This window comes from Malus sylvestris, chromosome 4 (genome assembly GCF_916048215.2).
Source record: "Malus sylvestris chromosome 4, drMalSylv7.2, whole genome shotgun sequence".
Lineage (NCBI taxonomy): Eukaryota > Viridiplantae > Streptophyta > Magnoliopsida > Rosales > Rosaceae > Malus > Malus sylvestris.
The window spans coordinates 15,748,692-15,820,780 of NC_062263.1; the positions used below are offsets into that span (position 1 = coordinate 15,748,692).

The 72,089-nt window shown below is 38.0% G+C and overlaps 1 protein-coding gene, 1 long non-coding RNA gene and 1 other non-coding gene across 7 annotated transcripts; 2 read left to right on the plus strand and 1 right to left on the minus strand.

The window, feature by feature from the left end:
- The first annotated feature begins 3,822 nt into the window (after positions 1 to 3,822).
- On the plus strand, positions 3,823 to 8,397 carry LOC126618478 (uncharacterized). 4 transcript variants are annotated; one of them, XR_007621733.1, is made up of 4 exons: positions 3,823 to 4,442; positions 5,050 to 5,114; positions 5,870 to 5,918; positions 7,552 to 8,397. It is a non-coding gene; the product is annotated as an uncharacterized LOC126618478 (long non-coding RNA). The 4 variants fall into 4 exon arrangements; XR_007621732.1 differs by lacking the exon at positions 5,870 to 5,918 and having other exon boundaries at positions 5,050 to 5,145; XR_007621731.1 differs by lacking the exon at positions 5,870 to 5,918.
- Positions 8,398 to 14,680: 6,283 nt separating this feature from the next.
- Positions 14,681 to 15,518, minus strand: LOC126618477 (uncharacterized). 2 transcript variants are annotated; one of them, XM_050286556.1, is made up of 3 exons: positions 15,376 to 15,518; positions 15,160 to 15,268; positions 14,681 to 14,982 (listed from the first exon to the last, which is right to left on the minus strand). In XM_050286556.1, the coding sequence occupies exons 1-3, from the start codon at positions 15,458 to 15,460 to the stop codon at positions 14,817 to 14,819; spliced, it is 360 nt and encodes a 119-aa protein (XP_050142513.1). In that variant the 5' UTR covers positions 15,461 to 15,518; the 3' UTR covers positions 14,681 to 14,816. The 2 variants fall into 2 exon arrangements, with proteins under 2 accessions (XP_050142513.1, XP_050142514.1); XM_050286557.1 differs by having other exon boundaries at positions 15,160 to 15,263; positions 15,371 to 15,460.
- A 32,541-nt stretch (positions 15,519 to 48,059) lies between these two features.
- Positions 48,060 to 48,164, plus strand: LOC126620545 (small nucleolar RNA R71). Its single transcript, XR_007622563.1, has one exon. It is a non-coding gene; the product is annotated as a small nucleolar RNA R71 (small nucleolar RNA).
- Positions 48,165 to 72,089: the final 23,925 nt, after the last annotated feature.

The following is a 72,089-nucleotide window of genomic DNA, read 5'->3' on the forward strand; positions in this document are numbered from 1 at the left end:
TACTCCAAATTAAAATTCTCCTAGAAAAAGGTTTTCTAAAAACTAGGAAATAAAATAATAAAAGGGTAACTAGGAATTACATTCCCATTATGACTAGGAAATCTGCCCAACACAAAAATAGCCACATTTCTAGACCTTCAGGGCTCCAAAACAGGTCCAAAATGACTCAAACTAAAGATTAGGACCTCCTCTTCAAGTTCCAAGAAGATCCCAAATCCATAATCCATCATCTTCTAACCCAAAAATCACAAATAAGCTTTACGGCCCAATCTGCCAGCACTGCATGCTGGGCATAAATTAATTCGTCATGATCTGATGTTTTGGGATAAAATTATGAACTTTTGACACAACCTTCTTGAAAAGATTCACAAACCCTCTCCAATTGAAATCACTAAAAAATTCCACCGTTTGATTACTTTATGCTCCAAACAAGTTCGCATGTCCTACATTAAGCACATAGCACAACATCAAAATCTCACCAAAATAATAACCAAAATATACCAAGAATAGGGTATAATATATAGTATAAAATCGACTCATCAATGAGTGACATAGGAGGAAGAAGATTGCTAGCTAAATCCCTCATATGTGGTTAGACTCCTAGAGAGAGATCAAATGTTCTCTCATCTTTCCTGATGGAAAACCCTAATGTGGTTAGGGCTATAAAGTTGCCCTTCTACCGTATTCCAAGTGAGTGGCAAACTTGTAATTAGTCCACCAACACACCCCCTCTAAGGTAGGTGGGTTTTGAGGTTAATTTTGGGTTAATTCCGATTTATTTATAGTTGTCATACAACTTAAAATCAATGGGCCTTGTGGACCAAAACCCGAAACAAACGTAAAACCCCAATACGAACTTTTCGTATGATTAATTAACATATTAATTAATCGTTGCCATATACAATTAAAATATTTTAGTTGTCTTTACTCATCTTTGTAGTTATTACCTTATACAGTGTGCGATCCATTAGGTTCCTTTTATCAAGGTAGTTGGCGATTAGAACTCTTATTAATCGATTATGAATTGAAACTCACTTTCAATTCTCCCTTTAGTGTTTAGAGATTCCATAAACCATGAGTGACAGTGAGACACATAGAAGTATGTCATGGATGCCCAAGCTAATCAGAAGAGATTTGGAGAACCTATTCAGCTTAGGATTACAAATGCAATACGGTCTTTCTCTAATTCAATACTCTTGATCACATTGTTTGGTTTGATATTTTATTCATGTCTATTATCCAATGTGATCCTCTTGTCTATATGATTACCTTGATGTAATTTGGAACGACTTTTAAATCTCATTCATAGTCTGGCCAGAGATTCTTAATCATATCATAAAGTATTCTCCCTCAATGGTTTGATGGTTAGAGATCCCTTGTTGAGCATTCACATGCTTCCATGTTGGTTTGATGGTTAGAGATCCCTTGTTGAGCATTCACATGCTTCCATGTTTAAGTAGCTTAACCGCAATTATTATGTGGACACTCTCTGATAGAGTGCCTTTGACACAGTCAAAGATATGGACCTAACCACAAGACAACTATGATGTCTCAGGTCAAATGACTACTTTGCATTATCATAACCATAAGTTCTCATGTGACATGAGTAGAAGAGCTCCTTGTTGATTGTGTTCAGTTTACCTATATACTTGTCTTGTTGTCATTCACACCAATGACTCAAGACCAGCCACTCTTCTGGGAGAAAAGACATAGCCTGTATTGATCTATTCGGATCGTCAATGCCCAATTGGCAATCCTATGATCAGGAACGTTTAGGATATGTGTATGAAAGAGAATGGCCTCATGAATCTAACTTCTTTAGATCACATTTTCCTAATTACATATTCCTTAGATTTATCATTTAAGCGTATAACATTTAATGAACCATCACAAGGAACATAGGTATGAAGACATAGTGCAAGACTATTTCTACATTAATTGTTCTTTAAGTGCTAGTGATTTTATGATGCGTTATTGGATGAGGAGAGAACTTTTCCTCTCTATCTTGGATGAAGGTGTCACTAACGACTACTACTTTGCAAGGAATAAGGATGTTGTTTAATGGATGCTTAACAGACACAACTGACGGCCGACTGGGTCAATCCATAACACTTGAGAACGTCAGACGATTTTGTGCGGTTATTGAAGTCACATACTAGCATGTATACCTAAAAAAACCAAATCGTGAAGTCCTGAATATGCTTGTTCATAAGGATGAGAATTAAGGCTTCCATGACATGATAGGAAGTCTTATTTGTATGCATTGTGAATGGAATTCTAGGTCGTATGACTAAGCGATATAACAATTCTTCCATTCTAATGTGTACAATCTAGACTTCCCATCATGCCAAATAAGTCTCGCTTCTTACCGGTATGCAAAAGCCTTTTCAGATCCTCATAATTTGGCCTTTAAGGTTCATACGTCCATATATGGATTGAATAGCTACACAAAATCATCTAACGTTCTCAAGTTCTATGGATTGAGCTAGTCGACAATATTCATCATTTACGTTTACTGAGCATTCATTGGTCAACATCCAGAATGCAGATGGTAGGTTCTGCTCTGGTAACAAACCAAGTCGGCTTATAAAATCTTCTTCCTTGCAAAGTAGTCATCGTGTGTGACAACTTCGTCCAAGATGGAGAGAAAAACTTTTGCCTCATCTGATAACGCCTTAAAAAATTAGTAGCACCAAAGGAACAATTAATGTAGAAATAGTCTTGCATGATTTATTCATGCTAATCTCATCTAAGACGGTTCTTTAATACATGATCAGGGACCAAACCTCTGTGACTGGATTCAAAGTTTTCAAGATGTTTCATCATTTCACAGGTTTGAACAACGAAAACATTGATTATTTATTCGTCCCTATTAGCATTTGATTAGAGACGTAGCATATGTTGCCAAGCTTCGTCTTCTTGAACCCATTAAGAGAATAAAGTATATTAACATAAAACTATATAAAAGTTGAATGATATTGAAAATGATGGTGTGTGTTGAAAGATGAATGATTTTGAAGAATATGGTGTGTGTTGGTTTGAGTTCCAAGTTCTTTTTATATAGAGAAAATGAATGGGTTGGGGGGAGGTTGTTTGGTGGAAGTGTTGTTTTATAGGAGTGTGGTTGGTGTAAGTGTGTTTAGTGGGTGTAGGAAAGAGGTAAGAGTGTGTTTGGTCTTAGTGTGTGCACACTACAAGACAGCAGTTCATCTATCACCACAATTCTGTCACGGGCACAATCGATGGTTATATTACGTTTGACAATCGGCATAATCCATGGTAAAAAATGAGACTTTTATCACATCCAAATTACTAACGGGCATAGTGTCCGTGGTGGATTGCAATCTGCCATGGGCATTGACTGTGGCAAATGAGCTTTTTTCTTCTAGTGGTGGTTAATGTGTATATAAATACAGTGGTGTGTGAGAATGGATTGGAAGTGTGGTTGGTACATGTAGGAATGGGGTGGAACATTCTTGGTGTCTGTGTAGGAAGGGGTTGAATTATTGTGACAACTCGTCCCTAATTTTATGATTTTATTAATTTTAAAAGTGTGAATTGACGAAAATGCCCTAGAGGCGAGATTGTTGACTTTTGTTGACCACCTTTTCGTGATGCATACGAGTTATTATTTTACCATATTCTTGAAGTACTCGATGGTTCAAACGCATAGGCGTAAGCGGAATTGAATTTGGAGTTACAACGAAGATTTTACAAACTAGGAGCGTGATGGGCGCTTTGGTAAATTCACATTACGGGAGATATTTTCTGTAAATTCAATGATGATTTTGAGTTGTGTGCCAATTGGGGTCCATACCACATTCCTCCCTCTCTTCCGTGTCTCTCACTTTTTTGGCCCATCTTTGATTGGTCATCTATCTCTTTCTCTTAGCTCTATCTATCTCTCTCTACAAATGCAGAGGCCACATTACACCCATCTCGCCGGAATGGTGAACACCACCATATGGACTAATTTGGACCACCATCGACTACCATGATTCTTTCTCTCTCAACCCTTACCTCTCTCTCTCTCTCTCGGTCCTCTCTTCCTTCAAACCTCTTCTTTTTCCCTTTCTCCGTGAAACCCATCGGAGGACCACCACCATTCTATACGACAAGGATTATCACCACGAACCCAAGACCTTACCTCATATCTTAACCGTGAAACTGCATACCCAGACCTAGAACTGCAACCACGAACCTGGATTGCAACCTCTGTGTTCGTGGTGAGAAATCTCGAGATTTTCCATATAGGTAAGTTCGAAAACTCTCAAGGTCTTCGTAGATTGTGCTTAAGAGTACGATTATGTTTCTTTTGAAGCGATTGGGTGTTTTTGAACGTAAAAACCACATTGGGAAGTTTTTCCAGAATATTTCCAGTGAACCCGAGAAATTGCAGGTTATTTTCCAGTCAATCCCGACCACGACTCAACATGATTTTGGTATATAATCCTTCTTTTCTCTCTGAGCTTCAAATCCATATATTTTGTGTTGAAAATGTTTGTGAAATCGAGCTAATAGAAGCCGGGGAATTTTCTCGGCCAAAATCTAGTGTTTTTCCCCCTAGGTCCAGCGGGTACAACCCAAGAGCCCAACCCGATATATATAAAAAATAAAAATAAATGAAAAACAAAAGAATAAGACCTAAGCCCAAACTTGGCTCAAACCCAACCCAAACAATTGGGCCACTATTTCCAACTCGGCCCAGTCTAAAATGGGCTTAGAATATTCTAAGAATATTGTTTGCAATATTCCCTAGAATATTCTTTATGTTCACTTTCTCAAAATTTTCTCGGAAGCTGTCGTAGGCTAATTTCGACACCCTGAGTCCGTTTTTGACATCTATTTAGTGGAATTATATAGTTTTAATGTAGTTGACTGCCAGAGAGTCTCAGTTGACTTTTTAAGGTTGATCGTTGACTTTTTACAAAATTTGTCGAGGACACTCCTTAGCGTATTTCGACACCCTAATTCCAAATTCGCACTACGTTTTCCTAAATTTAGTTGTTTTAGTGGAGTTTTACTAATGGGTCCTAATATTATGCTTAGGTGTGATTATTATTGGTGACACCAACTTTCTTAGTTCGAACGGCTTTGACCCGACGACATGACCTGTGAGTGGGTCTTTTCTTTATATATATATTGGTTAGTTTCCATATATACATTTATTAATAAATTCTCTACATGATTGCCATGATTAAATTAACGTTTATAAGAAATGCTTTATTGTTGGGAAATGATGAAATAATCCTACGGGATGCACATGTAAGCTTACTATAAGGGGATGTCTTAATCATAATTATGGTCATGAATAGTAAGTTACTAATTGTGGTGGTATGATTATATTTAAGTTATTTGCTCATCATTGTTACACAAGTGTTAGTACTCACCTGGGTCAGGGCCAAGCTTCATGTGTATGTTCACATCGAAGTGCACGTTCACCTTGGATCCATTGTAGGTGTCAGTCTTGTCGTACATGTTGCAATAGGCAACTCCGATTCGTATATGATGCGCCTAACGACAGTCTTCACGTGATTGTAGTACTAGAGCGTATATCATTATTACACCTGTCTTGTTCATGTCAGAATATCTCTACATGAACTCGTGTATTAGCATATGTTGATGAACATTCGATGTGATATGTTTATTTATGCGAAAATATGTGATTATGGACGTCATGTACTCATTTACGAAAGTTGTGACGTATCCTTGAAATATTGCTGGTTTTGGTAAGCATTTTTATACTATACATAGTATGTATATTTTGGAAACTATATTTATTTTACGGCAAGGGGTTATAACGTTTTCAATATGGTTTTTATAAAGCTTTATTTTTAGGCCCACTCACCCTTATTTTTCGCCCCTCCAGGTTTTAGTAGCTGAGCTTTCGTATTGACGAGGATTCTTGATAAATCTTGGTATTGGAGATTACCTTCAATTGTATAATTCTTACCCTAAATTACTGTATTTATGCTCTGACATCACGTGTGAAATGGGTTCATTCCCACTCACCAGCGCACTCTTAAAATTAGGCACCTTCAGGTTTAAATTTATTCACATATTTTACCACACTACACTTTATGGCTTCGTCACCTTTCAGGTGTCGGCCTGTAAAACTCAATTCGGAGTCCAAGTGGACATCCCAGATTGGGGTGTATCAATTGTGGTTGGTGTGTGATTTTTTTAATACTTTCTTGGGATTTTAAAAAACAATTTTAGTTAAAATGTTTATAAAAGTAAGTTAACGGAAAAAATAAATAAAATAATATTTGACAATTTTTGTGACCTAAAATTTAGGCCATACCATTGGAGGAAAAAACTGTTTTGGGCCTAAGACCTAAAATTTTGTAACCTAAATTTTAGTCCTTAGGCCAAACAATTAGAGATGGTCTAAGTGTGTGTCTTGCAGATATAATTAGCTAGTGTTACTTGATTTATCTTTTGAGTTTTTTTTTCTTTTAAAATATTATATTTTAAACACTATTTGACTTATTACATGGAGAAAGTCATTCTTAGTGGTTCAAGGTTGCAAATGGTACAAGTGGTTTATGGTTTTGGGAACAAATTTCATACAAGAATAGACTTACTAGAATATCCTTACAACCAAGAAAAGAATAGGCAAGCTAAACCTAAAGAATGTTGTGAAATTATAAGATTTATTGAATAACTCATCCCTAAAATCAAATTACATGTGAAAGCTAGACATGCATATTTTCAAAATCAAAATCCTTTTACAGAAGTCTTTAAGGCCTAAGGGTTTATGAACCATATTTTGTTCCCTTATCACACCTGGAGAAAGAATGTTGTGAAATTATAAGATTTATTGAATAACTCATGCTTAAAATCAAATTAAATGTGAATGCTAGATATGCATATATTCAAAATAAAAAAAATCCTTTTACAAAAATCTTTAAAGCCCAAGGGTTTATGAACCATATTTTGTTCCAAACAAAAGTTTAAGGATGATATGATTCCCCTTGAAGTCTCTTTGGTTCCAAAACCAAAGTTATCACCTTTAAGGAAAGACCTTCCAACTTCTTGCTTTTGCTTTGCACTCCAATACCTTCATCTTCAACATTGTCTCCTTGAATTGATTCTCCAAAGCCACCAAAGGAGATGGCCTTTAAGTCTCTTCACCAAGTTGTTTGGGGCACACATCTCTTGGTTATTTGAATCATATGTTACCTAGTTTGTTCAGTCGTATTAAAAAGTCCGAATTGAAGTGTGAAGTATGTATTTTAGCCAAAAGTTATTGTGCTTCAATCTCTTCAAGTATGAATAAAATGTATTTTTCATTTGCGCTAGTACACTCTGATGTGTGAAGGTCTTCCCCTGTTAGTACTCATTTGGTAATCAAGTGGTTTTTTACTTTCGTGGATAATTGCACCCGTATGATGTAGTTGTATGTATTGAAAAATAAAAGTGAGGTTTGTGATTTGTTTAATATGTTTCATCAAATGGTTAAAACTCAGTATTCCTCTAATATTAAAGTTTTGCGTTCTAACAATGGTGTAGAGTATATAAATTCTGAGTTATCCTGGTTTTTACAAGGTCATGGAATTATTCATGAAACTACCTGTCTTCATACCCCACAAACCAATGGGATAGCGAAAAGGAAGAATCGTCATATCCTGGAGATAGCTCATGCTTTGCTTATAGGTGCATCTGCTCCCAAATGCTTATCGCTTGAAGCAGTTGTATATGTAGTTTATGTTATGAACTGTAGGCCTTCTCGAGTCTTGAATTATTGAACATCACTTCAGAAGCTTACTTAACATGTTCCAATGGTTTTTGCAAATACCTTGTCACCTTGGATCTTTGGTTGTGTGGTTTATGTTCACATTCAGAAAGTTCATCGTAGCAAACTTGATCCGTCTTTAGCGTGTTTTTTTTTGCGTTTTGCAACTCAGCAGAAGGGATTCAAGTGTTATCACCCGCCACTCTACATATGTATATGTTACAATGGATGTTGCATGTTCTGTGTTTGAATGGTTTTATTCTTTTTATCTATCCAACTTTGATCACTAGGGGACAATGATGACTTGGATGATCTACGTTGGTTATATTGTACTTCAAAGGGAGAAAGAAATGATGTAATAGTCCAGCTAAACAAAGAACTTGACCCAGTTCGGCAGAAACCTGCCGAAAATGCCAGTCTTTTTTGGCAGGAACCTATTGAGAAATATAGCCCAAATCGGCAAATCCCTATTAAAAATACCAACATAGTTCAGCAGGCCCCTGTCGAGGTATCTAGCCCCGTTTGGTAGGATTTTATTGAAGAATTCAATTTTGTTCAGCAGGCCTCTATCGAACAAAATAGTATTTTTCAGCATTAATGTGTTGAACTGCCCAATATGTCTGTAGCAACCTCTTCCTCTCGCTCTCTCTCTCTCTCTCTTTCTCTCTCTCTCTCTCTTTCTCTCTCTCTCTCTCTTTCTCTCCAATCCTGTAGTGTCTATTCCATCTCCTCTGAATATCTAAGAGGTAAGTATTCTAAATGATAATACAACTAATCCTAATATTATGAGCACGTATAAATAACCAGCGAGACAAAATCGTGATGTGTCACCTAATAAGCCCTCTCTAGAAGGAAATGTGAAGTATCCAATTTCTAATTGCGTATCATGTAAGCACTGTTTACAGAATGTAGGACAATGGTAAATCATATGGAATCAATTAAAATTCCAACTCAAGTCGAAGAAGCTCTACGAGATCCTAAGTGGATAAAGCTATGGATGCAGGGATGTCAACTTTGTAGAAAAATAAAACCTGGGAGATAGTGCAGTTGCTAAAAGAAAAGAAACATGTTGGTTGTCGTTGGGTGTTTACAATCAAGTGCAAGGCTGATGGATCCGTAGATAGATACAAAGCAAGGTTAGTTGCTAAGGGGTACACTCAAATGTATGTTGTAGATTACCAAGAAACTTTTTCTCCGGTCGCAAAGATGAATACAGTATGTGTTTTGATTTCCTTAGCTGCAAATATGGATTGGTATCATAAACAATTTGATGTGAAGAATGCGCTCTTTCATAGGGACGTGGAAGAGCAAGTTTATATGGTCTTTCCACCAGGATATGGTGCAAGGGGTAATATTGGGGTGTGCATATTGCGTAAGTCTCTTTATGGACTCAAGCAATTGCCCTGTGCTTGGTTTGACAGGTTTACTTTAAGCAATGAAGGAGTATGGGTATCACCAAAGTCATTCAGATCACACTTTTTTCTAAAGCGTAGGCTTGGAAAATTGATTGCTTTAATTGTTTATGTGGATGATATGATTAGTACAAGAGATGATTTAGAAGAAATTAAGAAGTTATAGGTAATCTTGCATTTGAATTTGAGATGAAAGATTTGGGAGAGTTGAAGTACTTTCATGGGGTTGAGGTTGCCTGTTCAACTAAAGGTATTTTCTTGTCTCAACGAAAATATGTTTTGGATTTGTTGAGAGAAACTAGTATGTTAGGGTGCAAACATGTTAACACTCCTATAGTAGAAAAGCATTACTTATGTATTTACCCTAATCAGGTTCCTGTTAATAAGGGTAGATATCAAAGACTTGTGGGGATATTAGTTTATCTAGCTCGCGCTCGTCCTGATTTTGCATATGTTGTGAGTCAGCTTATGCACTCACTAGTGAGGATCACATGGCTGCTATAATGTGGATTTTGGCATACCTGAAATTTGCACTTGCCACCTAGTAAGGGAATATTGTATGGAAGACATGGGCACCTAAAAGTTGAGGGATACTTTACGTTTGTTGGAGGGAACTTGGTTACATGGCATAGTAAGAAACAAAATGTGTGTTGGTTTTTAAGGCTCAAAATTAGGATGATGCAAAGAATTACGTTTGTGTTACCTATTTGATTTTGGTGTCCTATTTAGGTTTGGATTTTGACTTCTTAGTTGGTTTCCTTGGTGGAAAGAATTTGTTAATTACCTATTTGATTAGGATTTGAATTTACTTCTTATTAGGATTCTTATTGTAACCTAAGTCCTATGCACTATAAATAGGACCTTAGGGTTAGTGTATTTTGTGTGGCTCATTCATGTGGCAATTTGGTGAGAGTCAATTTGTGAGTTTGTGAGTTAGAGAGCAATTTGGGAAAATCTTCTCCGTTTGTTTGAGTTCTCTACTCATTTGGTTTAGAGTTTGTAATTTGTGGGATTTAGGTTGTGAGAGTTTAAACACTATTTTGTAATCTCTGTTTGTTTAGTGAAATTCCTTGTCGTGCTTCGCCCGTGGAGTAGGCTTTACCCTAAATCACGTAAGTCTCATGTTAGTTTGAGATTGTTTGTTTTAGCTATCACCTGACGTTGATATTTGGTATTTTGTTATAATTCGCTTCCGTTTGCGCTTAAAATTACAACAAGTGGTAGCAGAGCCAGATTTCGGCTTAGGCTTTGCTTGGCAGTCACTATGAAGCCTTCTGTGTCGTCGGTGAAAGTTGATATTGAAAAGTTCAACGGCAATGACTTTGGTATTTGGCAATTGAAGATGCGTGCTTTGTTAGTTCAACAAAGGCTTTTGAAAACGCTAAAGGGTAGGAAGACTTTGCCGAATTCATGGACTGATAAAGAAAAAGAAGACGTTATGGAGCGGCCACTTGGAGCAATCCTGCTGACTTTATCGAATGAAGTCTTGCATGAAGTTGGTAGCATCAACTCTGCACTGGAGTTGTGGATAAAATTGGAGAGCTTGTATATGACCAAATCCCTTGCTAAACGGTTGTATTTCAAGAAAAGTTTGCATACTCTTCATATGGATGAAGGTACGTCAATTCATAAGCATGTTGATGAATTCAATAAACTTATGATGGATTTGAAAAGTGTGGATGACCAAATTAGTGATGAGGATTATGCGATAACTTTGTTGTGTTCTTTATCTCATTCGTATGAACACTTTGTCGATACCATGCTATTTGGTAGAGAAAGTCTTACTTTGGAAGATGTTAAAGTTACTTTGAATTCTAAAGAGCTAAAGAATAAAGTGTCTGACACACAAGATGGAGCTTTGGTAGTTCAAGGAAGGAACAAGGAAAGGAGCAAACTTGGAAAGAACATTTGTAGCTATTGTTTTAAGGAAGGCCATTGAAAAGTAGATTGCCCTAAACTCAAGGGCAAAAAGAAGCCGTTTGATAAGTCTTTTGCTAGTGTTGATGCAAACATTGCAGAAGATCATTGTTATGAACTCCTCTAAAGGTTATGTGAGGAGGTGGAGCTTGGTACTCAAGCTCTTTGGGTGGAGTGCAATTCGCACTTTTTTGTTCTTATGTTCAAGCTTTTGCTTGGATTTTGTTTCGCATTTGTTAGTTTCCGTAATGGAATTTGTTGGAGAAGGCGTTGGAGGAAATTTCAAGTTTGAAGACTTTTAGATTTTTTATTCTAGGTGGAGATTAGTTTCGAAAGAATTTGGTGCACATTTGCGTTTGTATTTTGGTATCCCAAATTTGAAGTTTGTATTTGATTTGGAAGTTTGCTAATTTCTCGCCGAGGTGGAGATTGTTGGGTTTTTACGGCTCAAAATTAGGATGATGCAAAGAATTAGGTTTGTGTTACCTATTTGGTTTTGGTGTCCTATTTGGGTTTGAATTTTGACTTCTTAGTTGGTTTCCTTGGTGGAGAGATTTTGTTAATTACCTATTTGATTAGGATTTGGATTTACTTCCTATTAGGATTCTTATTGTAACCTAAGTCCTATGCATTATGTTTGTACCATACTTAACCAATCCTGAAACTACTGAGCACCGGTCAATATTATACCGTCAAGGACCCAGAAAAGTTTCCCTTCAACCAGGAGGCCAATCACAGCACGACACATGTCGACGTCAGTAGCCAATCACAACACAACATGTGTCAATATCAGAATGAAAATAGAAACTCTCTTCTATAAATAGAGATCATTCTTTCACAATATTTCCGAATGTCATTTGTACTAGATCATTCACTAGTACTCACAAAAGGAGAGCTTGAACCTATGTACTTGTGTAAACTCTTCATAATTAATGAGAACTCCTATACTCTGTGGACGTAGCCAATCTGGGTGAACCACGTACATCTTGTGTTTGATTCCCTGTCTCTATCCATTTACATACTTATCCACACTAGTGACTAGAGCAATCTAGCGAAGGTCACAAACTTAACACTTTCTGTTGTACCAAAGTCCTCACTGATTTTGTGCATCAACACACTATAAATAAGACCTTAGGGTTTGTGTATTTTGTGTGGCTCATTCGTGTGGCAATTTGGTAAGAGTCAATTTGTGAGTTTATGAGTTAGATAGCAATTTGGGAGAATCTTCTCTCTTTGTTTGAGTTCTCTACTTGTTTGGTTTAGGGTTTGTAATTTGTGATATTTGGGTTGTGAGAGTTTAAACACTATTTTGTAATTTCCGTTTGTTTAGTGAAATTCCTTGCCGTGCTTCACCCATGGAGTAGGCTTTATGCCGAACCACTTAAATCTCTTATGTTAGTTTGAGATTGTTTGTTTTAGCTATCACCTACGATGTTGATATTTGGTACTTTGTTATAATTCGTTTCTGTTTGCGCATAAAATTACAACAAGTGGTGGCAAGACAATCTGCCGAAGCTAAGTATAGGGTATGGCACAAGAAATATGTGAACTCCCTTGGTTACGTAAGTTTTTGAGATGTCTTAGTTTCAAACCAAAGGAAGCTATGAAATTATGTTGTGACAATAAGTTTACAAGAGAAATAGCATATAATCAGAACAACATGATAGAACAAAGCATGTGGAGGTTCATAACACTTTGTTAAGGAGAATCACGAAAGGAAGATTGCATCTATACCATTTGTAAATTCAGGGAAACAGTTGGCTGTTGTTCTTACTCATGGAGTATCTAGTAAAGTTTTTTTCTAGACTTACTTAGCAAGTTGGGCATGTACCATATCTATGCACCAACTTGAATGAGAGTGTTGATTTTATTATAAATATTCTAGGAGCCCAATATTTGGTAGGAATAGGATTTGTAATTGGTTGTAATTTTTAGGATTTAGTTTCCTTATCATTGCAATTAGTTTCCTGGAGAGTAAAGCATGTGTATATATTACAAACCCTAGAGGATGAATAAAGTAACAAAGTTTTTTAATGTATTTCTTCTCATGCTTCACGTTCAGGGGTATGAACAAAATTGGAGACAAAATTGGAGACAATAAAACACTATTTTATGAACAAAATTGGATACAATAAAGTTGTTTGGGATTGCGTTGTTCCAATTCATGATTCAAGTGAGATTGAGTACCTAAAATGACCATCAAGTAAAAAACCACACGTACCAACTTTAACTCTTGGCCTTCTTACAGAAATGACGTATTCATGCATACTCGTAGAACTATGATTTGTAAGGAGAAATGACTAATTACAGTTGAATGGTGGACTGCATGTCAATGGCCGATTCGGCTCAACTGCCGATCAATTCGTTATCAGTTTTTAAATGTTGGGTGGCCAATCCATCCAACACCCCAAACAACTAAAATAGATATTATACTTATAACAAAAGTTCTTATGAGCAAAAGCACTTATGAACTTTCACTCTTTGAAGAAAAAGAAGACCACAATCAAGAAGACTTCAAAAATAACAAAAATGTAGTAAGAGTTGAAGTGAAGGACTTACTAAGGCAGAACGCCAGTGTCTGAAAATCTATGACTTGAGAAAATATGATTTAAAATGACACAACTAAGAAGATGGTACGAGGGGTGAAAGCCCTGAATGGGCAGGGGTTGAAAATAGGTCTCTGGAGTCAACGAATGGATTGGATTGGATAACTCACTAGATTTAATATATGTTGAAAGACAAAATGGATGTCAAGACTTATCCCTTCCGATCTCACAAAAATTAGTAGGACTGAGACAGATTTGTTTCCTTCATGACTAATCCATTCTTCGAATTTCAACAGACAAATTTTGAAGTTGGTATCCATTTCTTCTTTAACAGACATTGATTCTAGTCAGTCATCCACTCAGACACAATTTTCAACACCAAACGAGGCAACAGAGTAGAACGCAGCAGAGACCTGGTTATTGTCTAATAACAAAGGCAACAGAAACCCGTGAGTCCACACCAGGATAGTACATTAATAGAATGCCAACGGACTACCTGAAAATGGAAAGGGTCTATATTGTATTTAGCTGCTCTTATGTGGTAAGCTGTGGCAGTATGATTGGATGCATATGATGTTGCAACTCCAGTTGATAAAGAGTATATTGATCTAATCTTCAATGTCTAAACACCACCGATCAAACAATTATCAATACAGGGAAGTGGGAACTAACTCTTACTCTAGCAAGTATGCACGCAAGTCACCCCTCTTTCTGTTGGTAGAACAATTTCTATTAAAAAGTCTAGCTTAATGCTCAATAGGACGTTCATCAACATAGGAATTGGCATAGTGCTCAAAACTGCAGTCCCAACAATCAGGAAACCTAAAATCCTAATTCTTTCAAAATCTCTCTTTATAGCTTCTAGTTTTCTTTGGTGGTCTCTGTAATCTAGTAGTACTTCTCCTACTAAAGTGGAGTTACAGGATTTCGTCTGCACCAACCTACTTTTATCATTTCCGAAAAAATGTGAATTCCTTCCATTGTAATCCAGAAAGAATATTACTTGTAATCCACAAAGAATATTACTATATGGGATTTTACAACCTACGCAAGTACTTCAGCAGCCATTTTCACGTAAAACATTCCTATTCCCCTGTCAGGCATTCGATGAACAATGCACAAAATTCAGAGACAAGACCTCACAAAGCATGTATCATGTATCTTCCGCTACGAGGTACATAAAATAAAACAAAAACGGAAAGCTCAAAAAGACATAAGCTTGGGACCATCATCTGGCATACCCATCCCAGCAGCTAAATCAGCGTCCAGCTGAGTGTGAGGTGCATCCCCCATCATTATCTTCACACGCTTCTTGTGACGCTTTGTCTTGAAATGATCGTCCCTCACCAGCGCATTGTTAAAATATCGGCTGCAATTCCAAAACCGAGTTGCTCACTTGAGCAAATTATACAAACCCAACTAAAACAAACTAGTAAAACAAATGAGTCTCGAAGATGGGTAACTTTCCATTTTTTTCTCAGCAACCAAACAGACCCAGATAAAAATTTCCACCAAAATTCAAAACTAAAAGTACACAAAATCTTACTCGCAGTGTAGGCAGTAGTATTGGCCCATCCCAGGAAGGTCCTGATCCTGAGGCAGTGGCTTCGCCCCCTTCTCTGCCTTCTTCAGACCATCATACACCATGTCGTCACGTGATCAAATTCTCCGTCAAGGAACCAAATCAAAATTCTACAAAATTGAACAAAAAAAACAAAAAAAACAAGGAAATAACAATTACGGTGAAGAAAAAAAAGGATATCTTTGATTTCAAATTTGGCGCGGCGGTGAGTCTTGTGAGAGTATCTTCGTTTCTTGACGCTTCTATGCGGGCACTTGCCTCCCATGTTTTCTTGGATTCGAAGTTTCGGTTTCTGTGACTGCGAGTTAGGGTTTCGTAAACCCTGGAAACGAAAAGAGGGATGGATAGAGGGAAGGGAACGGGATTTATCTTGCTTCCCGAATGCGGTGTCGTTTCAAAATCTTCTGGGACGATATTGTTGTCGGGCAGATTGGGGATGGGCAATGGTTATAGCGGGCGGATAACCGCGGTTATTTACCCATAATCGTTTATATTCATACCCGCATAACCGTTTACATGTTGGGTAATTGCATAAACGGTTATACCCATACCCATAACCGTTTATAAATGGTTAACCATACTCATAACCATATACCCATTTACCCGTAACCGTTTATCCATTTAACCATAATCATTTACCCGTTTATCATTTTTTTATCCCTTTTTTCACCTATCTACATTTTTTTTTAACAACTTAAAATTACAAAAAAAATAATTTTCATTTTCTAACAATTAAACACCGTTATAGGTACATTTTAGCATGCATTTCTTTATTTTAATCATTTAGATCATCATAGAATTCTAATAATTGAAATAATAGTTTACGAAATATTTTTTTACTACCCCTAAACAAGTCTTTAATTATAATCCATATGATTACAAAGTAAAGCTTCTAAAAACAAACATTTTTCTACACTAATACCAGTACTTTCCATTAACCGCAAGATAGATCATAAGTTTCAAGTCAGCTCTTTGATCTTTCTCCTTGTTGGCTTCTTGTGCTTCAAACTTTTTGTATACAAAAAGTTTAGCAACAAATACAAAAACGCGTTATAACCGTTAAAAATATTATAAATTTTACATATATTAAATTAAATGGGTAAATGGATACCCATTATAACCGTAGGTAATACCCATAACCAATGGATATCCGTTATAACCACGAGTAATACCCATAACCGCCCATTTAAATTTTACGGATAAACGGTTATATCCATAACCGTTTGTTCATCTAAACGGTTACCTATAACCGTAACCGTGAACTTTAAATGGGTGGGTAACTGCGATTATCCAAACCCATGGATATTTTGTCCATCCCTAATTGGGACATAGTAGAGGGCCTTGTTTCGGCCTGTTTTAACAGGGATGAAAGCCCATTTGTTAGGCCCAACATTGGAATAAACGAGTGTTTGGTAAATTTTTTTATTTTTTATTAAACAAACGATATCATCTACATTAAAAGGGATGTGGTAGATCCACACGCTCCATGGCTTTGATACCATATAGAATTATCAAAAAGACAGGCCAAAGACTCACTTCCAACAACACCGATATTGTCCTCAACTTAGGAACTACCACTTGCACAATCCGTTGGATGTTGGGTTTTATCACAAAAGACCTTGGTATTAATTGGAGTGAGATTAGGATATTTAAACTATTCTTTTGTCATTGATACGGTCAATGTGAGATATTTCAACACCGAGAATGTTCTCTTGATGATGGTTGGTCTTGACTTTGCCCAAGCTATTTGGGAGTGTCTCCGTCAACTAGGGGTGGGCACGGTCCAGTTCGGCTCGGTTCCACCCTCAAAATGGAACCGGAATCGAAAATTTTCAAATATTCGGTTCGGTGCGGTTCCTCTTAAATTTATTACTAAAACCGTACAGTTTGGTTCATGCCGGTTTACGGTTCTATCGAAAATTATATATATGTTTTTTCTAATTTTCTACTTCTAATACCAAACACATATTTCAACCACAAATTCAAGTAAATTTGAGTTTCCACTACTAAATCTACAAGATTTGTGACCGGAAGATAGACAGTGTGCATATAAATATAAATCAACAGATAGAAAGGCTCATATCAAGACCAAAGTGTAGATCTTAAACTAAAAATAAAATATACATAATGCATAATATACTGGAATAGAATGGAGAAAAATTATGTAAGGGGTGAAAAGTGATAAAACAAGAAAGGAGGGGAAGAGAAGTGAAGAAAAATATTAGGCTTATGCACATGGTCTTCTTGGAAAAATGTTTTATTTATATAAAATAATAATAAAATAATAAATTATATTAAAAGCGGTTCAGTCCAGTTCCTCCGGTTCTTAATATTTCCAAACCGGAACCATTTGAAACAGTTCGGTTCGGTTTTTGTTCCAGTTTTAACTTTTTTGGTCAACTCGGTTTTTTTTTTTGTCACGGTTCGATTCGGTTTTCCGGTTTGACGGTTTTTTTGCCCACCCCTACCATCAACAGTTATCTCAAGTTTCTGTTGCCAATGCTGCTAACCTACGCTTTCGTCTTCTTAACCTTCAAAAAGGCAGTCACCCACTCCATGAGTATCTTCAGGAGGCCAAGTCAATCGCTAATGGTCTTGCCTCCATTCATCAAAAGGTCTATGACAGTGATCTTGTGATGTCCATTCTCCGTGGTCTAGGAGCAGACTGTGTGATGTTTGTCACGTCAATTCTTAATACGGCCACCTTGCCTTCCTTTTCCGACCTGCGTCAACAAATTCTGACTTATGAAGCCCAGGCTGCTCGCATGAATCCAACACCTGCTGCCTATGCACTCATGGCTGCTCATGCTCCACAACCACATAATCCAGCCGCTGCACCCACAACAGTGTTGGAAAATTTAATAATATTATTATTATATTAAATTTATTAATTAAATGGAAATTAGAAGTAGAGTCTTTTGGTAGAAAAATATGCCTACTTAAATGAAGTGTTGCAACTTTTGACTCTTCATGAATAGTCACATGCTTTCCAAAGAGGTATCTCACATTCTATAAATAGGGAACCCCCTGTAATCACAAAATAACTTTTCATTGTTTACATAATCATACATAGAGTACATTAAATATTAGAGAGTCTCGTTGAGTCCATATTAGAGAGTTTTCAACACAATCATGATTCATGGAGCCTTGTGATTTAGAGTGCTACTATTACAAGGACATGGTTGTTGTATCTTGGAAAACATGCGCCGGTCAACCATGAACACCGTAGTGGGGCGTAAACTTGTTTTAAGGACAAAGTATCCAACACTTGCCTCGACCGTATTTTCTAGGTTTTTCTAATCCATTATATCATGTTCATTTAACATTGGTTACTCATGTCCATGCATTATTATGATATATAATTGCATGAATCATTTCTTGATTTTCTATGTGATTTATTATAGCAATTCGACCCTACTTTTCCAACAAGCAGCAACAGGCAGATCACGACACCGGTGGTGGTTCATCGTGGTGGATGCAGTTATGGTGGTTTTCGTCGTGGTGTACATGGTGGTGGTCGTAGTAATCTGAACAATCATCCCCAACAACAGTGGGGTCCTCCTAACCCAGTTCACGGCATCCTTGGGGCTCCTCCTATTTTTTGGTGCAACCTGTGCAATTCACTAGGCCATCATCCTACAACTTGTCCCCATCATGCTCCACCTACTCCTTTTGCTAGGTTCCATTCTCTCCCAGCTAATGCAGTCAACCATATGGCTGATCTGTACTGGTACTTGGATACAAGTGCTACGTACCATATGACTGGAAATGGTGCCAACCTTCAAGACTTGGTTCCCTACAATGGTAGTAGTTCTGTTCTTCTTGGTAATGGTGATGCCTTATCTATTGCCCACACTCGTAATTTTCCATTGTCTTTAGGTTCTTCTAGGTTCAATTTACAGAATTTTCTTCATGTTCTTATTTTCAAGAAAAATCTTTTGTCTGTTTCTCAGTTTAATCATGACAATAATGCCATTGTTAACCTTTTTCCATATCATTAGAAAATTACTGACTTGTCTTCTGGCTCTACCCTTGTTCCAGGCCCCATGTAAATGAGAGCTTTATCATGTCTTGCCGTCGTCACCCCAAGCTCTTCTTGTTGCGTCGTCTTTTCTTTGGCATTCTCGTTTAGGTCACCTGTCATCTGATGTCTTAGCCCGTCTTTCGTTGGGTTCAATAAAGTCCTCTAGTTCTTTTTATCAACATTGTGCACTTCCTAAGTCACAAAAATTATACTTTAATTCTAATGAAATTATAGCCATTTTTTCCTTTTCTTTAATTCATTCTGATGTGTGGATGTCTTCTACTTTTCCTTCACTGGTTATCATTATTATGTTCTTTTTACGAATGAGTATATTCGTTATTCTTGGATATTTCCCATGAAGCATAAAAATGAAGTCTTTTCTCATTTTCAAACCTTATTTAATATGGTTAAGAATATTTTCATTTCTTCAATACAATTTTTGCAAAGTGTACCGCCAACTGAATATGTTAATTCTCACTTCACTCATTTTTTGTCAAACACGTGGTATTACGGACTAGCTGAACGTAACATTGACATATTGCGTTACGCGTCTCATCTTAGGCACTTCCAGTGCACCTTTTTCACTTTGGGTGGAGGCTGCTCTTACAGCCTTCTTTCTTATCAATCTTTTACCCTTGCGGACATTAGGGAAGGCTAGTCCATATACTTGTCTTTTTGGTCTCTCTCTCTCTAGCCTTAGGACTTTTAGGTGTGCGTGTTATCTGTACCTTGGGACTTATTCTACTAACAAATTGGCATTTCGTTCCAAGGAATGCGTTTTTGTAGGTTACAATGTACAATATAAGGGATATCACTGTCTTGATCCTACCACAAACCAGATGTATTTGTAACGACATGTTGTTTTTGATGAGACAAAATTTTCATATGCTCATGTTGAGCTAACCCTGTTGGCCACAATGATGATTTTCAGATTACACTCATTGGACCCTCAATGTTGTCCTCCTCCGTTCAGCCTTTATCCCCGGCCCACTACCTGCTGTCCCACAACCAAAGTTGACTGTAGTTGCTGACTCCTTTGATAGGCCCTTGGTGCAGCTCTCTCATTCAGCTCCACCCACCAATTCTGCTCCTGCCGATACAACTGGAGGACATTTACCAGTCACTAATGCTCATCCTATGGTTACCCGAGCCAAGGTCAGTATTCATCGGCCCAAGCAGCATTCTGATGGCATCGTTCGGTATCCCTTTTCCCATGCACTAGCTGATATGGCTTCCTCGTCTTCTACTGAGCCTAACTGTTACACTTAAGCTGTTCGTTCTCCTGAGTGGCGCGTGATAGGGATTTTACTACTCATGTGAATGCGATAAAAACTCCTATAATACTTGCAAGAATCATAAGGTTGTTGTAGTATAAACGGATCTTGCAAGGTCGTTCTCCACAGGGATTATTAAATAATTCGAAACTAACCAAATTCCAATTAATTATTGTAAAATAGAAATTGAGGTGATTGATTTTATAACATACTTAAAATAAAAACGAAATTAATTAATTAAAGTAAACAATCTGTAATATTGAAAACTAGAAGGAAAAGAAAACAGTTTTGGGAGAAATCAAATTAAGAAAGCACTAGGGTTCCACCATCACCTAGCAATCCTATGAACTTCTACCGATTACTTATGATCTACACATGTCACTTTGAATGTTAGATTTTCCTAATTCATATTCTACTTGGAACCTCCAACATAGAACGTATATCTAACATGCAATCCGTCCGGACGTTCGGATCAAATCTAAACATGAAAGACTCATTATGCTTTATGAAAATCTTTTGAAAAACCATGCAATCCTTAAGACGTGGTGCTCATCCTAAGTGAAATTACAATTATTAATCACAAGAAGCCCGCGTCAATTTCAGGGAACATTCCGACCAAAATTGCATCAAATTACTTTTCTAAAGGTCCTAATGGTGATCAGGCATTAAGACAATTAGATAGTTTTTATCCCGGTGATTAACAATTCAAAGTATGCATGCAATCAATCATAAGCAATTAAATAAAAATCACATATTCATGCTAAGGCTCAAAGCTTCGCCCTAGCAAAAGAAATTAGTTACGCATATTCATAATTAAAATCATAAAAAATATAATTAAGAAAAGGATTGAAAGCACCTTCAAGTAGAAAATCTCCAAAACCCTAGCAATTCTCTCTGTCTCCAAAATTGCATAAAAGAAAGCGTTGAGAAATATGGTAGATGGCCAAGCAATAAATCTGCCAAGCCCCCACACAAACCCTAAAAACAGGTTCTTTATTCCCCCTAGGAAACTAAAAATAATAATTAAATAAAATAATAAAGATAATCCTAAATTAAATGGTAAAATTCGCCTAAATTCTGAACAACCACGTTTTGGACCCATAAGCTGCTCCAAAACTGACCCAATATAGCTGGATTTAATTTTTGGAATATTCTGAACACTTCTCTAGAAGGCCACGAACCCATCCAAGGTCATCTTGGGCTCCAACAACGTGATTTAAGCCCAGAAACGTCATTTTCCAACACTGCGCATTGTTCCTTTATTTTATCACCAGAAAATAACCGCTTGATGCAAAAATCCCTGATTTTGATACGATCAAGCTAAGTGACTCACGAACGTCCTCCAACTAGAATTACTCCAAAATTCGTCCATTTGATCCTGTTTTGCTCCAGAAGAAGTCGAAAGTCCTATATTGAAAATACAATTCAAAGTATCAAAATTCTTCCAAAATATTAAAAAAAATATACTAAGATTAGAGTAAAATATATAATATAAAATCTACTCATCAAAATACCCCCAAACTTAGCTTTTTGCTTGTCCTCAAGCAAAACAAGACTCAAATAAAAATAAAAACTTAACAAACTAGACAACTAGCTAAAATTAACTGACAAAAATTTTCACCTTCAAAGTTGCAATCCATAGCAAATTTTAAAGACTAGAACATCTTTTCAAAAGTTCCAACCAATCCCACCACAGAGTCTAAGCCATTTAGAATCAATTAAAAAAGAATTCACAAACTTCCTTTGGTGTAAAGTGAACCAACATAGTTAAAGAGACTCGACTAAAACCCTTACCTTTCGTCATTCTTTATTTCACACTTTCACACATACTAAATTTAAATATAACTATTTTTCTTTTTCTTTTCCTTCTTTTTTTTTTTTTTTTCAGTGACAGTAGTGGTCGTGCAATGTCGGTTCACTTAAGCTTTCGATCCAACCCATGTAGCGAGCTTTAGGTCAATGACTCCCAAACCACTAGGGCTTTAGGGCATTAGGTGTAGAACATCCTTAAGGACTTATTAACTCGAGCTGAAAAGGCTATGAAACCAACTAACCACCCTGCCCCATGCCAAAACTTTACCGTTTGATGCGAGAATGACTGCTGATTAGGCAGGACTGGTCCGGTTACTAGGCAAAACCTCGGGTGAGACAATTATTACTTTTTTCACAATAATAACTAACTTTACTTCAAACAAAAATTAAAAATAAACTTAGACTAAAAGCAAGTGTTTCAATCTCACTCCCCACAAACCCTGTTGGTGTGATGTGCAAAGTTCAAAGTATAATTCATGAATAGAAAAGACTCTACCGTGAGATTAATCTTCACCATGTCCATTTATTCTAACGTTTAAAATAATCTATGGATATTAACTTAAAAAGAATGAAAATTTTTAACTGACACAAAAATTAAAAACCTAAAATGTTATTTTCCCACCCCCAAACTTATTTCACACGTTGTCCTCAAAGTGTGGAAAATAAATAGAAACTTAAAAAAAAAAAAAAACAAAACTAGAAAAGATAAAACAAAAACCTTGACACTAAAAAAAATTAATGGACAAGACTATAAAAAGAAAAATAAAATGAAAGAAAATATTGAACAAAATGAAAATAAAGGAATGCATAACACCTGGCTTTTTATGAGGAAGGTCATGGTGTGACAATCCTTAGGCCGTGACAAACTACACATTCGTTGGGTTTGAACCCAACCCGCAAAGCAACACGTTAGGAGAACATTGGATTCCCCAGGAAAGTGACTTGCAGCTGGCATGCCAATTTTGAAAAGGTGTCAGTCATGGAGCCCACGTAAAAGACTGCACCAGCCCATTTTATTGAAAACCCTGAAACGCACATGCATGGGCTAGATATGCAGACCATGCGCCAAGTCCATGTGCACAGCATGCGTGCACCAAAACCCGAGCACCAGTATCTGAAGACATTAGATTCCCTGCGAACCTCGATTACCGAGCCGAACGGCTCTTCTCTTTTCACCTAGGCTAGAGCCAAACGGCTCCCTTTCTGAGGCATTTCAAAACCCCCACTCGGTAGATCATGGAAACGTTCAGATTTGCACACGTGTCGTGCATCCGGGTGGGGAGTTCCTTAGGATTCCAACTGAAAAGCTCAATTTCTTCCATTTCTCTCAGAAACCATCTCTCTAAAATGAAAAGACATTTCTGTCTCTATATTTGTTCTCTCATTTCCTCAATTCATCACCGCTCTCTTCTTCATTACTCTAAAAAACGCAATAACCTTCTGTCTCTTTAGAAATTCAGCCTCATTCTCTCTCGTATTTCTCAACCCTCGCAGCCTTTTCATTTCTCGAATCTTCTCTGCCTCCAACTTAACAACGTACCCCCCGCAGTGTTTCAATAGCCCATCCGTGGTAGAAATCGTAAAAATTGAAAGCCAATGGTAAAATCATCTTCCAATCTTTTGGTTTCATTGTAAGATTTATTTGTTTTAGAGAAATGGAACAAGATCTAACACATGCATGTCGTTTTATCTGTGTGAGGACCCCCAATAGTTGCAAATTTGAGACAAACAACACAAGGAAAATGCCCTGAGTCGCCATCTTGTCCCAACCAAACCATGTTGCTCCCAAGCCTCACGCCATCACGGATTCGAGTTCTAAGCATGCAGATCGATACCATTTTGCACATGCAACGGTAATCATCTCCCACTTGGTTCAAAGATACATGTCTCTCAGCTTGCGAAAAATCTCTGAGAGCTATATTTTCGTGATGAGTCTATGTAGAAGCTTACAGTGATGTTCTTCTGTATTAGGTACCCGAGATTTACAAAGAGATTGAAGAGACTAACTCAAAAAAAAAATTCCCAAACTCACGGGTCTGCAAATTTTGAGGTAAAACCCACAACCCTTTTGATGGATTGACGATGATCTGATATTTGAATAATAAAACCACTACTGGGACTAAAAAATAACACTTAAATCCAGCGTATAACCGAGAGAAAACAAGCTTAAGTTGCCGGTCTAATGGTCCCAAAAGGCAAAATAAACGGCAAATGTCTCGGCCTCTGCAAATCATGAAGGTAAAGATCTCGTTTTTCTGCTTTTTCTAAGCGCAACATTTACAGTTCGACAACATTTTATTTATGATGCCATTTTTTACAGTGTATATACTCCCAAAATAACGCTATACGAACTGAAAACATACAAGCACTTGAAGAACTTGGATCTCTAAACTGGTAACACTGCGGACTAAAACACATGGGCTTCCAGAAAAGAATGAAGGAAGCCTTGGATCCTTCCTGAGAACATACATGTAGACCATGTGAACTTGAACCGTTTAGAAGACATACTGAAGAACCATCCCAGACTTGAATAATGACATACTATTCAACTCCAATGCATGAGTAATAAATTTGCTGAAAAATAGTCTGGTTGCTAACTCATGAATCTGGTTAGTTCTGTTTTGATCTGTATAGATGCTCGTTCGATGTCATGCATGTACTCATATTTGTGCTCTTTGTGTAGGGGTATACGGATCCATGATACAGCCGAGGGAAAAAAAGTAAACACACAAGCTCATCGGACAAAAACAGCACAGGCCGCATGACCCAGATCGGTGCATCTGGGAGGTAAAATTCAAATCCCTGCAAGTGTAGTTGTTGTAGATCTGGTAATAATAGCTGTACTCAGTTCTGTGGTGTATGGATTTGTGATTTAACTATGCTTCTCCATGCATTGCAAAACTGAGCTGCAGAAATTTAACTGCTCAAAATTATGTTTCTGTGCTGGATCTGCAACAATCACCCCCAAACTTGCATCTGTGAATGACTTTATGTTGACTGCTTTAAATTTCCAGCATAGTGTAGATGTGGGTGATGTTAATGTAGATTTGCTGCTGGGTGCATGATTCCAGTATAGAAGGCTCCACGTGCACAACCTGCAATTAACCAAGATGCATTAAAATAAAATAAAATCAACTAAAATCAACTGGGTAAATAAAATCAACCTGCAAAGGCGATGTTTGTGAAGGTTCCTCGTAAGGATGGTTTGGTGCTCTATGGCTTATGAGAGCGTTTGAGAACCTGCGTTGCCGTCACTCCGGCGTGGCCTGTTGTTTCTGGGGGATTCCTTTCGACTCCCTGCGGAATCTTGGAGATCGAGAGTGGACCTGATTAAAGGAGATTGATGGGGGATCTGACTGAGGAAGAAGTAGGTGAATCCGTCTTAAACATCGAGGGCAAATCTGACTGTGAGAGTGGGTCGGGAGGTCAATGGCGAAGTGGTTAAAGGAAGGTAGATCTGGTGGGATCTGGCTACTGTCAAGACAGGGATAAAAGATCTGGGTTCACGGTTTGGATCCAAGTTGAGACTGTCTAAGAAAGAACTTGGGGGTATCAGTATAAAAAGAAATGATGTGGAAGGAGCTTTGGTAGGGTTCCAATATACCATGATTGCTGAAGTGCTTACCACTAAAGAGATTAAAGGAGAGATCTTTATCGACTGCTTTATGCCGCTATGGCGGGGAAGGGAGGGGGTTTCTATTAGGGATATAGGAGAGCGAAGGTTCCTGGCTCGATTTGCAGGTCAACATGATATGCAGAGGGTTCTGGATGTGGATTAACCTTGGTCCTTTAGAAATGACCTGGTAATGGTGGCGGATAGAACTGAGCATGACCTAAACAGATGGGCATCACTGTCTCTGGGTACCTTATGGGTTCAATTTCACAACGTTCCTGTGCTTAGTATGACACAGGCGGTTGCGGACTTCATCGGTGGATTGGTGGGATGTGTTCAAAAGGTGGATAAGTCAGGTAGTCGTGACTGCATATGAAGGTTTCTCTGGGTGAAAATCAGGTTCAATGTTCGAGAGCCACTAATGCGAGGAACGTTTGTACGGTTCCCTGATGAAGGTAAGGTTTGGGTTGACTTTAAATATGAAATACTACCTAAATATTGCCTCATTTGTGGGATGTTAGGACATGCCACACAATCATGGAAAGATAGGCAAGTCGAAGAAAGAGGGGAAATGGCTAGCTACGGGGAGAAGGATGAGGAATGGATTTCAAGGGCTAGATGCAATAACGGATCTTAGGGGAAATCCTCTGGGCAATGGGCCTCGGAGAAGGGCCTCCATAGATTCAAGTGGGGGAGGGAGGGCTGGAAGATAGATGTGTTGAGACTGATGGGGGAAGACGCTCTGGGCGCTCGTCGACGGCATCAGGAATGGGTGGGCACTTTCAATTAGGGTGAGCTAGATCCTAGAGCGGGAGTGAGTGCACTGCCTTAATGGAGGATGATGTGGTTGATACTGGATCGTCGCCTAGCAAGCCCAAGTGGTCGTCAAGCAAGGGAGGCAAGGGAGACAATAAACATGTTGATAAAATTCGTTGCCAGAGAAAGGAAGAGGAAGATGCCAGAAGGGCTAGAGAAATTATGTATGATGCAGGGCTAATTAGTCCAGAGGGTGTGGTAGCTGCTGGAGTTAAACAGGTTGTCCTGCTCGAGATACCAGAGGATCTCAATGCGGAGGTTATGGTTAATGTGTCAACAGGTCTAAGTCAAAGCTTTGACCTTAATTCTTTGCCGATTGCTGTTGACGGCTCCGCAAGCGGGATAATGGGACGGGGGGAGAAAGAAGGGGGACAAATTTTGAAAAATGGAATGGTAGTTAGGGGAAGGGCCACGGATGATGACCCTTTTAAACTGGCACCTATTATCGAAGCTGTGATGAATGAGAACAAAGGGAGAAAGAGGGGGGCTCAAGAGGTAGAATGCTCAGAGCCTGGCGAAAATGAACCAAAAGCAAATAGGCCAAGGAAATGCTTATTCAGAGAGGTCGGGGAGACTACCCTTGAGGGGTCTCCCAAGTACCAATGAAGCTAATCATTTGGAACTGTCAGGGTATTGGGGGTGACCTGACAGTTGACAACCTATTGGAGCAGAATCGGCTTCTCACCCCTGACATTGTGGTTCTACTAGAAACAAAAAACAAAGTAGACGTTTTGAGTATCTTCAAAGAAGGTTGGATATGGGTTTCATGCATGCGGTGGAGCCTAAAGGGATCGGCGGGGGCATGTGTATGTTTTGGAGGGATGTTTCTATGGTAGCTTTGGTGAAATATGAGGAATTTGTTTTTGAACTGAGACTTTAGGATGGAAAAATCAATAGCCACTGGAAGTTATTTGCCATTTACGCTAGCACCGATGAGAAAAAAAAATGAGGGAGCAATAGGGGAACCTGAGTAAAAGATTTGAAAATGAGAGGGACCAAAAACTAATTATTGGAGATTTCAATGATATTCTGTGTAATGAGGAAAAGGAAGGAGGTAACTACATAGTGACTTCTAGTCTGAGGGATTTTAAGGAGTTCGTGGCCGGATACAAGCTAATGGATTTGGGCTTCGAGGGATATCCTTTCACATAGACGAACAATCGGGATGCTTTGCCAATCCAGCAAAGACTGGATCCGGCTACAATGGGATGGAACATCTTGTATCTGGACTCAAAGATCAGGCACGTAATGTTGGAAGGATCGAACCATGCTATGCTCTTTCTAACCACGGAAAAGGTGTGGCTGCGTAAGGGGAGGAGATTCATGTACGATGTCAGATGGAGTAAAATGCAAGATTGTCGTGATCTGGTAAATGAGGACTGAAAAGACAGGTTTAGAGGTTCCAATGCCTTCAGATTCTGTGAAAAGATTAAATCTTTCAGAAGGTGTTTAAAAGCCTGGTATAGAGTGAGAGGTATGAATTCTAAACAAGTCATCGAGCTGCTGAAAAGTGAGATAAGAAGTGCGTACGAAACCAACGATTTTGCCTCGGACAGGGTCAAACAATGGGAGTGTGAGTTAAGGTTTGCTAAAAAAAACGAAGAGAGTTATTGGAAAGCCAAGTCAAGGATCCAGTGGTTAAAGGAGGGTGACAAAAACACGAAATTCTTCCATGCATAAACTGTGAAGCGTCAGAAATCCAATCAAATCTGAGGGTGGAGGACCAGAACGGGGTATGCTCCATGGCTATATCCTACTTTACGGAGCTCTTTTTGACTAGTTGTTCTATGTATTGGAATGAGCCAAACTACGGCATAAGGGCTAGGGTGTCGAATGAAGATAACATCGCCTTAACGGCGAAGGTGACGGAAGAAGAAATTAGGACGGCGGTGTTCCAAATCCCTCCAACGAGTGCCCCAGGGCTTGACAGTTTCTCTTGCTGTTTTTACCAGGACCACTGGGGGACTGTTGGTTTGGATGTTGTGAGGATTATCAATGCATTCTAGCACTCCAGTCAACTCTTGAGGAAGCTTAACCACACCAATCTGGTGCTTATTCCAAAGGTGAAATGCCCGAAGAATATGTCCCAATATAGGCCTATTGCTTTGTGCAACGTTATTTATAAGATCATCACAAATGTCCTAGCTAATAGATTGAAGAAGGTGATGCCTATGGTTATTAGCGATAATCAATCTGCCTTTGTTGCTGGAAAACATATCCAGGATAACATTCTTATGGTGCACGAAATTCTGCACTCGCTGACACCAAAAAAAGGAGGACCAAGAGGGCATGGCTATCAAGTTGGACATGGCCAAGGCGTATGACCGGGTGGAATGGGGTTTCCTCCTATCTATGATGAAAAAGCTGGGGTTTGAGTCGACGATCTGTGGGTGGATCAAGGAATGCATCTCCACTACTTCTTTCAGCATTCTGGTGAACGGGAACCCGACTGGGTATTTTATGCCGGAGAGAGGTTTGAGACAAGAAGATCCTTTATCTCCCTATTTATTTCTTATTTGCACTAAAGGCCTATCCATGTCAATCAAAAAGGAGTTGGAAAGTGGAGCCCTCCACGGGTTCAGGATAAGGCCTAACGGGATCCTGGTGACGCACATGTTCTTTGCAGATGACTTAGTATTGTTCGGTATCGCGTTAGAGGAGGAGGCGCTCTGCATTGTTGAAGTGCTAAAGATCTATGCGTGTGTATTCGGGCAAGAGGTTAATCTGGATAAATGCTCTGTGGTCTTTGGGTCCAAAACCAAGTCTCGCCTAAAAAAAAATAGTGGGAATTCTGGGAATTCAATGTAAGGATGGGTTTGGTAAGTACCTAGGGTTGCTTGCTGATTTTAGGTTATCAAAAAAGTTGTTTTTGAAGAGGTTAGAAACAGAATCGAGACCCGGACGGTGGGATGGGCTGAGCAATTTCTATCCCAAGCAGGAAAGGAAGTCTTGGTTAAGGCGGTGGCCATGGCTATGCCAAACTACGCCATGAGCTGCTTTAAGCTACCCATTGGGTTCTGTAGGGACATGGAGAAAGCCATTCGTAATTATTGGTGGAGGGGTAGTGATCAAAGGAAGGGTGTCAACTAGATATCCTAGGATAGGCTAACGAAGAAGAAGAATGTTGGAGGCTTCGGTTTTAGAGACATACAATGTTTCAATCTGGCTTTTCTGACTAAGATTGGTTGGCGGCTGGCCCAAAAGCCAATGTCTCTACTTGCAACGGTCCTCAGGGATAAATACTATCCATGTGGCTCTTTTATGGCTGCAAGTAGGGGTAAGTGCTCCTCTTGGGGATGGAAAGGTGTCTTCGAATCCCGTAAGGTGCTAATGCAAGGGCTAAGGTGGCGGGTGGGGGACGGGGCTGGTATAAATATCAGGGATGATCCTTGGTTCCCTAAACCATCTACATTTAAAGTTAGACCGCAGGTTGGTTTGCGAAGCACTTTGGTGTGCGATTTAATTGATCCAGTTCTGAAAGAATGGAATGTGGATATGGTCTCATTGGGTTTTTACAAGGAGGATGTTGCTACTATCCTAGGGATACCTTTGAGTAGGATGGGATGCGATGACCGACTGGTGTGGCACTATAATACTAATGGGGAATACTCGGTCAAGTCCGGGTATGAAGTGACGGTAAATCTAATGGATAACGGGGCCTTGGGGAAAAAGTGAAGACGAATGCCCTGTGATAATACTAAGAATCCTCAAGAGTGGATGCAGATTTGGAAGTAGAAAGTTCCAAACAAAATCAAGCTCTTCATATAGTAGTGCTGCAACCATGCTCTGGCTGTAAGACGTAATCTGAAAAGGCACCACATGAGGGTCGATAACGTATGCGGGGTCTGTGGTATGGTGGATGAATAAGAAAATCATTTATTCTTCCATTGTGCCCTAAGCCATCAGTTTTGGTTTTGCTCTCCACTCCATCTTAACTCCCAGGGTCTGGTAGGTAAAGATTTCCGAGAAAGTTGGGGGAATCTTTGTAAGCAGGTTAAGAAGTGCGGCCCTGCGGACGAGATATTGCAAGAGGTTACCTATGGCCTGTGGCGACTTTGGAAAAATAGAAATGACATTGTTTTTAATGGAGTATATTGGAGCCCCATTAAAATCCTCGAGGTGTGGAAGAAAAGCATTTCTGAGTACAAAGATGCCTTGGACTGGTCAGTCTCGGATAATCGCCCTGTGGATGATCTGCCTGTGAGGGTTGTAAGTCAGAAGGAATCTTGTTGGAGGAAGCCGGAGTTTGGGACCATTAAAGTCAACACTGATGCGGCTTGGTGCAAAACTAGCCTTCGGGTGGTGGTGTGAAAATTACTTGACACACAAATTAAACCCTATTGATGACAATTGTAGCAAAGATGTAAGTAGGGATCGTTCTAAACCGGGGATTAACTAGGGCTGCTAATCTACTCAAATTAAACTCTAAAACACTAAACTAGACTTAAAAACACAAGAATAGACTCTATAGACTCTAAACTGACCTAAGACACTCAAATCTGCAAAACTAAGTGAAATAGACTCAATTCTAAACCTAACAAGTGATTTGGACGAAATTAAAACTTACTTTGACTCAAAAGATTAAAAGAAAACAGATTGTAACTTAACTAACTCAGACAACACTTAAAAGACTCAAAACAGCACAATACTAACAATTAGACTCAAAACAGATTCTAGAGATGAAATTGGACGAATTTAAGACTAAACTAAGACCCAAACAATGGTTATGGACTAAACCTAACCTATATTGACTCAAAACACTCTAAAGAACCTAATTAGGACAGATTCTGACCTAATAACATAAAACAGAAAAGGGTGTTTGATTTCTGACGAAATTGAATTAAAACTAAACAAATTGCAAATCAAAGTAAACCAAAACAAAATTTAGATGAATTCAAGGGTGAAAAGCTAGTTAGAGGATCCTTATCCACACATGAACATATGCAACATAAATCAATTTCCAGTATTGTTTCTTTAAACCATGAACGACAATGTCCCAAATTAATTGTGCATGCACAAATTAACTATCAGATTTCCCTAAATTCATTGAATTGGATGAATGCATGCAACAACCCAAATTATTCTTCTCAAGTTCCCTATATGAACAGCATGATAGAGAAACATTTAAAGATCATTAAATTCCATGGAAATCATAAGCATTGACAAGGCAATTATAACTATGAACTGCATGATACTTTTGCCAAGAATCTACTTAACACGATTGTGACTAACAATCTCCACTACTTGTAATTATAAATTCCTAACGATTAGGTGAAAGTCCCTTATAATTTAGCACCATATTCAAGCATGCAAACTAAGTAGGCCTCCTTAATCAACACACAAGAATAAGTTATCAATCAAATAGATAAGTAAATCGCATTCATATTTTACGAAACTAATAAGAATTTAGTTCCACATGTTCATATCAATTGAAAAGCAAATTGAAATAGACATCGAAACTGAAACGAAGGAAGAAAGAACTCTTAAAACTTCCAAGAATGCAGATGGCTTGCGCACAAGGCCCTCCTTCATCAATGGAATGCACGACAAGGCTCTCCTTCTTCTCCAAAAGGTGCGGCAGAGATGTATATGGATGTAGGATGGGGGTTTTGTGATGTAGAATGGTGATTAGGGTTGCGGCAAGGTGTTTCTGAATGGTGTGAAGGGTGGTGACGAATTTAGGCTTTAAAAACACATATATATAGGCACGGCAAAGCTAGGGTTTTCACAAAATCTAATGGGAAAAGGTTAGGGTTTTGGAGATAAAAGGCTTGGCCCATCCAAGGGAGAAAAGAATTAGGGTTTTATGCAGATTTTTAGGCTTCTAGAACACTAGGTGCGGCACAACCCTAGGGTGGATGGATTAGGGTTTAAACTTAGCAGAAAATTAAGGATTAGGGCCCTAGGGTGCGGCATGGGCTTAGAACAAAACTGAAAAAGGATTAGGAAACTTCCAATTCAAGAGTAGAAACTTTCAAGAATGGAAACCTCCAAGAATAGCAACTTCCAACTTTAGAAACTTTGGTTTCCAATTCTGAACTCTTTGTTCTTCATGTTCATTTCTTCATTTCTTGCCTCCTTTGATCTTCAATTTCACCCATCCATTTGACTCCAAGCATGTGATATCCATTTTATGCTCAAAACTGCTTCAAAAGGCTCCAAATTGCACTTTCTCGCCAACTTTGTCATTTGGACCTACAAACACACGAAAATAGCTTAAAACACTATAATAACCACAAACTAACTTTAAAAGTGCAAGAAAACAAGCTAACTAAGTTGCATAAATATGCTCCTATCAAATTCCCCCACACTTAGCTTTTGCTAGTCCTCGAGCAAAACAAAGGAAACAAAACAAACAAAACATAACCTAAACCTTCCAACATTTGCCTCATGGATTTCCAATGAAACATGACACATTAAAAATCACTACTCAAATAGATTTTAGTTATCCCTACCCTCAAGCGCATACTTAATCACAGTCACCACTTACTAGTTTGCATTTAATCACATAAAACAACATTTTGAATGCAGTAACATGCCTTAGAGAATTCCCTCAATTCCTCACCAGATATACACTCTATTTTCACACAGAATTTCTGACTACACTCCCTATACTAGGTATATGTGAGAAGATTGAGGTAAATATGTAGACTAACACTCACATAAGTTATAAGCGAAGAAAGCACTTTCTGGAATTATTAATGCATGTATATATATATATGATCTCACGAACGGAATGCTACTACTTAGACACGAGAACCAGGGATACCATATGCTCATACCAATCCCAAACTCCACATATTGAAATACACAACAACCAAGATTAAAGTCTAAGGGTTGTAATGGGGCTAAGGGTATTGGCTACAAAGAAAGGTAAGGAAAACAAACGTTCTTAAAGCAATAGTAAGCAAAGTAATGAAATTGACACCTAGAATTCACTTTTGAATGCAGAAATCAACTTTTAAACACAAGGGAAGATTCATGCAACACTTAGGGTCAAATTCAAGCATTTTGGACCCTTTCTTCAACAACCAACACTTTAGAGCTCTTTTTCACATATTTTTCAGCTCTTCTTTATTCTTTTCACAACTTTTCTTTTTCCTTTCTATTTTCCACGAATTTTTTTTTCTTTTCTTTTCTACCCGTGCCTCATTTCTTCCCCCACACTTGTTTTCTGGAACAATGTTGATCAAAAGGAATTCCCTCTAAGTTTTTATCCACTATACTCTAAGAACAAGGGTGTGGGTAGTCCTATTCTAGGCTAGGTGAGGATAATGTGGCTAACAAAGAAAATAGGCTAATTAAGGCTCAAAGGGGTTAAACCTACAAAAACAAATGCATGGAATGAAGGCTTTTTGGCTCTGGTGGTAACTACTAACAACTTCATCTTGCTATATGTTATGCATTCAATTTTAAGTTTTGAAAGAAACGGGTATGAGTTCTAGTATTTGGAACTAAAGTGATAAAACATATTCTAAGTAGCAACCAAGCAAAGAATAATGGGATCATGCAACGACTTTAGAAAACAACAAATCACAGATTACTAACTCTCCAAATAAAGTTTAGGCTCAAGTCTCTCAGGGTTGTAACGTTAGTTTGAGTTCCTTCCTTCAAGCATGTTACAAAAACTTTTTCTTTTCTTTTGTGATTACATGTGAATTCGTAAACGTTAACTACAACCAAGCATAAAACAAAGAGTATATCAAACTTCCATCCATGTTTGTAACTTTCTTTAACAGTCATGCAATTAAAAATCAAATCCTCATCATTGTGTTGGAAGGTACCCAAAGACACAAACAAACACACAAAAACAACTCTTTTTGGGTTTTTCAAAACAATTTTTCAAATTTTTATGAGATTTTTGAATTTTTATGTCAAAACACACTAAAATGCACCAAAACAGCTTAAAAAAACTTAAAAACAGCAAGGAACAACTTTGGAAGTTATGGGTGATAAAATCCCACGAATTTGCAATAAAAACACTTAATTACCCCCCCCCACACTTAAACCAAACATTGTCCTCAATGTTTCAAACATAGACTCACACATATGCAAGCAAACAACACGACTAACAAACACGACTAACAAACACGACAAACATGGCAAAGTAAAAACAAGAAAGGGTAGAGTTTAAGAACGCAAATCTGGTTATGGAGCTCGAATTCCTTCAATCCCTCGTTTGAACACATGGGTTGCCTCCCAAGAAGCGCTTGCTTTAACGTCTTCCAGCCGGACGATACCTCCATTTAAGCTTGAATAGGGCCCACGGCATGGAGGGGTATGTCCTCCACGGCATGCTCCTCAAATGTCTCATAGTAGGGCTTCAAACAGTGTCCATTGACCTTGAATACATGTCCCATCTTCAAACTTTGAATTTGGACTGCACCATGAGGAAAAACATTAGTAATGACAAAAGGTCCAATCCATTTAGAACGTAACTTACCCTGAAACAACCAAAGATGGGAATTGAAAAGTAACACTTTCTGCCCTATAGAGAATGTCTTGCCATGTATCATCTTGTCATGGGTGGCCTTTGCTTTCTCCTTGTAAATGAGAGCGTTCTCATAAGCTTCCTTCCTAATCTCCTCAAGCTCATTCAATTGCAATTTCCTATGGATCCCATCGGCATCAATGTCCATATTGAATGTTTTGATGACCCAATGTGCACGATGATCCAATTCAACCGGGAGATGACATGGTTTCCCATAGATGAGCTGAAATGGGGACATCCCAATTGGTGTTTTGTAGGCCGTTCTATATGCCCACATTGCATCATTTAAGCGCAAGCTCCAATCTTTTCAAGTTGGTCCCACTGTCTTCTCCAAAATTTTCTTGATTTCCCTATTCGAAACCTCAGCTTGCCCACTTGTCTGAGGATGATAAGGTGTTGAAACCTTATGCGTGACATTGTACTTCTTGAGCAACGCCTCAATGGTTCGATTATAAAAATGGGATCCTCCATCACTAATGAGCACTCTTGGCATTCCAAACCTTGCAAATATGTTAGTTCTAATAAAATCTGCAACCACTTTAGAATCATTAGTACGGGTGGCTTTTGCTTCCACCCATTTAGAAGCATAATCCACAGCAAGTAATATATAAAGAAAACCATGGGAGGAAGGAAATGGACCCATGAAATCTATACCCCAAACATAAAAAATCTCAACAGAATATATAGGATATTGTGGCATTTGGTCTTTTGATGTTATATTACCCATTCTTTGACAACGATCACAGGTTATACAAAAGGTTCTAGCATCTCTAAAGATCGTAGGCCAATAAAATCCACATTCTAAAACCTTATGTGCTGTGCGTTGTGTGCCAAAATGACCCCCACATGCATAAGTGTGACAGAAAGTTAAAATCGAATGAAACTCGGAGTCATGCACACACCTACGTAGAATCTGGTCAGGGCAATGTTTCCACAAATAAGGGTCATCCCAAACATAAAACCGTGCATCATTCTTGAGTTTATCACGTTGGTGCTTAGTTAGGGTGCTTGGGACATGCTTAGTGACCAAATAATTAACTAGATCGGCATACCATGGCTCACTTACCTTAATGGACAGCAACTGCTCATCTGGGAATGTCTCTGGGATGGGCACGGCATTGGCATCTTCTTCATGCACCATTCGGCTCAAATGGTCAACCACCACATTTTCACTTCCTTTCTTGTCTCGGATTTCCACGTCAAACTCTTGGAGAAGTAGCATCCAACGAATAAGCCTTGGCTTGGCCTCCTTCTTTGTGAGCAAATACTTCAAAGCTGCGTGATCAGTGTAAATAATAACTTTAGTTCCAAGAAGATATGAACGAAACTTATCTAAAGCAAATACAACAGCAAGAAGTTCTTTTTCAGTGGTGGAATAATTCAATTGTGCATCATTCAACGTTCGGGATGCATAGTAGATGACGTGTGGCTTCCTGTCCCTCATTTGTCCCAAAACAGCCCCTAATGCATAATCTGAGGTATCGCACATAAGCTCAAAGGGAAGGTTCTAATCTGGTGGGACTATGATGGGGGCCGAAGTTAGTTTTTCCTTGAGGTGATTGAATGCCTTTTCACACTCATCATCGAACTTGAATGTCATATCCTTTTGAAGAAGTCGGCAAAGGGGTTGGGAAATCTTGGAAAAATCTTTGATGAATTGCCTATAGAATCCTGCATGTCCAAGAAAAGAACGAATCTCTCTCATCGAAGTGGGAGAGGGTAAGTAGCGTACAAGATCTATTTTTGATTTATCAACCTCTATTCCCTTTGCAGAAACTATGTGACCTAAAACTATGCCTTGTTTAACCATAAAGTGACATTTTTCCCAATTCAAAACAAGGTTAGTTTCAATGCACCGGTTTAAGATTAAAGTGAGATTATCTAAACAACCATCAAACGAATCACCAAAGACACTAAAGTCATCCATGAAAACCTCAATAATCTTTTCCACAAAATCTGAAAATATACTTACCATGCATCGTTGGAATGTGGCTGGTGCATTACACAACCCGAATGGCATTCGACGATAAGCAAAAGTGCCAAATGGACAAGTAAAAGTAGTATTTTCTTGAGCATCTGGAGCTATAACAATTTGATTATATCCCGAATAACCATCTAGAAAGAAATAAAAAGAATGACCGGCTAACCTTTCAAGCATTTGATCAATGAACGGCAAGGGGAAGTGGTCATTCCTTGTGGTGGCATTTAGCTTCCTATAGTCAATGCACACTCGCCAACCAGTTTGGATACGTGTAGGCACAAGCTCATTCTCTGCATTCTTCACCACGGTGACTCCTGATTTCTTTGGTACAACTTGAACCGGTGAAACCCAACGACTATCTGAGATGGGGTAAATGACTCCATAATCAAGTAGCTTGATAATCTCCTTCTTCATAACTTCCATCATTGGAGGGTTAAGTCGACGTTGAGCCTCTCGAGTTGGTTTAGCCCCCTCCTCTAGAAGTATGCGATGCATGCAAGTTGTAGGGCTAATTCCCTTAATGTCGGCCAATGTCCATCCAATTGCCGTTTTATGCTCTTTCAACACACGAATCAACTTCTCCTTCTCCAATGCCGTGAGTGATGAGGAAACAATGACGGGAAATGTCTCGTCATCTCCCAAAAATACATACTTTAAATGGTCCGGCAACGGTTTAAGCTTAAGGACGGGTGCCTGAATCACAGAAGGTAACAACTTGTTAGTAGAAACGGGAATTGGAATTGGGTTAGGAGGCTTACCAAGATGTTGTGGCAATGACTCAAGGGCAGCAACCATCTCTTCTATTTTTGCACTAGGAGGCACGGCATAGGCATCATTATTCTTGCCGTGAGTTTGCTCACTTGCTGCCTTTGGTTTGTTAAGTCCCACTCCGTGTACTATGATGGTTTCAAGAGGATCCCTCTCCAATGAGTCAAGGTAGTCCTGCGCCAAAGCATCAAATACATCAATAGAGAAACAAGAATGATCATCCTTAGGATATTTAATAGATTCAGAAATATTGAAATCAATACCATCCCCATCAAATTCCATTGTGAGTGTTCTTTTAAACACATCTATCTTGGTGTGGGCTGTTTTCATGAAGGGTCTTCCAAGGAGGATCGGCAAGGATGTGGAATGGCCCGAATCTTCCATCTCAAGCACATAGAAATCCGCTAGAAATACTAAGTCATTAACCTGCACCAAAACATCTTCCAAAACCCCTTTTAGGTATGCATTAGAACGATCGGCTAATTGAATGATAACACCATCATTTTTAAGCTCTCCTAGGTTCATCGATGCATAAATAGAGTAGGACATGACGTTAATGGATGCACCTAGATCTAACATCGCATGCTCAAACTTGGTATTTCCAATAACACAAGGAATTGTAAAACTACCTGGATCTTTGCATTTTGGTGGTAGTTTTCTTTGCAAAACGGCAGACACATTCTCACTTACCTTTACAACTTCTTTGTTTGAAATCCTCTTTTTTGTTGTACACAGTTCCTTAAAAAATTTTGCATACCTTGGAACTTGTTTAATTGCATCAAGGAGTGGGAATACACTTGCACCTTTCTAAACGTCTCAAGAATGTCCTTCTCATTCTCCCCCTTCTTTGATTGCATAAATCTGCGAGGGAAAGGTGCATTGGGTGGAATAGGGTTAGAATGGTTCACAATTACATCACCCTTACCTGAATTGGACGGTTTAGGTGCACTAGATGGTTGCGGCATTGGAACTTCTTTCCTTGACGTGGCTTTGTCCAATTCCTCCTCTTCAATCAGCAACTTTTCAGCCTCATTTTGACTTTGTTTGGATGTATTTGGCTTGATTCCCACCTCTTTTCCACTTCTCAACGTAATAGCTTCAGCGGATTCGAAACCTCCCTTCGGATTCACAATGGTTGAACTCGGGAGTTTTCCTTCTTCACGAAACTGCCCCATAAACTCAGAAATCTGCCCTATTTGTTTCTTCACTTCACTCATCTCCTTAGCTTGATTTTGTTGGCCCTGTGTAAATGAACTTAGTAATTGCAAAAGTGTATCATTATCTAATTTCGAAAATGAATTTTGTTGGGCAGATTGTGGTGGGACTTGTGGTAGTGCTTATGGCCTTTGAAACACTCCAGGTGGTGTTTGCCGAAATCCCCCTTGTTGGGTAGGTTGTTGTGGCTCTCTCCACTTGAAATTTGGGTGATCTCTCCACCCCGGATTGTAAGTGTTGAAGTATGGATCGTTTCGTGGCTGACTTTGGCTCCCAAAACCCACGGCATTGGCAGATTCCCACCCTCCATTCTCAATCAATTGAGGGCATTGGTCATTAAGATGTCCTTGCATAGAACACACGCCACAAACACTTGGTCCTTGTATCTTCATCCATTCGGCCATCAGAGATATAATAGAAGTGAGGTTAGTTAATTGTGATTGAATGTCGGACATAGAACTTACCTCATTAACTTGCTGCCGTGGGGGGTCTCTTTGTCCAAGCCCTTCATATTGTTGTGCATTTAGCGCTTGGTTGGCAATTAAGGTTTTTGCAGCCATTGGTGTTTTGTCAATCAATGCACCTCCCGCTGAAGCATCTAGCATTTGTCGCTTAATTGGAAGAAGTCCTTCATAAAAGTATTGAAGTAGAAGTTCTTCTTTCATTTGGTGCTGAGGACATGAGGCGACAAGAGCCTTAAAACGCTCATAGTATGCTGGAAAGGACTCTCCTTGGCTTTGTTGAATGCCACTAATCTTCTTCCTCAAGAGAATGACTCTCGAAGTGGGGAAGAACTTCTCTAAAAACACCTTCTTCATGCTTTCCCAAGAAGTGACCGTCCCGGGTGCTAATTCATAAAGCCAATCTTTGGCCTTTTCCACAAGAGAGAATGGAAAGGCCTTCATCATCAAAATGTTCCCATCGACATTGATGGGTGTCATGCTCGAACAAACAACTTCGAACTCCTTAAGATGCTTGTTTGGATCTTCCATGGACAGCCCATGGTATTTGGGAATGTGATGCAACAAGCTTGACTTCAATTCGAACTCGTTGGTCTTGCCTTGAGCAGCCAAGGGGTATTGAATGCAAAGGGGTGCGGCATTGGCCAACCCCGAGGCCGAGAGTTCTTTTATTGTACGATTGTCCGCTGCCATGACTTCTTCTTCTTCTTCAAATTCAGATTCGGCCTCTGAACTTGAACTAGGTGGATTAGGTTCTGGTTGCTTCCTTTTTCGTCTTAAAGTTCTTTCAAAATCGTCGTCGAACTCCAAGATGTTTGCACTAATGTGTTGAGAACTACGAGTCATAAACTAATACCTAAAACAAGGAAACAAACACAATCAGCAACCAAGTATGAAGGCTCGGCAGAAACACAAAAACACACACACAAACTCACGGATAAACTTTAAAAGAAAATACAAAAGACACGACACAAACAAGGGATTAGCAAGTTTGCTAATCCCCGGCAACGGCGCCAAAATTTGATGTGAAAATTACTTGACACACAAATTAAACCTTATTGATGACAATTGTAGCAAAGATGTAAGTAGGGATCGTTCTAAACCGAGGATTAACTAGGGCTGCTAATCTACTCAAATTAAACTCTAAAACACTAAACTAGACTTAAAAACACAAGAATAGACTCTATAGACTCTAAACTGACCTAAGACACTCAAATCTGCAAAACTAAGTGAAATAGACTCAATTCTAAACCTAACAAGTGATTTGGACAAAATTAAAACTTACTTTGACTCAAAATATTAAAAGAAAACAGATTGTAACTTAACTAACTCAGAAAACACTTAAAAGACTCAAAACAACACAATACTAACAATTAGACTCAAAACAGATTCTAGAGATGAAATTGGACGAATTTAAGACTAAACTAAGACCCAAACAATGGTTATGGACTAAACCTAACCTATATTGACTCAAAACACTCTAAAGAACCTAATTAGGACAGATTCTGACCTAATAACATAAAACAGAAAAGGATGTTTGATTTCTGACGAAATTGAATTAAAACTAAACAAATTGCAAATCAAAGTAAACTAAAACGAAATTTAGATGAATTCAAAGGTGAAAAGCTAGTTAGAGGATCCTTATCCACACATGAACATATGCAACATAAATCAATTTCCAGTATTGTTTCTTTAAACCATGAACGACAATGCCCCAAATTAATCGTGAATGCACAAATTAACTATCAGATTTCCCTAAATTCATTGAATTGGATGAATGCATGCAACAACCCAAATTATTCTTCTCAAGTTCCCTATATGAACAGCATGATAGAGAAACATTCAAAAATCATTAAATTCCATGGAAATCATAAGCATTGACAAGGCAATTATAACTATGAACTGCATGATACTTTTGCCAAGAATCTACTTAACACGATTGTGACTAACAATCTCCACTACTTGTAATTATAAGTTCCTAACGATTAGGTGAAAGTCCCTTATAATTTAGCACCAGATTCAAGCATGCAAACTAAGTAGGCCTCCTTAATCAACACACAAGAATAAGTTATCAATCAAATAGATAAGTAAATCGCATTCATATTTTACGAAACAATAACTGAAAGGAATCAATTCATATTAACATATGTCCATGGCTTCAAATTCACCACTAACTAATAAGAATTTAGTTCCACATGTTCATATCAATTGAAAAGCAAATTGAAATAGACATCGAAACTGAAACGAAGGAAGAAAGAACTCTTAAAACTCCCAAGAATGCAGATGACTTGCGCACAAGGCCCTCCTTCATCAATGGAATGCACGACAAGGCTCTCCTTCTTCTCCAAAAGGTGCGGCAGAGATGTATATGGATGGGGTTTTGTGATGTAGAATGGTGATTAGGGTTGCGGCAAGGTGTTTCTGAATGGTGTGAAGGGTGGTGACGAATTTAGGCTTTAAAAACACATATATATAGGCACGGAAAAGCTAGGGTTTTCACAAAATCTGATGGGAAAAGGTTAGGGTTTTGGAGATAAAAGGCTTGGCCCATCCAAGGGAGAAAAGAATTAGGGTTTTATGTAGATTTTTAGTCTTCTAGAACACTAGGTGCGGCACAACCCTAGGGTGGATGGATTAGGGCCCTAGGGTGCGGCATGGGCTTAGAACAAAGCTGAAAAAGGATTAGGAAACTTCCAATTCAAGAGTAGAAACTTTCAAGAATGGAAACCTCCAAGAATAGCAACTTCCAACTTTAGAAACTTTGGTTTCCAATTCTGAACTCTTTATTCTTCATGTTCATTTCTTCATTTCTTGCCTCCTTTGATCTTCAATTTCGTCCATCCATTTGACTCCAAGCATGTGATATCCATTTTATGCTCAAAACTGCTTCAAAAGGCTCCAAATTGCACTTTCTCGCCAACTTTGTCATTTGGACCTACAAACACACGAAAATAGCTTAAAACACTATAATAACCACAAACTAACTATAAAAGTGCAAGAAAATAAGCTAACTAAGTTGCATAAATATGCTCCTATCAGGTGGGTGTGGGCTGGGTTTGCAGGGATTTTACCGGGTTACTTCAAGCAGCCGGTGGCTCAGGGTGAGCTTCTGTCACTCTGCTGCCGCTGCTGAAGCGTGTGCAATCCGGGAAGCTTTATTCGCTTGTATTGAGAATGGATTCGCAAACGTGGTAGTCGAGTCTGATGCTAAGATGATAATCCAAATGATTAGGAAGGAAGCAAATTGGGACTACAACCTTGAGTGCATACTTGGTGATATTGAGATTCTAGCTCGCAGGATGATGTCGGTGATGTTTTCCTATGTGCCTAGGGAGAGCAATTGTGTTGCTCACTCGGTGGCTAAGTATGCCTTTATTAAGGGTAGTAATTTTGTCTGGGATTGTATTGGCCCGGAGTTCTTATTTAATATTCTCGCCAAGGATGTAAACATTCCCATTTGTATTTAATATATTCTATCTTTGGAAAAAAAAAATCAACCTGCAATTTTCCATTTTTGAATTTTTCGTTTTTTTTTTAAAGTGAAAATCAAACGAAAAATAAAATTAGGAAAGAGTTTAGAAAAATTGGGTTACCTCCCAATAAGCGCTTTATTTTAAGTCTGTAGCTAGACGTTGCGGAAGTCCGGTGGCTACATCACTGGTTCTTTCAGAGTCAAAGACTTGTATGCAGTATCAAAGGGTGACTCCACGTATGGTTTCAGCCTGTGACCATTCACCTTGAATGTGTTGCCTTGAGCCTCATTAGTTATTTCTACTGCCCTATGAGAAAAAATTTTAGTTACTAGATATGGTCCAGTCCAGCGAGATTTCAATTTCCCTGAAAACAGCTTTAGCCATGAACTGAATAGCAACACCTTTTGCCTTGGCTAAAATTCTTTCCGTAAAATTTGACTATCATGAAACACCTTAGTTCTTTCCTTGTAGATGCGAGAATTTTCATAAGCACCCTGACGAATTTCATCCAGCTCCTTGAGCTGCAATTTACGTTGTTCCCCAGCTGAGTCATATGAAAAATTTAACTCTTTAATTGCCCAGTAAGCCTTATGCTCAAGCTCCATAGGTAGATGACTACCTTTACCATAAACGAGTCGAAATGGTGACATCCCAATAGGAGTCTTATAAGTTGTCCTGTAGGCCTACAATTCATCATTTAATTTTAAACTCCAATCTTTACGTGTTGAACCAACTGTTTTCTCCAAAATGCGTTTTAATTCTCTGTTTGAAACTTTAACTTGACCAGATGTATGTGGATGACAAGGTGTAGCCACACGATGATTAATCCCATATTTTGCCAGTAAATTAGCAAATGGTTTATTAATAAAATGCTTCCCCCCATCACTAAGAATAACGCGTCGAATTCCAAAACTCGGAAATATAACCCCTTGGAGGAACTTCAGGACCACTGATCCTTGATTATTTGGTGCTGCAATGGCCTTGACCCACTTAGAAACATATTCCACAACAACTAAAATATAGTGGTTCCCATGAGAAGATGGAAATGGTCCCATGAAATTAATACCCCAAACATCAAATAATTCAACAATTAAAATATTTTGTTGGGGCATCTTGTTCCTTTTGGACTGGTTGCCGACTCTTTGACACTTATCACAAGCCTTGCACCAATTATGTGCATCTTTAAAAAGTGTAGGCCAAAATAACATACTCTGCAAAATCTTCTCTGCTGTCATTTTCTGCCCAAAATGTCCCCCACATGCAAAATGATGAGCAAACTTTATAACACTTTCCTGTTCTGCCTTAGGAATAAACCTATGAATAATCTGGTCTGGGCAATACTTCTATAGGTATGGCTCATCCCAGAAATAATGCTTTACATCAGATAAAAACTTCTTTTTCTGCTGAAACGTTAAATCTGGATGCACTACACCTTTAACCAAGTAATTAACAATATCAGCAAACCAAGGTGTTCTGATTTGGACTGCAAATAGCTATTCATCTGGAAAACTCTCACTTAATGGTAGGGAATCCTCTTCGGAAGCTATGGGAATAATCAATCTAGACAAATGGTCAGCCACCACATTTTCACTACCCTATTTATCTCTGATTTCTAAGTTAAACTCTTGCAATAAAAGAATCCAACAAATCAATCAAGGCTTAGCATCTTTTTTAGACAACAAATATTTCAAAGCTGCATGATCTGTATAAATAATCACTTTAGCCCCAACTAAATACGAACGAAATTTTTCCAATGCAAAAACTACTGCCAACAATTCTTTCTCTGTGGTTGCATAGTTGAGTTGTGCATCATTGAAGGTTCGACTAGCATAATAAATAACTTAGGGAAGCTTATGTTTCCGCTGTCCAAGAACTGCTCCCACTGCATAATCTGACGCGTCACACATCAATTCAAAAGGTAAGCTCCAATTAGGGGCTGCAATAATGGGTACTGTAGTGAGGAGTGTCTTTAACTTCTTGAAGGCCTCCAAATAAGCCTCATCAAAAACAGAAGGAGCATCATTAGCCAATAAATTACACAATGGTTGGCTAATTTTGGAAAAATCCTTGATGAATCGTCTATTAAAACCCGGCATGGCCAAGAAAAGATCGAACACTCTTAACAGTTGTCGGGGGTGGCAACTTTTCGATTGCATCAATTTTAGCCTTATCAACCTCAATACCCCTGTTAGAAATCAAGTGGCCTAGGACAATTTCCTGCTTAACCATGAAATGACACTTTTCCCAATTTAACACCAGGTTGGTCTTAATGCACATTTCAAGAACTAGAGATAAATTCTGCAAACATTGGTCAAAAGAATCCCCAAAAACAGAAAAGTCATCCATAAATACCTCAACTACATGTTCAACTAACCCGGTAAATATGCTCATCATACAACCCTGAAATGTGGCAGGCGCATTGCACAAACCAAAAGGCATTCTGTGATATGCGAAAGTCCCAAAAGGACAAGTAAAGGTTGCCTTCTCTTGATCCTTAGGTGCAACTGGAATCTGGTTGTACCCTGAATAGCCATCCAAGAAACAATAGAATGTATGTCCAGCCAACCTTTCCAACATTTGATCAGTGAATGGCAATGGAAAATGATCTTTTCTAGTGCCTGCATTTATCTTTCTATAATCAACACACATACGTCACCCAGTAGTCAAGCGAGTAGGCACAAGTTCATTATTATCATTCTTCACAACTGTAATACCAGAACGCTTTGGCACCACTTGAGTTGGACTAATCCACTTACTATCTGAAATGGGGTAGATCATTCGAGCATCTAAAAGCTTCATAACTTCATCACGAACAACTTCTTTCATAATTGGATTCAAACGACGTTGAGCGTCAATGGCAGGCTTTACTCTATCTTCCATCAAAATTTTGTGCATACAAATTGTAGGGCTGATCCCTTTAATGTCTGATATAGTCCAACCAATTGCATATTGATAACTCCTTAAAATGCGTAACAATTTATCTTCTTCTGTTGATGATAAATCAGCAACAATAATAATTGGCAGCGAAGAATCTGCACCCAAATAAGCATATTTCAAGTGTTCTGGAAGCACTTTTAACTCCAATTTAGGTGGCTATACCTTAGAAGGCTGCAACATTTTTTTAGGTTCCTCCAAACTCTAAAAAACGTGCCTCCAACGGGGGGACGGGTTGAAAAGGAACACTTTCCAAAGCTGAAACATACTCAAAAACCTCTTCATCTTCTGTATTTTTATTCTCAAACCCATGCAACACAATTAACAATGGATTAGATGTCAAACGTGGCATAATTTCAGCATGTAATAAACTGTTAAGCACGTCAACACGCATACAATCTTGCACATCACCTGGCCTGTTGGTAGCTTCAAATAAACTGAACACAACAGATTGATCTTACACTCTAAGTGTAAGTGCTCCAGCCTCTACATCAATTAACGCTCGAGCAGGTACCATGAAAGGATGTCCCAAAATAATTGGTGTTTGCATATCTTCATCCATATCCAAATCACAAAATCTGCAGGAAGATAGAGATTATCCACTTTAATAATTAGGTCTTCAATAATTCCCCTAGGATAAGCAACTGAACGGTCCACTAGTTGTAGAATAACTGATGTAGGCTTGATTTCACCTTGTCCCAGTCTCTAAAAAACAGAAAAAGGCATTAAATTAATACTAGCACCTAAATCAATTAAAGCACGTTTAAAAATAGAATTTCGAATTGTGCATGAAATTGTAAAACTCCAAGTATCTTGTTTCTTTGGGGGCAACTTGTGTAGTAGAACAGCGCTGCATTGTTCTTTAAGGATCACTTTCTCAAAATCAACTAGCTTCTTTTTCTTTGTGCAAACATCCTTAAAAAACTTGGCATAAGATGGAAGGTTCTTGATGGCATCAATTAACGGTAGATTAATCTGAACCTTAGACAAAGTCTTCATAAAATCTGTCAATTGTTGATCTTTAACTTTAGGCTTCAACCGTTCGGGATAAGGCATAGGTGGGTCATAAACGCGTTCCACAACAATATTTGCACCCTTTTTCGGAACTGTTTAAGGGTTGTGCAGAATCTTTCAAATTGTCAGATTCTTTAGCATTTTTCGAATTTGTAGTTGCCTGTGATTCCACCTGCGAATTTCGAACACAATTTTCATGTCTATTATCAAAAAAATTTCCAGAACGTAAAACTCTAATTGCCTTACAATCTGCACCTCCCATTGGATTTGGTTCGGTTTGGCTGGGAAATGTACCCGGTGCCCTTTCTGAAACCTGCAAAGCAATCTGCCCCATTTGTTTTTCCATGTTTTTCATTGCTGCCTGTAGATTTTGGATTTCTTGAGTGGTCGTATTCGCTAATTTTTCAATTGCAACCTCCCAAGCAGCCTTAGGTGCAGCAGGTTGTTGCACTTGCTGTTGAACTTGAGGCCTAGAGTGCTGATCTTTGTCTCACTTTAAATTAGGATGATCTCTCCAACCTGGGTTGTAGAAATTTGAATACGGGTCATATTTGGGACACTGGAAATTATTAAATGCGTTAACCTGCTCTGCTGTAAAATCTGGACAAACATCCTTATGTGGGCAGCTCATAAAATCACAAGTTATCATGTTGCAAATGCTGCAGGCAGCTTGTAAGGGCTGCTATACAGCAACCTGTGAACCTGGTATTCTTTGTAATAACATGTCAAATTTTGCATCAAGCCTTTTCTCCATTTTTTCAATTTGTGTTGTAACATATGGAGAGCCGTTAGACATCTCAAAAACAAACCTTGATTGTGGCTGCTCAACTGCCCACTGTTGTGTATCCGCTGCCATTTTTTCAAATAACAAACAAGCCTCCTGTGCATTTTTATCTTTGTACGAACCTCCGCATGAAGCTTTGACAAGAGTTTTTGTAGTCATATTCAACCTTCTGAAAAATATATACATCTGATCAGTACTGTTAATACCCGAATGTGGACATTTTCTAATCAACTCCTTGAACTGCTCCCACACCTCTTGAAACTCTTCATTTGGTTTTTAGGCAAAAGATAAAATCTAAGTTCTCATGTCAAGAATTTTTGAAGCTGGATAATACTTGTTTAAAAATTTTTCACTGAGTTGGGCCCAAGTACTTATGTTTCCTGATGGGAGTGTGATGAGCCATCTCCTTGCTTGATCTTTTAGAGTGTATGGAAACAAACGGAGCTTAATAGATTCGGTTGAAAATCTCCTTACCAAATATTTTTGCAACCTATTAAAAATTCTGCAATATGCATGCTTGGATCGTTAGATGATAACCCATGAAATGTAGGTAGAATATTCAACATGTGCTGCTTTATTTCAAATGTAGACCCTTCCTCCACTGCTGGATAAGTAATGCAACTTGGTATATTTATGGTATGGGCTGTTAAAGAATCACCCAAAGGTTAACCCGCCTCTGGAATAACGAATGCCATTTTTCCTTTACTGTGCAGATTCCTAGAAATTGAAGACTGCAGAAAAGTTTCCTGCAGAGGAGGAACCCACTGCAAATTTTTCTCCTTGCGTCTCCTTAAAGTCTGCTCGAGTTCTGGATCAAAAGGAAACAATTTCGGCACTGTTGAACGAGTGCTGACCATGCACAGATTATAATTGTAATCTGCATTGTACTGCTGTAATCTGTGAAAAATAAAATAAAAACGAAAATTAAATAATTTTTTATATATATATAAACAGCAATAACTAATTGAAAATCTGATTGGTAGGGATTATTTTAAATAATCCCCGGCAACGGCGTCATTTTCTTGAAAGGGATTTTACTACTCATGTGAATGCGATAAAAACTCCTATAATACTTGCAAGAATCACAAGGTTGTTGTAGTATAAACAGATCTTGCAAGGTCGTTCTCCACAGGGATTATTAAATAATTCGAAACTAACCAAATTCCAATTAATTATTGTAAAATAGAAATTGAGGTGATTGATTTTATAACCTACTTAAAATAAAAACGAAATTAATTAATTAAAGTAAACAATCTACAATATTGAAAACTAGAAGGAAAAGAAAACAGTTTTGGGAGAAATCAAATTAAGAAAGCACTAGGGTTCCACCATCACCTAGCAATCCTATGAACTTTTACCGATTACTTATGATCTACACATGTCACTTTGAATGTTAGATTTTCCTAATTCATATTCTACTTGGAACCTCCAACATAGAACGTATATCTAACATGCAACCCGTCCGGACGTTCGGATCAAATCTGAACATGAAAGACTCATTATGCTTTATGAAAATCTTTTGAAAAACCATGCAATCCTTAAGACGTGGTGCTCATCCTAAGTGAAATTACAATTATTAATCACAAGAAGCTTGTGTCAATTTCAGGGAACCTTCCGACCAAAATTGCATCAAATTACTTTTCTAAAGGTCCTAATGGTGATCAGGCATTAAGACAATTAGATAGTTTTTTATCCCGGTGATTAACAATTCAAAGTATGCATGCAATCAATCATAAGCAATTAAATAAAAATCACATATTCATGCTAAGGCTAAAGGCTTTGCCCTAGCAAAAGAAATTAGTTACGCATATTCATAATTAAAATCATAGAAAATATAATTAAGAAAATGATTGAAAGCACCTTCAAGTATAAAATCTCCAAAACCCTAGCAATTCTCTCTGTCTCCAAAATTGCATAAAAGAAAGCGTTGAGAAATATGGTAGACGGCCAAGCAATAAATCTTTCAAGCCCCCACACAAACCCTAAAAAAATGTCCTTTATTCCCCCTAGGAAACTAAAAATAATAATTAAATAAAATAGTAAACATAATCCTAAATTAAATGGTAAAATTCGCCTAAAATCTGAACAACTACTTTTTGGACCCATAAGCTGCTCCAAAACTGGCCCAATATAGGTGGATTTAATGTTTGGAATATTCTGAACACTTCTCCAGAAGGCCACGAACCCATCCAAGGTCATCTTGGGCTTCAAAAACGTAATTTAAGCCCAGAAACGTCATTTTCCAGCACTGCGCATTGCTCCTCTATTTTATCGCCAGAAAATAACCGCTTGGTGGAAAAATACCAGATTTTGATATGATCAAGCTAAGTGACTCACGAACGTCCTCCAACTAGAATTACTCCAAAATTCGTCCATTTGATCCTGATTTACTCCAGAAGAAATCGAAAGTCCTATATTGAAAATACAATTCAAAGTATCAAAATTCTTCCAATATATTAACCAAAATATACTAAGATTAGGGTAAAATATATAATATAAAATCTACTCATTAGCGTGCTGCTATGGCTAATGAACTCAATGCCTTGTTGAAAAATCAAATGTGGAATTTGGTGCCTCCCCATTCTTCTCAGAACCTGGTTGGTTGCAAATGGGTTTTCAAAATCAAAAGACATGCCAATGGTTCCATTGAGCATTACAAGGCTCGGTTAATGGCTAACGGTTATCATCAACAATATGGCTTTGATTATGATGAAACAGTTAGTCCCGTGGTCAAAACCATTACTATTTGTTTGGTGGTTAGTCTTGCTATTTCACAGGGGTGGTCTCTTCGCCAACTTGATGTTAAAAATGCCTTTTGTCAACTTAATGTTTACATTACTTAACCCCCATGATTTGTTGATCCCTCATTTCCTTCTCATGGTTGTATGTTACATAAAGCTATTTATGGTTTAAAGCAAGCACCTCGGGCTTGGTTTCAGCGTTTCAGTTCATTTCTAATACGCCATGGTTTTCAACAAAGCCAACCCTTCCTTGTTCATTTTTTTTCATAAGCAGTATGTTATGTTTCTTTTACTATATGTGGATGACATTGTTCTCACTCCTAATATTCCCTCAGTTAATGCTAAGTTCCTCTCTTTCTTGAATTCAGAGTTTGAGCTTTAGGATCTTGGTCCTCTTCATTATTTCCTTGGCATAGAAGTTACTCACGCCCCTTCTGGTGTTCACTTGACTCAAACTAAATATGTTGTTGATCTTCTCACTCGCACTAACATGTTAGACTGCAAGCCAGCTATAATGCCTATGGCTTCTTGATCTCAATTGTCTAACCAGGATGGCACACCCTTCATTGACTCTAAGGAATTCAGACATCTTCTTGGGTCCTTGCAATATCTTACTCTCACGCGACCTGATATTGCATTTGATGTCAATCACATTGCTCAGTTCATGGCTTATCCCACAGTGACTCATCTCATTGTTGCTAAATGGATTCTTCAGTATGTTAAAAGTTCTCTTGATTTAGGGTTGGTGTTTCGACCCCATCATGGTCCATTTTTTCTCTAAGGTTATTTTGATACTAATTTGGCCGGTTGTCCTGATACTTGTCGTTTGACATCTGGCAACCTTTTGTTTCATGGGCCTAATTTGATTTCATGGAGTTCTACAAAGCAGCCTACTGTTTCTCACCCGAGTGCAATATCTAGTATGGCGCCCTTGCTTATGCATGCATTGAATCCATTTAGGTGCCTTACCTTCTTCATGACCTTCAGTTTGCTTCTCCTACTCCAACTTTTGTCTTTTGTGATAATCTTAGCACTACCTATATGCCTGCAAACCCGGTGCTTCATGCTTGAACGAAACATATTGAATTAAACTATTATTTTGTTCGTGAGGGGGTCAAACTTGGGACTCATAAGGTGCATTTTATCCCGTCGGTTGATCAACCTGCGAATCTCTTGACAAAAGGACTTTCCAAACAACAGTTTCTTCTACTGCGTTCCAAACTTCTTGCCTTTCAGCTCGTCAGTTTTGATAAAGTTTGTTTATTTAGGTGTTTTTGGTTAGTTTGTTTGGATTAGCTTCTTTTTTGTTGAACTTGACAGAGAATGGAGAGGACTTTTGGAGTGTGTTTTACGGCTTCAAAGGTTGTGCCAAATGCAACAGCCATGACTTCATTAAGTAGAGGAAATCTTGTAGGGTATGGTGCATTGCCAAGACCCATGCTTGCTTAAGGAGTGATTGACAAGAGACTTAAACAACTTTTTTCAGCCTTACTACCCCAAATTGAATCCTAGCTCTTCATTTTGGTTTTAAATGATCTAATTTGGAGTGTACACTTGTCACTCACACATGCATTTAAACTGAAAAACAAGCCGTTGGGACTAAACCCTTCATTTTTTCCTTCTTCTTCGATGCAGATAGAAGCCATGCTCGGGAGCTCCTTGCTGCCTTCGATGCTTCGACTTTATAAGTTGTTTAGCTTACAACATTCCCTTCTAAACTGCTTCTGGGAGTCATTCCAAGCAATCTCCTCAGGTAATTGAATCTCTCATTCAGTAATGCTTTTGTAAAAATATGTGCGATCAGATCTTCTGTGCTGCAATAGATTAGCTTAATTGTGTTGTCTTGTAATGCCTCTTTGATGAAATGATATCTTTTTGTAATATGCTTTGTTCTCTGATAAAATACTGGGTTTTTGGTCATGGCAATTGCAGAGGTGTTGTCACATAGGAGTGGTGAGGTTTCAACTTGCAATTCGCCAAAGTTTTTTAGCTAAATAGCTTGAGCTGTTGCTTATGATGCACTCACGTACTTTGCCTCGGTTGTGGACAGTGCATCACTTTGTTTCTTCACAAAGGCCCATAAAAAAACCCCTGAACCAAAAGTGAAGGCATAGCCTGATGTGCTTCTGCTATCATCTTCATTGCCACCCCAATCACTGTCATAAAATCCAATTAGGATAATTGACTTCCTCATTTCATACTTGATGCCATAATCAAGTGTTCCTTGCACATATCTTAGAACTCTTTTTGCTGTCCCCATGTGTATCTTGCTAGGATTTTGCATAAACCTAGAAAGTAGGCTTGCTGAGAACATTAGATCCGGCCTTGTTGCAGTTAGGTACAATATACTGCCAACAATGCTTTTGTAGAGACTAGCATCTGCAGATTCACTTCCATCATCCTTCTTAAGTTTCTCATTTGTAATTAGTGGTGTAGAGACTGGTTTGCAACCCTTCAAACCAAACCTTTCAAGCAAGGTTTTAGCATACTTCCTTTGATGGATGAAAATGTTGTTTGCCTCTTGAATTACCCTAATGCCAAGAAAATGATGCAAAAGGCCTAGGTCAGTCATTTCATACCTTTTCATCATCTCTTCTTTGAACTCTTCAATCATTACAGCATCATTTCGAGTGTAGGCAACATTATCCACATAGATTGAGACAATGAGTGTCTTGTTATTGCTTTCTATCTTGGTGTAGAGTGTAGCTTCACCAGGACTTTTCTGAAATCCTTTCTTAGTGAAATAAGAATCAATCTCACTGTACTAAGCCCTTGGAGTTTGTTTTAGGCCATAGAGAGCCTTCCTTAGCTTGTACACCTTATCTGGAAACTCTTGACTTATGAACCTTTGAGGTTGTTCCACAAACACCTCATCTTCTAGCACTTCATTTAGAAATGCAGATTTGACATCCAATTGATGCAACTTCTAACCCTTCTTATCTGCTAGGGCTATCAAGGTCCTTATGGTGCCTAACCTTGCTACTGGAGCAAAGGTTTCATTGAAGTCTACACCAGGCTTCTATAAGTAGCCTTTAGCTACCAATCTGGCCTTGTTTTTCCGCACAGAACCATCTAGGTTGAGCTTCACTTTGTACACCCATTTCACACCAATCACAAGCTTATCACTTGGTCGATTTACAAGTTCCCAAGTGTCATTTTTCTCAATCATTTCAAATTCTTCTTTCATTGCTTTCTTCCAAGCTTTGTCTTTCTCAACTTCTTTATATGATTCTGGTTCCACTACACAGTAGTCACATGTAGAATAGATCTTATCCAAGCTTTTCAACCTTACTGGAGTTGAACTTGGAGTTGTTATCTATGATTGACTTGGTTGTGGACTCATGCTTGCTTGCTGTAGAGTCTCTTGTGTGTCACCATTCTCTATGGTTTCTTCTTGAATTGAGGTCTCCATAGGCTCCCTTGTTTGCCTATTGTTGAGGTCAAGCTGTAGAGAGACATTGTCCTTCTCTTTTACCCTTGTTTCCCAGTTCCATGTTGAGTCTTTATTAAAGATAACATCCCTTGATAGGATTATCTTCTGAGTTGACAGATTGTAAACTCTGTACCCTTTCTCACTGGTACCATAACCCACAAAAACACCCTTGTTGCTTGATTTCTCCAACTTGTGTCTTAGTTGTTGAGGAATATGAGTATAGCACACTGAGCCAACACACTCTCAAATGCTTCATAGAAGGCTTCCTTCCACTGAACACTTCAAATGGAGTATTCTTGTCCAATGCTTTAGTAGGACACCTATTCAATAGGTACACTGAGGTGTTCACAGCTTCACCCCAAATGTATATAGCACGTTCTTCTCATGCATCATAGACTTAGCCATTTTGACTATAGTCCTATTCTTCCTTTCTGCAATGCCATTCTGTTGTGGTGAATATGCTACTATGAGTTACTTCTCCAATCCCACATCTTCACAGAATGTATTGAACTCAAGAGATGTGTACTCTCCTCCTCTATCACTTCTTAGTCTTTTGATTTGGTATCCACTTTGCAATTCCACCATTGCCTTGAACTTCTTGAATATTGTCAATACCTCAGACTTGAACCTCATGAAATACACCTAACACATTCGTGAGTAGTCATCAATTAAGGTTAGGATATACCTATTCATTAGGCAGTTCCTTACCATATGTTTTCATCTTGTTTACAACATCAAATAGCCTAGTAAAGTAGTCTTTTAACAGCGCATTCTCCCTCATTCTTGTATACTCGAAATCTCTTCTAAGGGATTGAAGTTTTACCTTTCTGACTTTGGTGTCTCCTTTGTACTCTTGTTGTAAAACTTCCCAAGCTCCCTTTGCACTTTCTTCATTTGCAATCCTTGGGAAAATGGTGTCTGAGACAGCACCTTGGATGATTCCAAATGCTCTAGCATCCTCCATCCGGTTATACTTCAGTGTTTTAAGTTGTGTTTCTGTGAGGTCCTCCTCTAGAGCATCGACCTCCATTTCAGGTAGTTCATATCCGTACTGAACCATATCCCATAGATCATAGGACTTGAAAATGGTTGTCATTCTTATTCTCCAAAAGTCATAGTTCTCCTCATCAAAGACTAGAGCTTTTAGCTCACTGCTACTGTTGGATCCCTTCATTTGCAAGGTTGTTTGTTGGTTGTTGTTGTTGTTGTTGAGAACACTACGTAGGTGCTCCCAAAGATCTCAACTTGCACATATTATGCCCAGAAAGTTGTAAGATCAAAAACTAAGCTCTGAGGCCATGATAAAGTTTGTTTGTTTAGATGTTTTTGGTTAGTTTGTTTGGATTAGCTTCTTTTTGGTTGAACTTGATAGAGAATGGAGAGGACTTTTGGAATCTGTTTTACGGCTTCAAAGGTTGTGCCAAATGCAACAACCATGACTTAATTAAGTAGAGGAAATCTTGTAGGGTATGGTGCATTGCCATGACCCATGCTTGCTTAAGGAGTGATTGACAAGAGACTTAATAAACTTTTTTTAGCCTTACTAAAATTGAATCCTAGCCCTTCATTTGGGTTTTAAGTGATCTAATCTGGAGTGTACACTTGTTATTCACACACTCGCACATACATTTAAACTGAAAAAGTAGCTATTGGGACTAAAACCCTTCATTTCTTCTTTCTTCTTTGATGCAGATAGAAACCATGCTCGGGAGCTCCTTGCTGCCTTCGATGCTTCGACTTCAGAAGTTGTTTATCTTCCAACAGGGGGGATGTTAAACAGGAAGTCTAGTAGTCCTGGCAGTCCAAAAGCAACCGTTCTCTTTAGGTTTAATAGTCATTATTGTGTCTTGATTGTTTTGTCCTCTTGTATTCTTCAGTTACATACTTGTACACTAATTCATACGTTTATATAATTGGCACCTTTGCTATCATGAAATCATCAAATTTTATAATTTCTACAGATAGACTTTCATTCCATGGAAAAAAAGGGTTACAAAAGAAGAGCACGTGCTCAGTCCATTTAAAAAGAAAAACCATCCTCCAGGAGCACATCAACTATAAACCCACGAGGGAAATCTAACCACAGGCAAAGGATTAGCAGCTCTAAGTGCACAGTGGGCTAGGCGATGGGCAACATTATTGGCTTGATGACGAACGTGGGTATAAGAAGCCTTAGTGATCGATCGCAGTAGGGTTTTAGAATCCTCAATAATATGACGAAGATACGACATATTAGTGGAAGGATCCCTCAGTGTTGAGATAATCTGATGTGAATCGCTTTTGAAGATAACATTGTGAAAGCCCTTGTTGACGCCAAAACAAAAATACCATGTTACTCCTTATATTAATAACTTGAGACAATTTGCAGATATTGTGATCCCTTGTATTACAAGTGAACAAAATCTTTGCTCTAATGCAGAATATAACTAGTGAGGAAAGTTGGCAAGTTAACAGTATTGGGAGTCTTAAAGCACCTAGAACTGATGGGTTGCATATATACTTCTTTTTATCATGGGTGTTGGGATATAGTTAAGGGTTCAGTTTGTGACTTGGTTAAAGACTTTTTGAATAATAACTGTGGCTTAAGACTTATTAATCATACTAACATAGCTCTAATTTTCAAAATTGAGAATCCTGAAACAGCCTTCGTTAAAGAATTGTGTTTCTCAAAATCAGGGTGCTTTTGACCCGGTAGATCAGTTCATGATGATAGTCTTGTAGCACAACGTATGTTTTCTACTTTTAAGAACAAGAAACGCAGATTACGTGCAATGCTGTCAAGTTAGACCTTGCAACAGCTTATGATTTTCTAAACTGGGGCTATATTAAGTATGTCATAGATAGATTTGGTTTTGATGATTGTTGGATTAAGTTAATTATGGAATGTATTACTTCCATTTCTTTTTCTATGTTGATCAATGAAAAACCTTACGGTTATTTTTATCCTTCTAGAGGCGTTAGGCAAGGAGACCCTCTATCACCTTATTTGTTTATTATTTGCATGGAATGACTGATAAGACATTTGAGTAGGTTTGACCATCATTCTAAAATCTCATGTGAGTCTATTAACTTCCCCTTTTGGTTATAAATTCTATAGTCTAGTATTTTCAGATGATTGCCCTTCAAAAAAAAAAAAAGAAAAAAAAAAAGTATTTTCAGATGATTGATTGATATTTGCTAGGGCTTCAGGTATTGCTGCTAGGAAAATGTGGAGATTTGGAATTTGTTTTTCTTTGCTTCCGGTCAACAGGTTAATTTTCATAAATTTTTTCTTTATTTCTAGAATTGTACTAATAGGAATGATATTGGAAATATTCTTCATATTCAGCATAAGTCTACTATAGGTAAGCATTTAGGAGTACACAATATAATTTTTTGGAAGGATCCTACTAATACCAAGGAATTAATCCTCATAGTTAAAGTTAAGTTGCCTGGCTGAAAGGTTAATATCATATCTAGAGCTAGGAAGTTGTGTTTAATTTAGTCTAATCATACCGCCTAACCATATTATGATCTGTTTAAAATGGGCGAGGGTTTTGAATCGTGCTATATAAATAAGGGAACTTTAACGAAAAGCATCCGGTATTGTTCATTTTAACGAAAAACCACATTTTTACACTAAAAAGTCAATCCTGGTACTATTTACTTTACCCTTTATTTTGTCCTTATCATTAAAACTCAAAGTTTTCAAGCCATTTTCATTAGTTTTCCTTATAAATAAAGGATGTATTCTTTTTGGGGTAGGGAATGATAAATGTTTTCATGATGCTTCGGATAAGACATTTTAATAATGATTGCCTTGCTAAGTTTGGATGGAAGATTTTAACTGACAGCGATAATTGGTAGGTGAAAATTGTCAAACAAAAATATCTGAGACATGGAATTTTTTGGACGCTAAGACTAAGCAACATCATTTTATTGTCTGGAAAGGAATTTATAAATTCTATAAATGTTATTATGAAAGGTATGAGGTGGTTAGTGGGAGCACTGTTCTAAAAATCCCCGCCTAGCACTGCCTAGGCGCTAGGCGGCTAGCCATCATCCTGATTAATGCTTAGGCGTTTGAAAATTATGAAAGGGTGCCTAGACTTGCTGGCGCCCACCTAAACTGCCTAGGCACCCACCTAGCCTGCCTAGACGCCTAGGCACCCGTCTAGGTCGCGACTCATTTTGATAGAAAATAGATAACTTTAATTTTGCACTTTTTTTCAATAATTGTAAAAGACTTATTGAATAAATGAACACATATTATATGCTTGTTCCCCATGTTTTCATTATATTTCAATACTTCATAATATATATGTCATTCTATTTTATAGTTTATGATGAAGTTATGTATATTCAAGTATAAGTACACACTTATTTATACGAAATATAATATATTTACTTAAATCTGCCGAGTCCACCTAGGCACCTGCTTAGGCCCCGCCTAACCGCATAGATGCTAGGCCCCAGTTCCCCGCCCGACTAGCGTCTAACATTTTTAAAACCTTGAGTGGGAGATGGTAAAACAATTATGTTTTGGATTCATAATTGGATTTGTTCTCTCTCTCTTCCACCTTATACTTGAGGCTGAATTAACAAAATTTAGATTGGAATCTAAAAGTGAATAATTTTATTTGCAATAAGCATTGGAATAAGGATCTATTGCTGCAATATGTGGATAGTGATATTACCAATAAGATTTGTTGAATCCCTTTGCCTTTAATAGTGCAGAACATTTTTATTTGGTGTCCTGCTGCAAGTGGGGGAATTCTCAGTTTTTTTTTTTTTTTTTTAAATAAACGATATTATCTACACTAAAGGAGGGGTTAAGCTTAGCCTCACAATTGACTAGCAATAATATGATTTAAATTTGCCTTTGGCGAGAATCAAACCTAAGATCTTTCACTTATAAGTGGGAAATTCTCAATTAAATCAGCTACTTGAATTCAAAATAGTAATCAAAGTTGCCATCCTAAACAAAAGTTGCTTGATCAGAATTTGGAAATTGAATATTGCACAAAAGATGAAGCTATCCAGTTGGCTAATGATCCTTGGTAGTTTGTGTGATGCCGATGAAGAGGATCATGAGCACTTATTTGTTAAGTGTGATTATGCTAGAGAAGTTTAGGGATTGTTTCCTGATCTATCAACTATTAGTAGCATCTATGTTTTTATCTTTAATTGGCTGGTTGAATCAACTAAGTAACTCTGAAGTCGATAGCTTTCTAATTTGCGTAATGCTTTGTTAATATTTTGGCAATTGGGAACCGCCTGGAGCTAATTTTGTGAAAATAAACTTGGATGGGTGTATGGTTGGAAACTGTGTTGCTATTGGGTTCGTGATTAGGGATGAAAAAGGTTGTCATATTATCGTGGGAGCAACGAATTTTGGAGAAAACACAATTTCTGTGGCTGAAGTTTTGGCCTTGAGAGATGCTTTGACTTTTGCCAAGAGGAGGGGTTTTCAGAATATATGTGTTGAAGGAGACTCAAAACTGGTCATTGAAGTCGTTTAGGGTCGATTCGCAGTGCCATAGAGATTGACGACTATTATAGAAGGCATCATATGACTGGCTGGAGCTTTTCAATCAATATCTTGGAAGCATATAGAAGGGAAGCAAATTTTTTTACCGATGCCATTACTAGTGTTGGGCTTAGTATTCAAAATGTTCACATTTGAGATAGGGCTCTGCCCATTGTAGCTACAAATGCTTTCTTATTTGACTGTATTGGTAATGATGTGACTATGGTCACTCTATTTAATAATTAGGCCAAGTTTTTTTTTATGATTCTTGGGGTGATACTCTACTTTTAAATAGACAATTGTGATGAAAAAGCTATTAATTGTAATCCTGTGGTGAAATTCGTTATCAATCATAGTTCAAATTAGATTTTTCCTCATTTTTCTGTCATTTGTGGGGGCAAAATTGTTATTTTCGTTTTTATTGATTCCATCAACCAATCATAAAGCGACATATGGACATAAATTTGTTTTATTTTTAAAACTTTTAGAGCTACAATAAAATAATAAATAAACAATAAAATTACAAGGTTTATATTATCAGACTTTCAAGAGAGCCAAGAGTCTAAATTCAAGATTTAAAAAATCACAAAGTACCTCGTCATGTTTAGGTTAGAATATAAGTTATTATGCAAACATTGAATTTAGTTTCATTTTAAGAAGAACAGTGGTGGACAAGATGGCTAGGGTTATGTGAGAGAGGGGGGAAGGTGGTGGGTGATCATTGTGGCTGTGGCTGACAATAGGGATATCTTTTTTTTATGTTTTCCTTCTATTTTTGTTGATCATAAAAAAGTGGAATTACCAAAAAGAAAAGAAAAAAAAGGATGACGAACTTCACCATAGGGTAGGGATATCTCATGTCAACATTTTTATTGATAACGAACTTCACAATAGGGTTAAGATTAACACTTTTTCACCACAGGGGTCGATTTAAAAGTAGTGTCTCACCACAGGGGTCAAGAAAAAAATTTAGCGTAATAATTAATTTATTTTCTTAAGAAAAACAAAAGCATTTGGTTAGTAATTACTAACCAAATTCTTATACTAGATTTATTATGTCCTCAGAAAAGCTAAAGGCCCATTTTGTATCATTTAAAAAAATATTTATTATTTCTCAAAACATTTATTAAAAACATCTCTGAAGAATAATTTTCTTTAAGACCCAAAACTTGTTGACATGAGATTCAAAATTGTTTTAAATCTCAAAAATAAAGGCGTCATCCTCCATCATTTCCTTGATGGAATCGAGAATTTCTAATTAGACTAGATAGAGAGGATCGGAGGAAAGGGGAGAGAGGAGAGGCGAGATAAATTTTTTGAGGGATAGGAGAGAAAGAGCAGATAAAATTGCGTGAGAGAGACGACAGAGGGAGGATAAAGAAAGAGAGCAGAAAAAATTGGGAGAGAAGGGAGAGAAACAAGATAGAGAGGATAGAGCACGTCTTTTGAGTTTAAAACTCTAAAATGATACGCTTTTGCTTTTAAGAAATAGGTAATTTTTTAAGTTGCTCTTTTAAGTCCAGTTCTTTTTTTTTTTTTTTTAAATCAAGAAGAAAATTATTTCATAAAGAGAAACCTCTAATACAATAGTTACCAGTACAAACAAATATAAAAGCATTATGAGCAGGAGTCGGAATACAATGCTCCCAAATATGAGGACAAGATAAGATTAGACCATGGTGAGCTAAAGCATCAGTAGCAAAATTTAGTTCCCAATAAATATCATTCCACTTGATATTTGTAAACTTGTAGACAGCCACCAGATGTCTTCAATAATGGATTTCAAGTTCCAAGGAACTTGACAAAGCCTGCACCGATTGAAGAATCAACATAGAATCACCTTCAACCATAATATGTGGAACTTCTTTTTATTCGGCATACTTCATACCTTACCTCAAAATCTCAATTGAATACACCTTCTTTAGAGCATCCCTAATAAGGGGCTCTATAAGAGGCTGTAAAAGTAGTGAATATAGCCCAATTTAGAGATTCGAGGAATCTTTGGAGCTCTAAAAAAATCTCTTCGATTAAGGGGCTATATAATTTCTGGCTTTATATGGGTTATATATTTATTTACGTTGTAATTGATTAAGCATTAAATTTATTTTTGTAGTAACTTTTCTTATGCTGATTTTTCAACATGTTATCTTAAATTTTTGCTTATGAACTTTTCAATCTAAAATAATTTAAATTCTAACAAAGTTAGATTTCATCAGTTATACACCATTGTACGTTCTCTTATCTCAATCTCATCCGTTGGTTGGTTTCTACGAAATCAGACAAGATAAGATTTCATTTCATAATAGTCATTGGATTGGATTATCCTATTGCAATCTCATCCGTTGATTTATTTCTTTGATTGACTCATTCTCCAAAGTCAAATAAGATACAATTTCCTTTCATAACAACCATTGAATTGGATTATCTTGTCACAATTTAGTTATGATGTTGGTTTATGTTTTTGGTTTAGGCCTCAAATTTCATCATTTTTTATGAACTTTTCAAATTAGAAAATTAAACATAAAGCACAACATATTTTCTTTAGTTAGTAATACCAAAAAATAGCCATTCTTTATATTTTATTAATCAAACAAATGGTTGAAAAATAAACCTTTTAAAATCATGTTTTGGAATTAAAAATGGTGACGTCTAGAGTTTGTGTTTTGCTTTCTTTGTCAAAAATCGTAAATGGTGACGTCTAGATTTTGTGTTTTGCTTTCTTTGTCAAAAATCGTCTAGATTTTAAGGCGCAATATCACTATGGGACCATCATACTGTTGGAAATAATCTCTCAAGGGTTTATCTCCTCACCTCAAAGGTTTGTTCATGCATACACATTTCATGCTTAAATTTTCAGTCCATTTTGTCTAGTGGTTCTGTCTTGTCAAAAAATTTCGCTGCTTTCACGCAATAAGACAGTCTACATGGGCCAACTGACACCTTTTTCCTAAGAGTAGATTTTTCATCCTAGATCCTTCCAGATTGCTTTTGCACTTGACACGTGTTATTTGGTTTCCTTTGTCTAAACATTCAAGCCTTTGATTTTTGGTTAGGATGTTTATATTTTTCTCAAGAGTGTGTTTATAGCTTTGAGCCACCTCTTGTATTCTTCATTAGAAACCCTAGTCGTGAAACCATCTTCATGCATTAAACACCCAATCATTGCATAATAGGGTTGCATCGTCTTCATGGCTTTGCATTAAATTCGTGGTCAAGTTCTTCAAGTTTCAAATCTGTTTATTGACCCATATTTCGGGTCCACGTTGGTTTTTTCCTTCAACTATTTGACTGGAAAAACTGATTGGTCAATTGAATCTAGATTTCATATCATCTATATAATCATACCATTTGCATTGGTTAAGTTGGTCTTGGTGTAGACTCAGTGTAGACCCCGGTTTGTACTAGTGGATTAGACTAAGTGTAGACCCCGGTTTTGTGGTACTTTGTAAGAACCTTATTTGCTCTAGTGGATTGGACTTAGTGGAGACCTTGGTTTTTTAACCTAGAGGTGGGTTTTGCGGCCAAAACTTTCTTGTGTTCTTTGTCTTGTAAAGTTATCTTCATAACTCATTGGTTAGTAATTGTTATATACTTTGTAGGGCTTGCTACTGGATTTAAATTGATAATAAAGTTCACTTAATTACAATAGTCAGGAATAAACAAGACTGTAGTTGACAACTCTTAGTAACCTTAGTTTATTTGGCTTATTTGTATTTGGTTGACTAACAAATATGTACTTAGTTGACTAGTGCATTTGACTAATCATTCTAGCAGATTTCGAGTTTTTATTACAGGTTATTTTGCCTAGTACCAATTTAAAAAATGCGGCTCACCCATTTATAAACTAAAAAAAAAACCAAGACTGGGCCCTCAATTTGGTGTGGCTCCCCTTACTTTTTGGAGCTAGATGTAGCCTATTTTTTTGCCACCCAAGGATTGAAGTTGTCAGCTCATGTGGTGGAAGTAGCCCAACTTTTCGACCTTTTGGGGATTAAATTTTCACTAGAACTAAAATGTAGTAGCCTCAATGAAGATAAAGTTCCTATTGGGGATGCTCTTAGACGTAACTTTTTGGGCTTGTTTGTTATTTAACTTGAATCCAACTTTTAAACTCAAAAATAATTTCAAAGTCTTAAGCCTTGAATTCTTGTTTGATAGGACTATTTTCAAGAACTGGACTCAAGACTAACTTATAAAAAATAGACTATTTCTTAAAAATACCAAAAGTGAGCTTTTAGAAAATTTCTAACTAAAGCTCTCCCCTCTATGTATGTCTGTCATTTCTCTCTCCTCAATATCTCGTCTCTTCCTCCCCACCGTCTTTTTCTCTCTTCTCGCCCACTCCTTCGTCTATGTACTTGCTTTCTTTTTCTCTCTTTTTGCTCTTTCTTTACTCTCTCTCTCTCTCTGTCCCATCTCTCCTCAAATTTATGTTCAGGGTAGCTTGAATTTAAATAAGAAAACAATTCTCTTCAAAAAAGATATAAAAAATAATAATAAAAATATATATTTTCATGAATTTAACCAAATAGGTTTTTGGAATTTTTGAGAATTTTTTTCCTAAAACTTTTCAAAAGAGATGTTTCTTAAAAAATGGTTTTATGAACAATCAAAGTTTTAGGGTAGAATACCAAACAAACCCTTAATTTCCATATTTTCTTAAGAAAGCTAGCTTTACATCATCCCTTTCCTTCTATTGATTATTAGACTCTTGCGTTCAAGCATGGCCATTTGTTCTTAGGTATTCAATTTTCATTCTATTAAAGGTGGTTTTGAGTTCAAATGTCATGGACTAAGGATTTGAGAAATCTCACAACAAAAATTGTTGGTAAAAAAAGATCGTTACATGAGAGAATTTTTATCTTTGAACATGCCTTTCTGTTAATATTTGGAGCAATAACTTCATACGTATTGTGAATACCCATGACGTTCATGAGGGCCCTAACAAGCTCTTGGCTTCAAACGTTAGAATTTTAGATGATTGAACAACTGTTTTTTTTACACAATGATATATTTACAATAAAAGATGGGGTAGCAAATTGTTATCAAACTTCTCATTTACAAGATCAAGCCTAAAATCTCTCATTTAAAAGTGAAGAAATGTTACTAAACTTTAGCCCTAAGTAGCAGAAAATGGGGCAAAATTTAATAAGTGACGTTTAGACTTCTTTTTGTTCTCCCTCTTTCTTTCCTTTTTATTTTTTTTGTCAAAATTTAATGAGTCCATTGATTCCATCATGCTTCACCTCTCGTCTACCTCTCTTGATGAATTGCACAGTTTATTGCTCACCAAAGAGCTCTCAATTGTCTCGTTGCAGGAAAATTGCAACTTCAAGTGCATAGGAGCTTTTTCAAGCCTTCTTTGTTCAATCTCAGGCACCAATTCTTCCTACACCACCTCCTCAGGTGTTTGCTGCTCACAACAATCAACCTTTGCATTCTTCATTCAGGTACAATTCCAACCGAGGCAAGAATACTAGAGGATATAACAATAATCGTGCAAATCGTGGCTCTTATTGTGGAAATCATGGTAATAATTCTTGGGGCAATTATCAGAATAATCGAAACTCATCATTTTCTAGCACTGAAGTACCCACCATATATGTGGCTCAACAAACCATGAAGCTATAGACTGTTTTGATAAGATGAATCCTTATATTTTTTGCAAGATACCTCCACCTAAATTGGCTGCCATGTGTGCACATTATACTTTTAAGTCACCTACTTATTGGCTTATGGATTCTCCTCCCAATCACTAATGATATTTCGAATATTCAGTCTCCTGCTCCATATCAAGGTGAAGACAAAGTCTATATTTGAGATGATAAAGGTTTGACAAAAAATCATGTTGGCTCCTCTATTTTACATACTCTCACTCATGCTTTTTGTTGATGTACAAAATCAGTGAGGACTTTGGTACAACATAAAGTGTTAAGTTTGTGACCTTCACTAGATTACTCCGGTCACTAGTGTGGATAAGTATGTAAATTGATAGAGACAGGGAAGCAAACACAAGATGTACGTGGTTCACCCAAATTGGCTACGTCCATGGAGTTGAGGAGTTCTCATTAATTATGAAGGGTTTACACAAGTACATAGGTTCAAGCTCTCATTTAGTGAGTACAAGTGAATGATTTAGAACAAATGACATTAGAAAATATTGTTAGAGAATGATCTCTATTTATAGAAGAGAGTTTCTAGTTTCATTCTGACATTGACACATGTCGTGTTGTGATTGGCTTCTGATGTTGACACGTGTCGCGCTGTGATTGGCCTCATATAGTTGAAAGGAAACTCTTCTAGGTCATTGACAGTATAACGTTGACCGGTGCTCAGTAGTTTCGGGATTGGTCAAGTATGGTACAAATAGTGCGCCCCTAAGTTCTCGAGTGAGGGAAGCTCCTCAGTTGGGGACTAGCAAGATCCAAGCCATTGAGTAATCACGAAACTTCTAAGTACCGAAGTGTGGTATCATTTTCACTTGCCTTATCTGTCTTATATGTAGATGTGGCATCTTCTCTGTAAGTACTTTTCCTCCATCCAGGGGTGGTATCTTTAACTGATGAAGATGCACAAGGTAATGTATCAATTTCACTTGAAGCTTACTTGTAGTTTCGGGCTTGGTCAAATGCGATACAACCCCTATAGTAGGAGTCCCCCAAGTCGCCGAGCTAGGAGATTTGCCGAAGGAGATAACAGACAAGGTAAGCAATTAGACTTCCAAGCAAGCAACTTGGATCGAAGGTTCGACTTTGGCTTCCGGTTGATTGTTCTCCTTCTCCTTGTGTCGTAAACAGCAACAAGGATAAGGAGAAGCAAATGGATAAGAGATGATATGAGATACTTTTGCTTTTGAAGAAGTAACTTTCCACAGGCTTATTCTTGAACTGGGCTAGAGGGTTTTCTGGTTTCCTCCAGAGTATAAGGCCGACTTAAGAATTTGAAGGTCAAAACAAGTCCATCAAATCTAGAGTACGTTCGACCCTGATGATATGGGATATTTTTTCTGTTGACAAAGTAGTGGATGTATCGGCACGTGTTCTGTTACGCTTGTCTCCACATGCTTCCTTGTATCATTCTCACTTGCCCTATCTGATTCTCAGGCAGATGTGGTATCTTCTCTGGAAGCATAAGATGTTGAAGATGAGTACTCGAGAGCAATGCCAGGTAAGTAATCAGGCAAGGGGTTCCAGGCAGTCAGTTCGTGACTTGAAGCTTGATTCCAAGTGCTGACCGATTGCTCTCTTTCTCCTTGTCTTGCAGGTAAGAACAAGGCCAAAGGAAAAGACAGGGAAAAAGCGTGATATAGGATACTCTTGCTTTTAACCCTGATGATATGAGATACTCTTGCTCTGGTGTGGCTTGTTTGCAGAGGTATTATCGGGGGGAAAAGAAGTTGAGTATTTCGAGAGACTCTGTTGAGAGTGCCCTCTCGAATGTGAAGAGAAAGTTGAGCATTTTTTTTATTTGCAAGTCTGCCTGGCTGTGGAGGATGAAGGTTGACATATATAGGAATTATCCCAACAGCGAGTGGTAATGCTGTTCCTTTACCCTTCTCGGTCATAGCAATGTAGTGGAAGATGCAAGATTCACATGTTTTAACTTTGTCAGAGCACTTTGAAAAAGTGGTCTGTGGTATCTGGAAAGCTGATGTTACGTGTGAATATTGCAGACAAGCTTTATCCAAGGAAATCTAGCTTTCGAAGTTCGGAGAGCGGTGCCTCTTCGATTTTTGAACAAGCAATCATGTCGGGGATCTGGCTCTCGTGATTCGGAGAACGATGCCTCTTCGATTTTTGAGAAAGCAATCTTGTTGGGAGTCTGGCTCTTGAGATTCAGAGAGCAATGCCTCTTCGATTTTTGAGCAAGTAATCCTGTTGGGAGTCTGGCTCTCGAGATTTGGAAAGATGTGCCTCTTCGATTTTTGAGCAAGTAATCATATTGGGAGTCTGGCTCTCGAGATTCGGAGGGCGGTGCCTCTTCGATTTTTAGGCAAGTAATCCTGTTGGGAGTCTGGCTCTCGCGATTCGGAGAGCAATGCCTTTTCAATTTTTGAGCAAGCAATATTGTTGGGAGTGTTTTCTCGAATGTGAGTAAAGGTTGGGCATTTTTACCAGTCTGCCTTGCCACGGAGCACGGAGGTTGACACACATAAAGACTTTCAAGTTATCAAGCAATGGTGCTGTTCCTTTACCCTTGTGGGTAATAGTAGGGTAGCTGGACCTTCAAAATTTATGTGTCTAAACTTTGTCAGAGATCTTTGGCAAAGTTATTTGTGGTACCTAAGGAGCTGATGTTACATGTGGAAAGTGGTGCCTATTCGGAATCCGGAGAGTGGTGCCTCTTTGATTTTTGAACCAACAGCCTTGTTGCCTTTTCTTTTATAAGGGCACTAATTGTGTGCAAGAAGTACATTCTGAAAGTTATTGGTTGTAGGAATTTTCCCCTTACTTCAGAGATTTATTGCACCTCATTTCTCCTTCATCATTTTTGAGAATGTCTAGCGCATCTGACCGTCGTTTTGACTTGAACTTTGGTGAAGAGGCAGCCATGCCTTCTCAAGACAACATATGGCACCCATCCTTCTTATCCCTTACTGGTCCTCTTACCATTGGGCTCTGCCGACTGTTGAGACTTATCCTGAGCAACCTTTGTGAAGGTTCCCTCTTGTTTGTTTATTTTGATTCATGTATATGTACATATTTGTAACTTATCGGAGATATCAACAAACAAGCTTTGCTTCATTTCAACGTATTGTGTTAAATACACCAAGGCCTTCTTCACTAAGTTCTTTGAATTTTTCCTTTTGTTGAAGCTTGTATGTTGAAGCTTTGTGAGTGAAACATGTAGGTTGAGGTAGTGCTCCCTTAATTTCCCGAGTGAGGAAAACTTCTCGGTTGGAGACTTAAAAAAATCCAAGTCACTGAATGGTCGTGAAACTTCCAAGTATCAAGGTGCAGTAGCATATGGTAGGAGTCCCCCAAGTCTCTGGTTGAGGGAGTTGACGAATGAGGCATTTCCTTTCTAAGTGGTAGCCCAAAACTCATTCTTCATATATATTTGTTATGAAAGTTGTTAGGCCTAAAGAAGAGAGGCCTAGGTAATTTTTTTTTTCGAAATTTTTTTTTTCGATTTTTTTTTTGTTTGAATTTTCGAATTTTTGAATTTTTGAATTTCCAAATATATATATATATATATATATTTTAAAGCTTTGTAGGTGAAGCTTTGAGGTTGAAGCTTTGTTGGGTACCATGAATTGATTTTGCTTCACACTATCTTGATCAAGATAATGTGAAGCTTTTGTAGGTGAAACTTTTGTGTTGAAGCTTTGTAGGTGAAACTTTTGTGTTGAAGCTTTGTAGGTGAAACTTTTATGGGTGAAACTTTTATGGTGGGTGAAGCTTTTATGGTTGAAGCTTTTGTGGGTGAAGTTTTTTTGGTGGGGGAAGCTTTTGTGGGTGAAGCTTTTATGGTTGGGGAAGCTTTTGTTGGTGAAGCTTTTGTTGGTGAAGCTTTTATGGGTGAAGCTTTTATGGGTGAAGCTTTTGTAGGTGAAGCTTTTGTGGTGGGTGAAGCTTTTGTGGTGGGTAAAACTTTTGTAGGTGAAGCTTTTGTTGGTGAAGCTTTTATGAGTGAAGCTTTTGTAGGTGAAACTATTGTGGGTGGAGCTTTTGTAGGTGGAGCTTTGGAGTTGAAGCTTTGTAGGTGAAGCTTTTGTTGGTGAAGCTTTGGAGTTGAAGTTTTGTAGGTGAAGCTTTGGAGTTGAAGCTTTTGTTGGGTACCATGAATTGATTTTGCTTCACACTATCTTGATCAAGATAGTGTGAAGCTTTTGAGAATTTGTAGTTGTCCTCCACTGATGAAGCTTTTGTTGGTGAAGCTTTTGTGGTGAAGTTTTGTTGGGTACCACGAATTGATTTTGCTTCACACTATCTTGATCAAGATAGTATGAAGCTTTTGAGAATTTGTAGTTGTCCTCCATTGATGAAGCTTTTGTTGGTGAAGCTTTGGAGTTGAAGCTTTTGTTGGAAACTAGAAATTTGAAAATGTGGGAGAGACAACATATACAAATTTTGCTTCCACACTGTTGAGCGAGAGATTGTGATGCAAGCCACACCTTGTAGTAGTCGAAGGTTTGGATGAACCATATAAATTGAATTTGCTTCGAATGGTCTTGAATTTGCTTCAAATGTTTGAGAATTGTAGTTGCCCTCCATTGATGAAGCTTTTGTTGGCAACATAAATTGGTTTTGCTTCACACTGTCTTGATCAAGAGTGTGTGAAGCTTTTGAGAATTGTGGTTGAACTCCTTCGATGAAGCTTTTGTTGCCACCATAAATTGGTTTTGCTTCACACTGTCTTGATCAAGAGTGTGTGAAGCTTTTGAGCATTGTGGTTGCCCTCCATTGATGAAGCTCTTGTTGGCACCATAAATTGGTTTTGCTTCTCACTGTCTTGATCAAGAGTGTGTGAAGCTTTTGAGAATTATGGTTGAACTCCTTTGATGAAGCTCTTGTTGGCACCATAAATTGGTTTTGCTTCACATGTCTTGATCAAGAGTGTGTGAAGCTTTTGAGAATTGTGGTTGCCCTCCATTGATGAAGCTTTTGTTGGCACCATAAATTGGTTTTGTTTCACACTGTCTTGATTAAGAGTGTGTGAAGCTTTCTATGAGTTATAGTCTTTGCATTGTTACAGAGGGGAAATGTCTGAAGCAGATGCAAGAGGGCTGAATAGCTTGATCTTCGTATGCCATGCACTGAAGTTGTTGTTGGGTTGCATTAAGACTTTGTTGGTGACTATAACTCTTCTTGGGCATAAGTGCTCCCCTAGTTGAGTTGTCAAGCTTGAGGGTTTTTGATTATTTGTGAATGCTAGGAGTTCACATGTACAAGTTGTACCACTTGTCTTCTGGTAGGTGGAATGAATGGAGAGTTGTTTTCATCACTTGGTTCGTGTTACGAAGGTGAGTTCCTTTATCACCTTTCATTCACCTTTCATCACCTCGTTGGTGGCATGATAATGAGTTTTTCTTCACCTGGTTAGTGGCATGAATGGCAAGTTGCCGAATGATATTAGAGTACGGATTATACATTTCATCACCTAGTTGGTGGCATGAATGAGAGTACGGGTTGTACATTTCATCACCTGGTTGGTGGCATGAGTGGCAAGTTGCCAAATGATATTAGAGTACTAGTTGTACATTTCATCACTTGGTTGGTGGCATGAAGAAGAGTACGGGTTGTACATTTCATCACCTAGTTTGTGGCATGAAGATGAGTTATTTCTTCACCTGGTTAGTGGCATGAATGGCAAGTTGCCAAATGATATTAGAGTATGGGTTGTACATTTCATCACCTGGTTGGTGGCATGAATGAGAGTACGGGTTGTACATTTCATCACATGGTTGGTGGCATAAAGATAAGTTCCTTCTTCACCTGGTTGGTGGCATAAGTGGCAAGTTGCCAAATGATATTAGAGTACGGGTTGTACATTTCATCACCTGGTTGATGGCATGAAGGAGAGTACGGGTTGTACATTTCATCACCTTGTTGGTGGCATGAAGATGAGTTCCTTATTCGCATTTCATCACCTGATTGGTGAGAAAAAGGGCAAGGTTTCGAGGCACATTGTAGCAAGTGTCGAAGACACAAAGTATGTTGAACCCTTTCGAAGTACAGTTGGCTTATGTATGGATGTGTTGGAATGTATGATGTTTATGTATGAATGTGTTGGAATGTATGATGTTTATGTATGAATGTGTTGGAATGTATAATGTTTATGTTGATTGATATGAGCGATGCTTATGAATATTTTGCTATGCATGAAGGGATCCATGCTTTTGATATGTGAACTATGTTGGTTGTAACACTTAGTATCACATACTTTGTGTCAAAGTACGCATGTTGAAGCTCTGAGTTGGAGTATAAGGGTAGGTCAGTGTAGACCAAGTGTTCCAGTGCTAGGAACACAAAAGACTCAGAAGAAGTTGTCAGAATTCCCTCTTCTTTAAATATTTGCCGATTGGCTTGTGTGATAAAAGATCTCAAGCGGTTAAGAGTCAAAACATTTGTAATGTGTATGCCTTCTTATATTAGCATTTCCTTCAGTACCTAGTCCCCCACTTTGAAAGAGTGAGGCTTGGCCCCATAGTCATGATAGTTGACAGTACGTTGATGCGAAAATTAACTTAACACACAAATTAAACCATCTTTTGACAATTGTAGTATATGTATAAGTAGGGATCGTTCTGGACTGGGGATTAAGAGGGCTTGCTAATAACCTCTAAACTGACTCAAAAACATAAAAACAAAGTTAAAAACATTTGAATAGACGCAAGGGACTGAAAATAGGTTCAAAAGACTTAAAAGAACTTAAAAACACTGAAAACTGCCTAAAAACACTTGTTGGGTAGTTTCTGACTCTAAACGCAACTTTGAATGAAAATTGGGTTTTGGCTTCACCTAAAACAATAAAAAACACAAACAAAATAGATTTGAAACACTTTGAAACAAGAAACTAAAAGGGGGGTTTTGATTTGGATGAAGTTG

What these genes read in the sequence shown, in the direction of transcription:
- LOC126618477 (XM_050286556.1), bottom strand. Translation starts at nt 15,460, where the DNA reads ATGGGAGGCAAGTGCCCGCATAGAAGCGTCAAGAAACGAAGATACTCT. An exon ending in CGCCAAATTTGAAATCAAAG is followed by an intron (nt 15,269 to 15,375) that starts ATATCCTTTTTT and finishes GAATTTGATCAC; the next exon opens with GTGACGACATGGTGTATGAT. An exon ending in TACTACTGCCTACACTGCGA is followed by an intron (nt 14,983 to 15,159) that starts GTAAGATTTTGT and finishes TTGGAATTGCAG; the next exon opens with CCGATATTTTAACAATGCGC.